The sequence below is a fragment of the Arachis hypogaea genome, chromosome 17 (genome assembly GCF_003086295.3).
Source record: "Arachis hypogaea cultivar Tifrunner chromosome 17, arahy.Tifrunner.gnm2.J5K5, whole genome shotgun sequence".
Taxonomy (NCBI): domain Eukaryota; kingdom Viridiplantae; phylum Streptophyta; class Magnoliopsida; order Fabales; family Fabaceae; genus Arachis; species Arachis hypogaea.
In genome coordinates this window covers 98,945,579-99,017,667 of record NC_092052.1, presented here as the reverse complement: position 1 = coordinate 99,017,667, position 72,089 = coordinate 98,945,579, and the positions used below count along the sequence as shown (strand labels likewise).

The 72,089-nt window shown below is 35.3% G+C and overlaps 1 protein-coding gene across 2 annotated transcripts; it reads right to left on the bottom strand.

Annotated features, from left to right (window-relative positions):
* Nucleotides 1-30,573: 30,573 nt before the first annotated feature.
* Nucleotides 30,574-57,059, bottom strand: LOC112766597 (agamous-like MADS-box protein MADS9). Of its 2 annotated transcripts, XM_072223019.1 has the most exons (8): nucleotides 56,766-57,059; nucleotides 56,554-56,620; nucleotides 55,951-56,012; nucleotides 55,760-55,859; nucleotides 54,472-54,501; nucleotides 54,323-54,367; nucleotides 31,183-31,275; nucleotides 30,574-30,916 (listed from the first exon to the last, which is right to left on the bottom strand). In XM_072223019.1, exons 1-8 carry the CDS (start codon nucleotides 56,951-56,953, stop codon nucleotides 30,779-30,781), a joined length of 723 nt encoding a protein of 240 aa, XP_072079120.1. In that variant the 5' UTR covers nucleotides 56,954-57,059; the 3' UTR covers nucleotides 30,574-30,778. The 2 variants fall into 2 exon arrangements, with proteins under 2 accessions (XP_072079120.1, XP_025668281.1); XM_025812496.3 differs by lacking the exon at nucleotides 31,183-31,275 and having other exon boundaries at nucleotides 56,766-57,052.
* Between the last annotated feature and the right edge of the window lie 15,030 nt (nucleotides 57,060-72,089).

The window sequence follows — 72,089 nt, the reverse complement described above, 5'->3', positions numbered from 1 at the left end:
ACAGTTGAGTTTAAAATGTCCAGCCTCCTTGCAATGATGACAAGTCACCTTGCTCAAGTCCAACTTGTGTTCTTTTGAGCTTGAACCCTTGTACTTGCCTTTATTCTTCATCATCCTTCTATGTCTCCTAACAAAAAACATAAGTTCATCATCTGAAATACCATCACTAGACTCGCTTTCTTTTTATTCTATTTTTTACTTAAGGGCTATTCCCTTTTTTTTTTTAGTCTGAGTTTGTGTGTGTGGCTTCATAGGCAAGGAGTTTTCCTCTCAGCTCATCATATGTTATAGGGCTTAGGTTATTGCTCTCAGCTAGGACAGTGGCAGTAGTTTCCCATTCCTTTATGAGGCTTCTAAGGAGTTTTCTCACTAGAGTTTGTTCTGAGTAGGTTGTACCCATAGCATCAAAGTTGTTGATTATGATTGAGAATCTCTCAAACACTTCATCAATGCTTTCTCCATCCTTCATATTAAACATCTCGTACTCTTTTCGCAGCATATCAATCCTCATTTCTTTGACTTGTTTAGTGCCTTTGTGTGTAACCTAGAGTTTCTCCTAGATTTCTTTGGCTGTCTTGCATCTAGACACCTTTTGGTACTCTTCAAAGCTGATAGCACAGTGAAGAAGGTTAATGGCTTTAGCATTCAGCTCCAATTTCTTTTTGTCGTTATCATTCCATTCAACTTCTTCTTTTGGAGTCACCACTCCATCAGCACTTGTTTTTATTGAAATTTTGGGACCGCTTACAATCTTCCATATGTTGTAGTCAATGGTTTAGATGAAGATCCTCATCATCTCTTTTAAGTAGGCATAGTTCTTCCCATTGAAGAAGGGAGGCCTATTGTTTGACTGGCCTTCAGTTAGAGTGTATGCAACTGTGGTTGTGCCCAAGTTGTTCACCATTGGACCTTTGCTCTAAGCGGTGAAGCTTGATTATTGAGACCAAGACTCTGATACCAATTGAAGGTTGTAAAAGGCTTAGAGAAGGGGGGTTGAATCTATGACCTTCTTTTACTTTAATAAAATAACTCTTTAAAATAAACTTTCAATCTGAATCTGTTTGAACTCAGTAGTGGAAAATTTATGAGACAATTTCATTTTGTCTCATAAATATCAGAAAACAGAACAGAGTAGGGAAAAGAGAAGTTGACACCATCATGTATCCTAGTTCGGTTGCCTTGTGCAATGCAACCTACATCCAGTCTCCCCCACAACAGTGGTGGAATTTCCACTATAGTTAAAGTATTACATACACCAATTCCATAGGATTGACACAATCCTTTCACTCTCAAGTTCTAACTTAACTTGACTTGGTTATGCTAATACCTAACTCTTCACTCTTAGTGCTCACCCAACTAAGAAAGGGGTACCTCATAGGTACAAGATACAAGATACAGAATCAACCTAAAGAAATCTGAAATCACTCTAGGCTTTTCACTCAAGTGTATCACTCTGCCTCTTTTCACTCTTAGGCTTTTACTTGAGCTCTCTCATTCTGCCTTTTACCTCAAAAAATTACAGAAAGATAAACATTAAAAAGAAAATTACAATCTATAAAACATGAAGGAGATTAATACTTTAACAACCTCTTTGCTATGTGATGAAACAAATTTGCATGTCTCTGATTTAGTTCCTCATTCTGGCAGAATGCTCCTTTGACTAGGAAGCACTGTCCAAGTTGGTGAACTTCTTCAGAGAACTCTTCTCATAACATAAACCTCAAAAATTGGTTATCTCTCCTTGGCTTCTGAAGGATGAAAAATCTTCTTTTGTATCTCCTTGCATGTTGCTGAGTTGCTCTCTCCTATGTCAACTGCTTGAGCTGTGTGCTACAAACTTACCATATCACTTTTTCCAGTTAATCCCCCAAATTGGAAGTTTGAGTCTGACTCTTTCTTGCTTTACCAAAAGCCTCAGGGAAGCATAGACAAACAGTCTTTCAATGGTAAACCAGATCTGAGTCATTGAAACACTACTTGGTCCCCAAGACACACATTTGACGATAGATTGACAGCAGTGTTGATTAGAGGTCCTCTTTTCCATGTATCCCAATTTGGACTGACAGAGAGTTAGGGAAGAGCAGAAGAAAGCACGATGCATGCAAGAGGAAATAAGTTACCTTTAACTTCTGCCTTAGCTTGATTTGGTTTGATTTGGGTGATTAGACATCTACCTCTCTTGCTTAATCCTTTTCTTTCTTTGAGTTCTGACCAAAGAGGAAAAAGTGAACGTTGCTTTATGGTGCATGGAAATCGTGATTCACACTTTTCACATCTCAGAACAACTAACCAGCAAGTGCACTGGGTCATCCAAGTAATAAACCTTACGTGAGTAAGGGTTGATCCCACGGAGATTGTCGGCTTGAAGCAAGCTATGGTCATCTTGTAAATCTCAGTCAGACGGTTTCAAATGGTTATGAGGTTTTGATACTTAAAATATAAATAAAACATAAAATAAAATAAAGTTACTTATGTAATTCATTGGTTGGAATTTCAGATAAGCGTCTGGAGATGCTTTGTTGCTTCTGAATCTCTGCTTTTCTACTGCCTTCTTCCAACCATGCGTGCTCCCTTCCATGGTAAGCTGTAAGATCCTCTCAGTGAAAATGGTCCTCTACGGTTTCTGCACGGCTAATCAACTGTCGAATTTCTCGTCTCGGATGAAACATACCAGGTACAGCTACCGCATGGCTAATCATCTGTCAGTTCCCGCTAGCGACAGAATAGAATCCATTGATCCTTTTGCACACTGTCACTGCGCCCAACATTCGCAAGTTTGAAGCTCTTCACAGTCATCCCTTCCCAGATCCTACTCGGAATACCACAGACAAGGTTTAGACTTTTCGGATCCCAGGAATGCTGCCAATGATTCTAGCCTATACCACGAAGATACTAATCTCACGGACTCGGTCCATGTATTAGATATCCAAGAGAATATATTCCAGCTGTCGTCCAATGACTACGTTGAACATCATGCAGACCGCTTTGTGGTTGTCAGGCACGCGGATCTTGGCTAAGCGAGTAACGAATATTTGGGTGATTGTCACGGGTCACCCCTTCATTCTGACTTAACTAAATTAAGAACAAGAGTATATCTTGGAGAAGAAGTAGGCGTGAATTGAGAGAAAAATAATAGTACTTGTATTAATTCATGAAGAACAGTAGAGCTACAACCTTGATCTATGGGGTGTAGAAACTCCACCGTAGAAAATACATAAGTGAAAAAAGGTCTAGGCATGGCCATGAGGCCAGCCTCCAAATGTGAGCAACAGATGATAAAAGTCTGATCAAAGATCAAAAGTGATCAAAGATATAAAATAAATCTCTAAAAGTAGTTTTTATACTAAACTAGTGACTTAGGTTTATAGAAAATGAGTAACTAAGTGTAGATAGTACAGAAATCCACTTCCGGGGCCTACTTGGTGTGTGCTTGGGCTGAGCATTGAAGCTTTCACGTGCATAAGCTGTTCCTGGAGTTAAACGCCAGGTTTGGTGCCAGTTTGGGCGTTTAACTCCAATTCTGGTGCCAGTTTGGGCGTTTTACGCCAAGATGTTTTAGGCTGGCTTTGGACGCCAGTTTCGGCCATCAAATCTCAGACAAAGTATGAACTATTATATATTTCTGGAAAGCCCAATATGTCTATTTTTTAACGCAATTAAGAGCGTGCCAATTGGGCTTCTGTAGCTCAAGAAAATCCACTTCGAGTGTAGGAGGGTCAGAATCTAACAGTATCTGCAGTCCTTTTTCAGCCTTTGAATCAGATTTTTGCTCAGGTCCCTCAATTTCAGCCAAAAAATACCTGAAATCACAGAAAAATACACAAACTCATATTAAAATCCAGAAATATGATTTTTGAATAAAAACTAATAAAAATATAATAAAAAGTAACTAAAACATACTAAAAACTATGTAAAAATAATGCCAAAAAGGGTATAAATTATCCGCTCATCACTTTACTGAAAGCAAATTGGAGGGATTGCCAATTTGATTTCTTTGCTTTGTTTCCTTTTGGGCTTCCTTTGGATTGGCAGCCCACCAGTAGGTTCAATTTGTTCCATAATGGGCTGCAACTATATATATTGATTTTTGGCCTCATCACTCAACCAAAATAATAAAAGCTAATTTGGTAATTAGTCCAATAATCTAATGTTTGTCATCATCAATTATGTTCGTTAATTTCTTAACTCAACAAACTTATTTCAATGTATCTAAATAAAAATTGAGTTCAAACATATTAATCATGAATGCAGTAGAAAAAGTTAAAATGGGATTATTGACAAAGAAGAGTAAGTAATAAATTTTTAATATGTTTCAACAAGAAGTTGTGACAAATATTTTCTCATCTTTTTTCTTTCATAGGGAATTATATGCCCTTGCCTATGGATTAATAACATGGTGCAACAAGATTTTGGGGGCCAATTATGATTGCCCTATTTAGCTCCCTTCAACCTGCATGTTATACCTTTCTATCCCTAATTTTTCTTAGTAGTCCTCTTTACTTGGGAAGGTATGTGTTACTGCTATCACTTCAAGTTATTGTTTCATTTTTGTTTTTTGGCATCAGAAAGTGGCATTTTGGAATTATATTTTATTTCTTATTATTTTTTTGAATGACAACAGTATATTGGGAGGAACTATCATCATTTGTGGCCCCTTATATATTGTTACTTGGGGATCTTACAAAGAAAGATAAACAAGTGTCGGAGTTATTGATTATGAATGTAGCATTTCTGATCCACTAACTCAAGAAAAGACAAAAGCTCACATTGGATTAAGGAACTGAATTGATTTGTGTAATAATGTCTATAATATATTAGTGTGCATCAAAATTATTCTCTTCCTATTTTACTGCAATTTCTTTCTTTTTTAGTGTCTCAAAATAATGGACAAACAAATATAAAGGCACATGAATATATAGTTTATTTGAATGTTTAGATGCTAATAAGGAGACATAAACCAACCTTAATATTTTAACTTATATCAATGCTTAAAAAATGTGGCCATATTTGTACAGTAGTGCACGATAGCCATACTCAATAAATGTGGCCATAATCGAACAATTAGCACACTTCAAAAGCTAGCCACATCTTTAACTATTGGCACAGTTTTGAAGCATGGTTGTATGTCCACCAAAGGACACGCTTTAAAAGTGTGTCTATAGGGTTATATATATGGCCACGTTTTTAAGCATGGCAATAGATAAAAGCGTAGAAAAAGATAAGGTGTGCCAATAGATCACCAAAAGGATGGCGATAGAGCCTGGCATCCTCATAGATGTGACCCTTTCAAAAGCGTGCTAATAGTTCAAAAAGTGTGGTGAGCTGTCACTACTCTTTTTTTGACTTTTTGGCACGCTTTATAAGCGAGGCAAGAGGTTGTTTTTCTTGTAGTGTAAACCCAGTCTTAATTGGTTTGGGTATTAGTTCTGGGGTTGCAAAACCCGAACAAATCCGATTCATTTAATTTTAATTAAAAAAGTAAAATTTAATAATATATATACAATTTTATTTCTCAACACAAATATATTGTAAATTATGATAATTATTTAAGTTTGAATTGATAATGTATTATTATTATTATTATTATTATTATTATTATTATTATTATTATTATTATTATTATTATTATTATTTAGAAGATTTTTTAGCTTTTTCTATTTTATTTCAATCTTTCATAAATTTTATTTTTAAATGGGTATTCAATTATCCAAACAACCCAAATTTAATTAGTTTGGATTGGTTCGGATCTATTCACAAAATACCAAGGTTGCGAGAATCAAACTGGCCAGTGGTTTAATGGTTCAATCGAGGTTAACTCGAAGTTAAACTGGTTTAATTAAATATACAATAAAATCATTAAAAATTCAATATACAATTTCAAATATTTATATTCAATTATTTCTAAACTAATAAAATTCAAAATAAAAAAGAAAATCAACAACAATTTTCAGAACAAATACTCAGAATCTAAACCCTGCAAACCAATTCTGCAGAAACAAATTTCTAAGGTTTTAGGAAACGAAGAGGAAAAATAGTACTTGAGAAAAATTGATTAGAAATGAATTAATTGTGACTACTTGAAACATTACAAACATAAAAAACCAGCAACTCAGAATCTGGTTTTAGTAACTCAGAATTAGTAAAATTAACAAAATAACCAAACATAAATTGACGCAAAATACTCAAAATCATAAATATTATTGGGTTATTCCAGGTTCCATAATCATATAAAACTACTCCTCCAGAATGGCTGGTGGTATACAGGTATAGCTTCAAGTGTAAGTGGATTGAACGTGGTACGACTTGCCACCAAAGATCTCATCAAGATAGTTTTTTCCATCCAAATCCAATGATTCTGGAATTCTTTCGATCGAGAAAAGCGTGGTCGTTAGTGTTACTGGCCTGTTGACGAAATCGTTTTGACAAAATCCTTGAAACAGAAACGTCGATGCTATAGTTACAGTGGCGAGGGAGGGAACAAAGCAAAGAGAAGGGGAAATTAAGGGAGGATTTTGTTGGTGGATTCTGAGTATAGGAAATTTTGTTGAGGAGGTTCAGAGGAAGGAGCTGACAGTAAAGAATTAGAATGAGAGGAAGAAGAGTGTAACACCCTCACTACCAAAATGTCATGCTTCCGGCTGCGCCACTCTGATAGCAAGAAGTATTACGACTACTTTATATATTTAATATTAAAATAGGAGCCTATGACTCGACACCGTATCACTGATTTTTTTTAAAACCGGAAATAAATACTTTACCTTAAAAAAAATAAACAAGCATAGATTCATATACAAGACTTCTTACACAATAGCTTATAATGTAATACACATATAAACATAAAATTCCTATCCCTCTTATAAAAATTGTAATAACAAAGACGAGGGAAGAATAATTATCTAATTAATACAATATCATATAAACCAAAACGCAGTATAACTCTTCATAATGCTCCTTCATCAGATTCCTGAAAAGATAAAGCTGTACGGGGTGAGAACCTAACCACACGATATCACCACGAAGTTTCAGAGTTGTCATGAGAAGATACTTAATGAGGAAACTGTTTTCAAGCTCAGTGATTATCATTGCCTTATGAATCTTTTTAAACCAGTAGCTAATCATTTAGAACCTTTTCAAAGAAACAATATTTATTCTTTCAAAAATCCAAAACCCTTTTTTTTCTTATAAGAAAATATTAATCATAGACCAACCACGCAATCAATCAACACAATCATCAATTTAGCACCAAAACTCATTCTCATAAGTAGCACACCAGGACAAACACAAGCAAAACAGACAAGGAAATTAACAGGTTTAGGTAGAGTTACAACAAATAGTTCAGGTAGCAGTTAAGAACAGTTTAAAAATTAGGCACACTAAAACACATTAAAACCCAAGCAAAACATACAAATGCATATGATGCATGCCTGTCCTATGGCTAATGAGCTCATCTTCCGGTTATCCAGCCAACCTGACAAGTCCGAAAACCTTAGACTATCCCCCGACGTGCATCCCCAAGAGTCTATGCATAGCTTTTTCTCATATATATATATATATATATATATATATATATATATATATATATATATATATATATATATATATATATATATATATATATATATCAAATTGCTCAATTGGGGTACTATTCCCGAGAATTTATAAGTGCCCGGTCACCCTTACGTCGTAGGGTCAACAGAGTATCGAGTTTCAACCTGGAGCAAGTGGTGGCAAGCCACTGCGTCTACCCAAGGAAACTCGTGTCTCAGATAATTCAAATTCATAAGCCATATGAATAATTCATTCATCATTCATCAATATCTAAGCCATTCTCAATTTCATCATCATTCGTCAATCCATATTTCATTTCCAAATTCATTCAATCACATTTCAAAGTCAATCTTCATCATCCTTCTTTCCATTCCATTAATAAACGATCCCAATCCAAAACATAAGTCTTTCTTTTTAAATAAATCAATCTTAAAACATATAATGTTTAAAACCTAATCTTTTTAAGTAATTACTTCAAATGAAACTTCCAATTTTATAAAATTGGCAGCATCTCCTCTAAAACTCAGACTCTGCCATCCTTTTCGGGTCACATCGAAAACATTTTTCAAACCTTTCTCAACCATTTTCAAGTCTCAATCATTTTCCAAAATTCATCCAGTTCCAATATCAAATTATTTTCAAATTGAATCACTTCCAATAATAAATCTTTTCTTCAAAATCAAACCAGCTCCAATATTAAGTAATTTATAAAATCAAACTAATTTAAAACCAAACCGCTTCCAAAAATCCATTCATTTTCATATCTCAAGTCATTTCAAAAATTGACTCAGTTACATTAGCAAACTAACTCCAAGACTAGAAAAAAGGACCCACATTTAATAACATCAAATTAAATAACATTATAAACTACTCTTTTATCAATAACCCCACATCACTGAAGCAATTAATAATTCAATACAGCAACAGGCACATCCATAGGACAAACGTAATCACAGAAATATATTTTTTTCCATCGATATCTATTTATAACAACCCTGTAGGATAAAATTAAGTTTTAGGAAAAACTCCTACCTCGATAAATCGAAACACATAGCCCAAATGCCTCACAGAGTTCCTTTCGCCTCAACCCAAATTGACGGCAACCAAAATCTCGGCTCTGCTTGCTCTCTCAAAAGCAGAAATAGCTTTAAACACCACAAACAAACTCGGATTCTAACTCCTAAAACCATTAACATCGCAAATACTTTATTACACGGAACAAAACACTAACGCAGGGACTTTTGACACAGAAATACTTATTAAACTAGTGAAACAAAGCAGCCACGAACTCTGAGCACGACATGCAAGCATCGATATACAACCCTATGACAGACAATGCCACAACACCTCAGCGTAAAATAATAGAATACTGACTGAAAGGCTTTTCGAAACAAAAACGCTTACTGCAACAAAGGAAAAGCAACTAAATCGAGTAGCGATAGCTCTGATGGTGGTCCCGGCAACACCCACGCCACGCCCGATGACCAGAACGGCGGCAACGACGATGCAGCAGTTCAGAACAACAAGCAGTGACGGCGGATGACTGAAATAAACATGCAGTGACGATAAAGGTTCCCGGAATTCAAAAGAACAGAAACCAAACTTTAAAACCCTTACCGACAGTGCGTTCTCCGGCGGCGGCAGCAGGGTTTCGAACGGCAAAAGTGGCGGTGGCTAGCGCAGGTCTCTCCTTTCTCTTCTCTGCTCCTGTGCTTTCTCTCTTTCTCACTCTGTGCGACCCAACGGCTTCCCTCTCGACGACACGGCGGTGGTAGACACGGCTAGTAGATGCGACGATCGCGGCTGGCTTCACGTTGGACGGCGGTGATGGGAATGGCGAGTAGCAACGGCGAAGATGCGGCGGCACCAAGCCCGCGACCTCCCCTCACTCACGAGCCATCTCTTTTCGCGATGTTAACGGCGACGATGACGTGGTGAGGATGAACGGCGACGGGGAACAGAAGTGGTAGCTTCCTGGACGGCTGTGGCGGCGCAAGCAGCAGGACGCAACAGCGGCGTCGGTCCGCGATGATGGCATGACCTCCTCCACCGGTTCTCCCATCTCTCGGATCACCCTTCCCTGTTTCTCTCTTTCGTTCTTTTTCTTTCTTTTCTAAAGTTGTTGCTCTGTGTGTGAAGAAGAGTGTGGTGCGTTGTGTGTGTGTTGTGCTGAGTGTGGAAAGTGGCGGCAGGTGTGGGTGAGGTGAGTGTGTGGTTAGAAATTAGGGTTAGGGATAGTTTAGTAATTTTGAATAAAATTAGGGGTAATAGAGTAATTAAAAATCTATTTTAATCCAATAATAATATTTATAAAAATACTATCTAATTATCAAATTACAATTTATTTTCGAATAAATACTCAAATACAAGAATTAGAGATAATATAATTAATTTTTTATTAATAAAAATTAAAGTATCAAATTATAAAAATATCAATTATTTAGATTAAATCATATAAAATTCTTATTATTTTATATCTACCAACTTTATAATTTAAATATAGAATATTATTCAATAATTGTAAAATGGGATAAGAATCTTAATTTATTTTAAATTCAATTGATCAAGATTTGCTTTAATTATCTTTAATAAAGTAATTTCTGAAATTAAAGCTACAAATAGATAATTAAATTTAAAATTAGTATATAATAAACCTTTTCAAAAGTTCTGGGTCTTACATTCTACCTACCTTATAAAAATTTTTGTTCTCGAAAATTGATACAAAATTAAAGAGATTTCATATCACCTTACTTTTGAACACATTTAAGGAAATAGCAAACAGATCTCAGTATATATGTATAAAATTTTCAAATACCAAGAATTTCATATGTCATAAAGATATAAGGGTATAAGTGTGGCTGCAAGTAGAAGATACAAAGCAGGCTAGGGTGTAACGTTCGCACCCATATAACATACCCACTTCAGAACTTCAAATTCCACTCCATCCAGATGCATTTCCGTCATTACTAGCCATACTATATGAAACAACTCGTCCAAGTCACCAAAAAAAAAAAACAACTCATCCGAGAGTTCTCGACATCTCCACTCCCTTCGTACGCTCACTACCGGTCTCGAATCCAACACACGCAAAACTCTTTCGCGTGAAAACTAAAACTCCACAGCTTTCTGTGATACTGTGCATTTAAAAACTTCACCTTTCCACCTTCAAGAACAGTATTCTAAAGAAACTAACATTTCGTTTGCTACGCTTAAGGGTCATACGTGATTCTAAAGCAACCCTCGAGTTTATTCAGGAAGATACAAGACTTTGAAAAGAAGGACAAGCAACAAAATAGCCTCCACAAGAGTTTTAAAAGAACTGATGAAACTACAAGTAAACAAAGATATACAAGCAATGAGGAGTGTTAAGAAAGAAATCAGTTTGGTAACCTTAAGAATAACACCCAAATAAAAGAAGTCCAATAGGAATGATAAAAGAAAAGGTAGTGTGGTAGCTTAAACAAAATTAAGTTGAGTCAAAGAAGTATAAGGTTTACAAAAGGAGAATGCCTAAAACCAAAAACCAAGCTTACAAGACTCAAGAGTATGATTAAAATACTTTCGAATGCATTGCTCATGAAGAGTGTAAAACTTTTCAAAAACTATTTCATGTTCTTAAAGAAAAGGTGCGCAACAAACACCTTGTAAAAGAATAACAAGAGTATAAATATGGCATTACTTTAATACAATTTCATGTTGAAACAGATTATGTAGAATTTTTTTAAAACAAAGTAAACACCGATTGGACTAAGAGCGAAAATATTTTCTCAAATATTTTAGAAAGATAGTTAGGTACACAACTTAACCAAAGGTAACCATAAAACTTGGGAGAAAGTCAAATGCTTGTTCAAATATTCTCGAAGTTCATATTCAAACAAACGTGTATAAAAGCTATACCAAAGATAGAAGTCAAACTCTATTTAGAAAAGAGAAATTCGAGGTAAAAATTTTCGTAAACACACTTTATCTTATATGAAAAACTTCTCAACTTCCATTCCTTTTGAATTCTCATCTTTATCTACGTTCAACTATTATCTTTGACTTCCAACAAACTTAATCAAGGTTTTAAACTCATTCATTGTTAAGCGACAATCTAAACAATCGATCTTAGTTCGAAAACCTAGCAACCTAACACATGCTCAAACACATCAGTGCAAAATCAAACGCCATAACCTGCGACATTTTCAAACCCACCAAATTCACCTCCTGCATCAACAAGCTGTGTACTAGCAAACTAACATATTGTTACCCATGTCTAGGAGTCGCACATGACACCAAAAAATTCGAGTTTACTTAGAGGGATACAACACCTAGGAAGAGCAAATCAAATGACAAGGACAATGTTCGCATGAAGTCAAAAGGATGAATAGAGTCGCAATTTAACAGGAATGTGCATTAACAATGAAATGTTCCAGAAGGAGAGTCAATTTACATCTTTCCTAGGAGATCTGAATCAAAGAACTTCAATAGGAATCATAAGAAAAGTTAACATATCTAGCCGAAACAAATTTAGGCCGAATAAAGGACATACAAAGTTTGCAAAAGAAAAGATAACATGATTCAAAATAATGTTTACAAGTTGTTAAGAGGATGACATGGAGCACACTTAATTAGGACATCCATTAACAATGGACAGAACTAAGAAAATCATTCCATCTTCTTAAAGGAAGATACGAGACAAACGTTTTTCAAAGGAAATTTTAGAAACATAAGTGTTGCATTATGCCAAGATAAGTTTAAGTCAAAATAAGGTATAAAAAGCTTGTTAATTTTAACTAGGGAAAATGCAAAATCTTGGAAGATACTCAAGTATATAATCAAGTAAGAATTTGCATAGAAGACTGTAGTATGGTTGGAAGAATTTAAGTTGTATTCAAACTACATAAAGGCTTTCAAAATCCACATAAGAAAGTGCGTGCAAAAGTAAGGGCAATCTTGTTGAGACTTTTAAAGAATAGTTGTGGGCATAATCAGATAGAGAAGAATAAAAGTGAAATTCCTTTAAAAGATCCTAAGTAAGAATTCAAAAAGAATGCTATGAGACACAACGTATCACAACAGAGCAAGATACAAATAAAATACAAAATATAGAGTAGAAGGATCAAACCGCGTAATTAGTTCACTACAACAATAACTCTCAGAGTTCAAAACCACTTAAAATTAAAGGGTTGTGCATGTACTTCTTAAGAGAGATATTTCAAAAGATTCAAGCAAACTTACAGAAATATATTAAAATAGAAAACAAATCAAATCAAACTTCTTTAGAAAAGTCTGAAACAAAATTTCTGCGAGGATTAAATAAATTATTGTACATCGCAACTGTGGAGGTTTGAGTCACTTCAAGGGTTTTCCTAGCTCATGTAAAGGAATTCAAAATCAATGACCACATTGTAAGAATCAAAAGAGAAAACTAAGAACCGATCAACTAGATTATGCGTAAGAAAATTCAAATTACTTTTCAAGATGTAGTTAAGCAAGCGATTCCAAAATGAAGAAAAGCGAAATAAATGATACGTCAGATAACATGGCACGATTCACAGCACATCTGTTGACACCATCTAGTTAGAAAGAAGTACAAAGCTCACAAGTGAGGATAGCTAAAATCAATCATTAATATTTCCAGAGATCTGTGAATCATTTGTGGCACCAGAACAAATCCAAGATCAAGTCAAGGAGTATAGAATTTATAAAGATAGCTATTAACAGTTATAAGGGTAAATATTTCAAAAGTTTCAAGCAAAAACCGAATACAGAACCGAGTGAAGGCAATGTATGAACGGTGAGATAAGGATGACAATTAAATCAATCACATTTCATAAATAAAATAATGAATAAGAATTTCCAAGGCAATTGATAGAAAAAGACATCATACTAAGCATGAATAAGAATCATACGTCGGAATGGAACTAACTTCAAAGATTAGTTTCTAATGCTTCTCCAAACCATGTAATATGTGTTACCTATTACTTCTACTTTATCTATGTTAACCCATTAACTTTCCCGTACACATAACCATCAACATTAAGTTTGCCAGACTTAACATCAGCAGATATGCAACAGTAAGCTAACATCGTTAATCAATAGACAGTCATGTGCATAAAGTTCTATTTCTTGTCATCTAGACAAGACCTATAACATGACAAAACACTCAAAGCATGCAATGAAACATAGTCAGTCCATTCCCAATGCTCTAATCAGGATAAACTACTCTGATACCATAATGTAACACACTCACTACCAGAATGTCACGCTTCCGGCTGCGCCACTCTGATAGCAAGAAGTATTACGACTACTTTATATACTTAATATTAAAATAGGAGCCTATGACTAGACACCGTATCGCTGATTTATTTTGAAAACCGGAAATAAATACTTTGCCTTAAAAAAAATAAACAAGCATAGATTCATATACAAGACTTCTTACACAATAGCTTGTAATGTAATACACATATAAACATACAATTTCTATCCCTCTTATAAAAATTGTAATAACAAAGACAAGGGAAGAATAATTATCTAGTTAATACAATATCATATAAACCAAAATGCAGTATAACTCTTCATAATGCTCATTCATCCAATTCCTGGAAAGATAAAGCTATAGGGGGGTGAGAACCTAACCACACGGTCTCACCACAGAGTTTCAGAGTTGTCATAAGAAGATACTTAATGAGGAAACTGTTTTCAAGCTCAGTGATTATCATTGCCTTATGAATCTTTTTAAACCAATAGCTAATCATTTAAAACTTTTTCAAAGAAACAATATTTATTCTTTCATAAATCAAAAACCTTTTTTTTCTTATAAGAAAATATTAATCATTGACCAACCACGCAATCAATCAACACAATCATCAATTCAGCACCAAATCCCATTCTTATAAGTAGCACACCAGGACAAACACAGGCAAAACAGACAAGGAAAACACAGGTTTAGGTAGCAGTTACAGCAAATAGTTCAGGTAGGAGTTAAGAAAAGTTTAACAATTAGGCACACTAAAACACGTCAAACCCAAGCAAAGCATACAAATGCATTTGATGCATTCTTATCCTATGGCTAATGAGCTCATCTGTCGGTTATCCAGCCAACCCGACAAGTCTGAAAACCTTAGACTGTCCCCTGACGCGCATCGTCATGAATTTATGCATTGCTTTTTCTCATATATATATATATATATATATATATATATATATATATATATATATATATATCAAATCACTCAATGGGGGTACCATTCTGGGAATTTATAAGTGTCGGCTCACCCTTACGTCGTAGGGTCAACAGAATATCGAGTTTCAACCTGGAGCAAGTGGTGGCAAGCCACTGCGTCTACCCAGGAAAACTCATATCTCAGATAATTCAAATTCATAAGCCATATGAATAATTCATTCATCATTCATCAATATCTAAGCCATTCTCAATTTCATCATCATTCGTCAATCTATATCTCATTTCCAAATTCATTCAAAAATCACATTTCAAAGTCAATCTTCATCATCCTTCTTTCCATTCGATTAATCAACGATCCCAATCCAAAACATAAGTCTTTCTTTTTAAATAAATCAATCTAAAAACATATAATGTTTAAAACCTAATCTTTTTAAATAATTACTTCAAATGAAACTTCCAATTTTATAAAATTTTGGCAGCATCTCCTCTAAAACTCGGACTCTACCACCCATTTCGGGTCCTATCAAAAACATGTTTCAAACCTTTCTCAACCATTTCCAAGTCTCAATCATTTTCCAAAATTCATCCAGTTCCAATATCAAATTATTTTCAAATTGAATCACTTCCAATAATAAATCTTTTCTTCAAAATCAAACCAGGTCCAATATTAAGTAATTTATAAAATCAAACTAATTTAAAACTAAACCGCTTCCAAAAATCCATTCATTTTCATATCTCAAGTGATTTCAAAAACCGACTCAGTTACATTAGCAAACTAACTCCAAGACCAGAAAAAAGGACCCACATTTAATAACATTAAATCAAATAACTTTATAAACCACTCTTTTATCAATAACCACACATCACTGAAGCAATTAATAATTCAATACAGCAACAGCCACATCCATAGGACAAACGTAATTGATGAGCGGATAATTTATACCCTTTTTGGCATTGTTTTTACATAGTTTTTAGCATGATTTAGTTACTTTGTATTACATTTTTATTAGTTTTTATGCAAAAATCATATTTCTGGACTTTACTATGAGTTTTGTGTGTTTTTTTTGGATTTCAGGTATTTTCTGGTTAAAATTGAGGGACCTGAGCAAAAATCTGATTCAGAGGCTGAAAAAGGACTACAGATGCAGTTGGATTCTGATCCTCCTGCACTCGAAGTGGATTTTCTGGAGTTACAGAAGTCCAATTGGTGCGCTCTTAATTGCGTTGGAAAGTAGACATCCTGGGCTTTCCATCAATATATAAAAGTCCACACTTTGTCCGAGATTTGTTAGCCCAAACTGGCATTCAAAGCCAGCCTAAAACATCTTGGCATAAAACGCCCAAACTGGCACCAGAATTGGAGTTAAACACCCATACTGGCATCAAAGCTGGTGTTTAACTCCAAGAACAGCCTATGCACGTGAAAGCTTCAATGCTCAGCCCAAGCACATACCAAATGGGCCCCAGAAGTGGATTTCTGCACTATCTGCACTTAGTTACTCATTTTCTGTAAACCTAGGTTACTAGTTTAGTATAAAAACTACTTTTAGAGATTTATTTTATATCTTTGGAACATCTTTTGACTATTGTTCACGTTTTGGGGGGCTGGCCATTCGGCCATGCCTAGATCTCCTTCTCTTATGTATTTTCAACGGTGGAGTTTCTACACCCCATAGATTAAGGTGTGGAGCTCTGCTGTTCTTCATGAATTAATGCAATTACTACTATTTTCTATTCAATTCACGCCTGCTTCTTCTCCAATATATACTCTCGTACTTAATTCAGTTAAGTCAGAATAAAGGGGTGAGCCGTGACAATCACCCAATCTTCGTTACTCACTTAGCCAATATCCGCGTGCCTGACAATCACAAAGCGGTCTACATGATGTTCAACGTAGTCATTGGATGATAGCCGGAGTATATTCTCTTGGATATCTAATACACGGACCGAGTCTGTGAGATTAGTATCTTCGTGGTATAGGCTAGAATCATTGCCAGCATTCCTGGGATCCGGAAAGTCTAAACCTTGTCTGTGATATTTTGAGTAGGATCTGGGAAGGGATGACTGTGAAGAGCTTCAAACCTGCGAATGTTGGGCGCAAGTGACAGTGTGCAAAAGGAACAATGGATTCTATTCCGACGCTAGCGAGAACCGACAGATGATTAGCCATGCGGTAGCTGTACCTGGTATTTTTCATCCGAGACAAAAAATCTGACAGTTGATTAGCCGTGTAGAAACCGTAGAGAACCATTTTCACTGAGAGAATCTTACAGCTTGCCATGTAAGGGAGTATGCATGGTTGGATGGAGGCAGTAGGAAAGCAGAGGTTCAGAAGCAACAAAGCATCTTCAAACGCTTATCTGAAATTCTCACCAATGAATTACATAAGTAACTTTATTTTATTTTATGTTTTATTTATCTTTTAATTATCAAAACCTCATAACCATTTAAATCAGCCTGACTGAGATTTACAAGATGACCATAGCTTGCTTCAAGCCGACAATCTCCGTGGGATCGACCCTTACCCACGTAAGGTTTATTACTTGGACGACCCAGTGCACTTGCTGGTTAGTTGTGCGGAGATGTGAAAAGTGTGAATCACGATTTCCGTGCACCAAGTTTTTGGTGCCGTTGCCGGGGATTGTTCGAGTTTGGACAACTGACAGTTCATCTTGTTGCTTAGATTAGGTAATTTTATTTTATGTTTAATCTTTTTATTTTTAATTTTTGAAAAATTCAAAAAAAATAAATAAATAAATATGTTCTTCAGAATTTTTAAGAATGAATTCTAGAGCTTCATGAGATATGGTGAAACCTGGCTGGCTATTAAGCCATGTCTATTCTTTTGGACCGAGGTTTCCACCTTCCATTGTAAAAAGGACATGCTTGTATGTGTTATGTTAAAGCTTGGCTGGCCACTTGGCCATGTCTAATTCTTTTAGACCAGAGCTTTAGCATCACATTGCATGAGCCTTTGGATTCTCATTCATAATTCTATGCTGAAGCTTGGCTGGCCATTGGCCATGTCTAATCTTTTGGACCGAAGCTTTAGACTAACATTAAAGGAATCCTGGAATTATTATTAAAAATTTTGTATTTCTTTATTTTCCTTTTCTAAAATAATTTTTGAAAAATAAAAAAAATTAATAAATCATAAAAACCAAAAAAAAATTTGTGTTTTTTGTTTGAGTCTTGTGTCAAATTTTAAGTTTGGTGTCAATTGCATGTTTTAATTTTTCTTTAATTTTCGAAAATATATGCATTGTGTTCTTCTTTGATCTTCAAGTTTTTCTTGATGATTCTCTTTGTTTAATCTTGTGATTTTCTTATTTTGTGTCTTTTCTTGTTTTTCTTGTGCATCTTCAAATTCATAGTGTCTAAACATTAAAAATTTCTAAGATTGGTGTCTTGCATGTGTTTCTTTTCCTAAAAATTTTCAAAAATATGTTCTTGGTGTTCATCATGATCTTCAAAGTATTCTTGGTGTTCATCTTGACATTCAAAGTGTTCTTCCATGCATTTTTTTTGTTTTGATCTTAAAATTTTATGTTTTGTGTCACTTTTGTGTTTTTCTCTCTCATCATTAAAATTCAAAAATAAAAAATATATCTTTTCCTTATTTCAATCATAAATTTCAAAATTTTGGATTGACTTATTCAAAAATTTTAAAATTTAATTGTTTCTTGTTAGTCAAGTCAAAATTTCAATTTCAAAAACTTTATCTTTTCAAATCTTTCTCATTTTTCTTCTTAATATTTTCGAACTTCTTAAACAAATTTTCAAAATCTTTTTTTATTTTTATTTCATAATTTTTGAAATTATTGCTAACATTTAATGTTTAGATTCAAAAATTTTTAAGTTGTTACTTGCCTATTAAGAAAGGTTCAATCTTTAAATTCTAAGAATCATATCTTTTAGTTTCTTGTTAGTCAAGTAATCAAATTTAATTTCAAAAATCAAATCTTTTTAATTTCCTTTTCAAGTCTTTTTCAAAATAAATTTCAATCATATCTTTTTTAAAATTTAATTTCAAAATCTTTTTCTAACTTCTTATCTTTTCAAAATTGATTTTCAAATCTTTTTCAATTAGCTACTTGACTTTTTGTTTGATTTTAAGAGTTTACTATCTTACCCTTTTCAAAACTACCTAACTACTTTTCTCTCTCTCTTATTTTCAAAATTTTTTTTAATTAACTAATTGTTTTAAATTTTAATTTTGTTTTATTTTCCTTTTAATAATTTCGAATTCTAACTAATAATTAAAATAAAAACAAAAATATTTTTCTTTTCTTTTAAATTAATTTTCGAATACTCTCTCTCTCTCTCATCTCTTTCTATTTATTTTATTTATTTACTAACACTTCTCTTCTTCTTATAATTCGAACCCTTATCCCTCCCTCTGTGTTCGAATTCTTCTTCTTCTCCCTTCTTCATTCTATTCTTCTACTCACATAAAAGAATCTCTATACTGTGACATAGAGGATTCCTCTTCTTTTCTGTTCTCTTCTTTTTCATATGAGCAGGAACAAGGATAAGAACATTCTTGTTGAAGCTGATCCTGAACCTGAAAGGACTCTGAAGAGGAAACTAAGAGAAGCTAAAGCACAAAACTCTGGAGAGGACCTAACAGAAATTTTTAAAAAAGAAGAAGACATGGCAGCCGAAAATAACAACAATGGTGGAGATGCAAGGAAGATGCTTGGTGACTTTACTGCACCCACTTCTGACTTCTATGGAAGAAGCATCTCAATTCCTGCAATTGGAGTAAACAACTTTGAGCTAAAGCCTCAATTAGTTTCTCTAATGCAGCAGAATTGCAAGTTTCATGGACTTCCATTGGAAGATCCTCATCAGTTTTTAGCTAAATTCTTGCAAATCTGTGACATTGTTAAGACCAATGGGGTTAATCCTGAGGTCTACATACTTATGATTTTCCCTTTTGCTGTAAGAGACAGAGCTAGGACATAGTTGAACTCACAACCTAAAGAAAGCCTGAACTCTTGGAAAAAGTTGGTCAATGCTTTCTTGGCCAAATTCTTTCCACCTCAAAAGTTGAGAAAGCTTAGAGTGGAAGTCCAAACCTTCAAACAGAAGGAAGGTGAATCCCTCTATGAAGCTTGGAAAAGATACAAGCAATTGATCAGAAGGCGTCCTTCTGACATGCTTTCAGAATGGAGCATCTTATGTATATTCTATGATGGTCTGTCTGAATTATCCAAGATGTCATTGGACCACTCTGCTGGTGGATCTCTTCATCTGAAGAAGACACCTGCAGAAGCCCAGGAACTCATTGAAATGGTTACAAATAACCAATTCATATATACTTCTGAAAGAAATCCTATGAATAATGGGGTGACTTAGAAGAATGGAGTTCTTGATATTGATACTCTGAATGCCATATTGGCTCAGAATAAAATATTGAGTCAGCAAGTCAATATGATTTCTCAGAATCTGACTGGAATGCAAGCTGCATCCGGCAGTATTAAAGAAGCCTCATCTAAAGGAGAAGCTTATGACCTTGAGAATCCTGCAATGGAAGAGGTGATTACGTCGGAGAATCCTATGGAAACACCTATAATCCTTCATGGAGAAATCATCCAAATTTCTCATAGAACGATCAACAGAAGCCTAATCAAGGCTTCAATAATAATATTGGTGGAAGAAATAGGTTTGGCAATAGCAAGCCTTTTCCATCATCTTCTGAGCAACAGACAGAGAATTCTAAGCAGAGCCTCTCTGACTTAGAAACCATAGTCTCTGATCTATCTAAGACCACTCTCAGTTTCATGACCGAAACAAGGTCCTCCATCAGAAACTTGGAGGCACAAGTGGGTCAACTGAGTAAAAGAGTGGCCGAACCTTCTCCTAGTACTCTCCCAAGCAATACAGAAGAGAATCCAAAGAGAGAGTGTAAGGCCATCAATATACCCAACATGGCCGAATGCACAGAGGAGGAAAAGGCAGAGAATGCCGGTGAGGAAGACCTCAATGGACGTTCACTAGCCACTAAGGAGTTCCCTATTGAGGAACCAAAGGAATCTGAGACTCATATAGAGACCATAGAGATTCAGCTGAACTTACTGTTACCATTCATGAGCTCTGATGAGTATTCTTCCTCTAAAGAGGATGAAGATATTATTGAAGAGCAAGTTGCTCAGTATCTAGGAGCAATCATGAAGCTGAATGTCAAGTTATTTAGTAATGAGACTTGGAAGGATGAACCTCCATTGCTCATCAATGAACTGAATACCTTGGTTCAACAGAAATTACCTCAGAAGAAACCAAATCCTGAAAAGTTCTTAATACCTTGCATCATAGGCACTATGACCTTTAAGAAGGCTATGTGTGACCTTGGTTCAAGTATAAACCTCATGCCACTCTTTGTAATGGACAAATTAGAGATCTTTGAGGTACAAGCTGCAAGAATCTCACTAGAGATGGCAGACAATTCAAGGAAACAGGCTTATGGACTTGTAGAGGATGTCTTAGTGAAGGTTGAAGGCTTTTACATCCCTGCTGATTTCATAGTCCTAGACACTGGGAAGGATCACTACAAGAAAAATACCCATTCAGCCACACTTTTTTTAAGCTACATTTGAAAAGGGTAGCCTATTCTAGGAATAGGCTACGCTTTTCTCCATGTTTCCTTTTTGCGGGAGAATAGGAATCACATTTGTGGCATCACTTGAAAAGCGATGCCTTAGATATTATAAAGATCACTTATAAAGCGTAGCCTTAACTTAAGAGTTATGGGTTCACTTTTTACACCAAAGAAAACACTTTTAAAATGTAGCCTATTTATCATATTTCAGGTGCATTTTAAAAGTGTTGCCTAATGTATTTCAAGTCAAATATGTCAACACTTAGTAAATTTTTCTCACAATATTTCACCAAATATATATACAAGCACGCGTACAGTAGACACTAGACACTTAGGCAAATAAAAACAAAATAACACACTTAGGCAAATAAAAACAAAAATAACATGGCCATAGACACTTAGGCAAATAAAAACAAAATAACATGGCCACTAAACTCGCGATCCCTAGCTAGCTAATCACACTTCCTTCATCACCCCCAAATCAGAGAAGACCACTGACGGCGTCAACCCTCACGGCGTCACCGCTCACGGCGTCACCGCTCACGGCGTCAGCATCTCCACCACTCACTCATCTTCATCACTCACCTCTCACCACGCCGCCACTCGTTTTCATCACCGGTTCTCGTCGCTGCGCGCTGACATCAGGAAGATCGACTGTGTGCTCGACTAAAAGCTTCTCTTTATTCGCTCACCGTCGTGAAGAAAGGTATGTATCACCTTCATTTGGTTTCTAAAATCTGAGAGGGTAGGGTTCTGATTTTTGGGTTACAATTTGGGGGTTTGGTACAAAATCCTTTGAATTCGTGAATTGATGAACATGCATGCTAATCTTGCGGCGCAGGAGAACTCAGAATTTGCTGGGTTCATTCCGTTATTGCTGCGGCACAGCAGAACTCGTGAATTTGGGATTGTTGCGGCGCAGGAGATCGAACTCGTGAATTTGGGATTGGGGTTTCATTCCGTTTACGCAGGTACTGTATAGGCTAAAGAAAAATAGCAAACATTTTTGCACCCCAATTTGATGAAGAACGAATGATTGTAGGATCAATTTGTGGTCAAATGCTATAAATTGGTAGTAATCCATGAAAGAGTTCCCAAACTGTGAAATACATTTGTGAAACTTGATTATATGTCTTAATTCTGGGTTTGATTCTCATAATTGTCTTTCGCTTGTTGCTTATCGTTCTCTACTCTTATAGAATTCTGCTCCACATTGATGAAACAAAAATGTTTTCCTAGTTCAAAAGTTTCCTGCGCAATCAGTGTTAGTGTTTCGTATTTTTAACACACGATTTCTTAGTATATTTTATGTTGATTGCTTCTTGATCGAAGTACATTTCATGACTTGGCGATTGCCATTGAGGGAAAAATTGCTTCCCTGGTTCAAATTTTTTTGTGCAATCAGTATTAGTGTGGATACCTCTCCCTAGCATGACGCGTTTTGACGAGTGAGTGTGGGGGGCTTCGGCTATCATCCCTATCGTCAAAGGCAAAATCGTGAGGCCTTGTATGCCAAAGCGGACAATATCGTGCTAGAGGGTGGTCTGGGCTGTTACAGATGGTATTAGAGCCAGAGCCCGGATCGATGTGCCAGCGAGGGTGCTGGACTCCCTTAGGGGGGTGGATTGTAAGGCCCACATCGGTTGGAGAGGGGAACGAAGCATGCCTTATAAGGGTGTGGATACCTCTCCCTAGCATGACGCGTTTGGACGAGTGAGTGTGGGGGGCTTCGGCTATCATCCCTATCGTCAAAGGCAAAACCGTGAGGCCTTGTGTGCCAAAGCGGACAATATCGTGCTAGCGGGTGGTCTGGGCTGTTACAATTAGTGTCTAGTGTCTATGTCTTAAAGCTATGAATGTCCTATGAATCCTTCACCTTTCTTAAATGAAAAATGTTTTTAATTATAAAAGAACAAGAGGTACATGAATTTTGAATTTTATCTTGAAATTAGTTTAATTATTTTGATGTGGTGGCAATACTTTTTGTTTTCTAAATGAATGCTTGAACAATGCATATTTTTTAATTTGTTGTTTATGAACGTTAAAATTGTTGGCTCTTAAAAGAATAATGAAAAAAAGAGAAATGTTATTGATAATCTGAAAAATCATAAACTTGATTCTTGAAGCAAGAAAAAGCAGTGAACACAAAAGCTTGCAGAAAAAAAAAGGGGGCGAAAAAAAGAGAAAAAGAAAGAAAAAGAAAAAGCAAGCAGAAAAAGCCAATAACCCTTTAAACCAAAAGGCAAGGGTAAAAAGGATCCAAGGCTTTGAGCATTAATGGATAGGAGGGCCCAAAGGAATAAAATCCTGGCCTAAGCGACTAAACCAAGCTGTCCCTAACCATGTGCTTGTGGCGTGAAGGTGTCAAGTGAAAAGCTTGAGACTGAGCAGTTAAAGTCGTGGTCCAAAGCAAAAAGAGTGTGCTTAAGAGCTCTGAACACCTCTAACTGGGGACTCTAGCAAAGCTAAGTCACAATCTAAAAATGTTCACCTAGTTATGTGTCTGTGGCATTTATGTATCCGGTGGTAATACTGGAAAACAAAATGCTTAGGGTCACGGCCAAGACTCATAAAGTAGTTGTGTTCAAGAATCAACATATTGAACTAGGAGAATCAATAACACTATCTGAATTCTGAGTTCCTATGGATGCCAATCATTCTGAACTTCAAAGGATAAAGTGAGATGTCAAAACTATTTAGAAGCAAAAAGGCTACAAGTCTCGCTCATCTCATTGAAGCTAATCTTCATTGATATTTTTGAGATTTATTGTATTTTCTCTTCTTTTTATCCTATTTTGTTTTTAGTTGCTTGGAGACAAGCAACAATTTAAGTTTGGTATTGTGATGAGTGGATAATTTATACCCTTTTTGGCATTGTTTTTACATAGTTTTTAGCATGATTTAGTTACTTTATATTATATTTTTATTAGTTTTTATACAAAAATCATATTTCTGGACTTTACTATGAGTTTGTGTATTTTTCTGTGATTTCGGGTATGTTCTGGCTGAAATTGAGGGACCTGAGCAAAAATCTAATTCAGAGGCTGAAAAATGACTGCAGATGCTGTTGGATTCTGACCCTCCTGCACTCGAGGAGGATTTTCTTGAGCTACAGAAACCCAATTGGCGCACTCTCAATTGCGTTGGAAATTAGACATCCTGGGCTTTCTAGCAATATATAATAGTCCATACTTTTCTTGAGATTTGATGGCCCAAACCGGCGTCCAATGCCAGCCTAAAACATCTTGGCGTAAAACGCCCAAACTGGCACTAGAATTGGAGTTAAACGCCCAAACTGGCACCAAAGCTGGCGTTTAACTCCAGAAACAGCCTATGCACGTGAAAGCTTCAATGCTCAGTCCAAGCACACACCATGTGAGCCCCAGAAGTGGATTTCTGTACTATCTGCACTTAGTTACTCATTTTCTGTAAACCTAGGTTACTAGTTTAGTATAAAAACTACTTTTAGAGATTTATTTTATATCTTTGGAACATCTTTTGACTATTGTTCGTGTTTTGGGGGTTGGTCATTCGGCCATGCCTAGACCTCCTTCTCTTATGTATTTTCAACGGTGGAGTTTCTACACCCCATAGATTAAGGTGTGGAGCTCTGCTGTTCTTCATGAATTAATGCAATTACTACTGTTTTCTATTCAATTCACACCTGCTTCTTCTCCAAGATATACTCTCGTACTTAATTTAGTTAAGTCATAATGAAGGGGTGACCCGTGACAATCACCCAATCTTCGTTACTCGTTTAGCCAAGATCTGCATGCCTGACAACCAAAAAGCGGTCTACATGATGTTCAACGTAGTCATTGGACGACAGCCGGAGTATATTCTCTTGGATATCTAATACACGGACTGAGTCTGTGAGATTAGTATCTTCGTGGTATAGGCTAGAATCATTGGCAGCATTCCTAGGATCCGAAAAGTCTAAACCTTGTCTGTGGTATTCCGAGTAGGATCCAAAAGGGATGACTGTGAAGAGCTTCAAACCTGCGAATGTTGGGCGCAAGTGACAGTGTTCAAAAGGATCAATGGATTCTATTCCGACGCTAGCGGGAACCGACAGATGATTAGCCATGCAGTAGCTGTACCTGATATTTTTCATTCGAGACGAGAAATCCGACAGTTGATTAGTCGTGCAGAAACCATAGAGGACCATCTTCACTGAGAGGATCTTACAGCTTGCCATGGAAGGGGGTACGCATGGTTGGAAGAAGGCAGTAGGAAAGCAAAGGTTCAGAAGCAACAAAGCATCTTCAGATGCTTATCTGAAATTCTCACCAATGAATTACATAAGTAACTTTATTTTATTTTATGTTTTATTTATCTTTTAATTATCAAAACCTCATAACCATTTGAATCCGCCTGACTGAGATTTACAAGATGACCATAGCTTGCTTCAAGCCGACAATCTCTGTGGGATCAACCCTTACTCACGTAAGGTTTATTACTTGGATGACCCAGTGCACTTGCTGGTTGGTTGTGCGGAGATGTAAAAAGTGCGAATCATGATTTCTGTGCACCAGTAATCACAGAAATATATTTTTTCCCATCGATATCTATTTATAACAACCCTGTAAGATAAAATTAAGTTTTAGAAAAAACCCCTACCTCGATAAGTCGAAACATATAGCCCAAACGCCTTACAGAGTTCCTTTCCCCTCAACCCGAATTGACGGCAACCAAAATCTCAGCTCTGCTTGCTCTCTCAAAAGCAGAAACAGCTTCAAACGCCACAAACAAACTCAGATTCTAACTCCTAAAACCATTAACATCGCAAATACTTTATTACACGGAACAAAACACTAACGCAAGGACATTCGACACAGAAATACTTAAAGAACTAGTGAAACAAAGCAGCCGCAAACTCCGAGCATGACATGCAAGCATCGATATACAACCCTATGACAGACAATGCCACAACACCTCAGCGTAAAATAACAGAATACTGACTGAAAGGCTTTTCGAAATGAAAACGCTTACCGTAATAAAGGAAGAGCAACTAAACCGAGTAACGATAGCTCCAATGGTGGTCCCGGCAACACCCACGCCACGCCCGATGACCAGAACGGCGGCAACGATGGTGCAGCAGTTCGGAACAACAAGCAGCGGCATGGGACGACTGAAATAAACATGCAATGATGATAAAGGTTTCCGGAATCCAAAAGAACAAAAACCAAACTTTAAAACCCTTACCGACAGTGCATTCTTCGGTGGCGGTAGCAGGGTTTTGAGCGGCAGAAGCGGCGGTAGCTGGCGCAGGTCTCTCTTTTCTCTTCTCTGCTTCCGTGTTTTCTCTCTCTCACTCACTCTATGCGACCTGACGGCTTCCCTCTCGACGACACGGCGGTGGCAGACACGGATGGAGGATGCGACCACCACGGCTGGCTTCACATTGGACTGCGGCGACAGAAATGGCGAGCAGAGGCGGCAAAGACGCGGCGGCTCCAAGCCCGCGACCTCCCCTCACTCGCGAGCCATCTCTCTTCGCGATGTCAACGGCGACGGCGACATGGTGAGGATGAACGGCGACAAGGAACAGAAGCGGTAGCTTCCTAGATGGCGGTGGCGGCGCAAGCAGCAGGACGCAGCGACAGCGGCGGTCCGCGATGATGGCATGACCTCCTCCACCGGTGCTCCCCTCTCTCGGATCTCCCTTCCCTATTTCCCTCTTTCTTTCTTTTTCTTTCTTTTCTGAAGTTGTTTCTGTGTGTGTGAAGAAGAGTGTAGTGCATTGTGTGTGTGTTGTGCTGAGTGAGGAGAGTGGCGGCAGGTGTGGGTGAGGTGAGTGTGTGGTTAGAAATTAGGGTTAGGAATAGTTTAGTAATTTTGAATAAAATTATGGGTAATAGTGTAATTGAAAATCTATTTTAATTCAATAATAATATTTATAAAAATACTATCTAATTATCAAATTATAATTTATTTTCGAATAAATACTCAAATACAAGAATTAGAGATAATATAATTAATTTTTTTTATTCATAAAAATTAAAGTATCAAATTATAAAAAATCAATTATTTAGATTAAATCATATAAAATTCTTATTATTTTATAGCTACCAACTTTATAATTTAAATATGGAATATAATTCAATAATTATAAAATGGGATACGAATCTTAATTTATTTCAAATTCAATTGATCAAGATTTGCTTTAATTATCTTTAATAAAGTAATTTCTGAAATTAAAGCTACAAATAGATAATTAAATTTAAAATTAGTTTATAATAAACCTTTTCAAAAGTTTTGGGTCTTACAAAGAGGCTCTGATAGAAGACGATGGAGGCGATGATGAGGATGATGATGATGACGGAAAAGATAGAGGCGATAGTGGTGGGGGCGTGACTTGCTTGTTTGCATTGATAGGGTTTCACAAATTAGGGTTGGATTTTGGTGAGACTGAGAAAGAAGGGAAAGGGGCCTTTTGCCCATTAGGGTGTCTTGTTTTTTTTTTTTTTTGTAGGGAATAAAAATGACGTCGTTTTGATGCGGGGAGAGTAACACGGTACTTCAAAAAATTGGACTAGTTCACCAGTTAACTACCAGTTTAGCCAATTTTTTGGAAGCCAGTTTTAGCCATCAACCGGATGGGTTAGTAGACCGATTTTTGGTTAATCTGGTCGAATCAACCGGTCTAGTCTGATTTTCAGAACCTTGCAAAATATCTCAAATTCGAATGAATCTACACTCATTAAAATTTAATCGGTTCAGTTTTTATTTTTTTTTTTTTAACTTGAACCGATCCAACCCATAAACAGTCCTATTTAAAATTATCTCTGTATATTTCTGGCCCATCCAAAAAAGAATCTGCAATCAACTTCTTCACCACTTATAAGGCCCAACTCGATACTTCCACTCCCTGTATTCCTATATGTTCGCCCTATAACATAAATTTCCAACCTCCTCCACTTGGGACGTTTAACTCACATTAGTACTAACATATATAATACTCCGCCCACAAAGCAAAAAAATACGACTACTAGTTATAGGCCCATTATATTAACATAATAATTCTAATTTAATTGTTTTTGCTTACACAACAAAATAACCCTACTAATACCACTACCCACATGCTCCACTCCTGCAATAAACATAAGGTTTGTCTCCTTCCAATGAAGTCACACATCACATTTTACAGTCTACAGCGAGACGATTGTGCCACCATAACAACCTTATCTCCTTACACGTGTCTTCTACATTTGTAAAAAGAATCTTCCGATACATCATAATATTGGCCTTAAAATAAATGAATGAAAAAATACTACAGAGGATATCTCTGAATCTTTCTTGTTGTTATGCTAGAATTAAAATAGTATTTATTAGCTAAACAACACGGATATATTTTTTGAAATTACTATTCTCGTTTCATCTTCTTCTGCTTCGAATTTTTGTTGTGGTTGTTCTTCATTGTCTTCGAGATCAGCATTGCATTAATCTGGAACAGGAAACATATTCAACGTTGCGTGTTTTCTCGAAGCATAGAGAATCTCATATCTCTTGATTCTCACTTTATTGAGTTGCAACATTCAGCTCTTTATCATCGGCACAAAAGCGAAACTCACTTGTCCCTTCTGGCTCATGGATGAAAGCGACGAAGGAAACACTGTTGCCGCCACCACTTCCTCAACAGCTCTCTTCTTTTATCATTCTTATTGTCCAACATTTAATTAACTTTGGCGGCAGAACAATGCTGATACGAACAGTAGCGTTGTACATGGCAGTGTGCAATGTTATGCTTTCACGGCCACCAATCTCATTGTAGTTGAGTCCTTTCTTAGGTTGGAGAAGGAGAAAAAATGAAATATAAATTTTTTTCCCATATGTTGTTTCAGTTGTTTTTAAAATTGTTTATAATAAATACAATAAAAGAATCTCATACTCAACTAAAAGATTGTAAATTTGAATCTCCCTATTTTTAGTAAAATAAAATAAAATAAAATAAAAGAATGTTTGCCTCTTTAAAAAATTATAAAAATATTTTAATAAAAATAATAATATACATATATTTTTATTTATATTTTTATTATATTAATAGGTATAAATTTATTATCGTATCAAAAATATCATAAATTAATTTACCATGGTGGAAGAACATATGTATATATACTTAGGCTCACCAAATCTCCGGAAATTAATTTTATTATGGAACTAATATTGGTGCTGGACGGCGTTATGGAGAGGAGGAGAGCTTTACATTCATATGGTGTCAGTTTACATGCAAATCGGACCGAGGAACTTTGCCAAAGTAAAATAGGACTGTGCGAGAACTGCAGCAAAGAACTCAGAGGGTCCGTTTTGATTTAAAAAAAAAAAATCTGAAAACGGGGGGTCCGTTTTCTTTTAAGGAAAAAATTAAAAAAAAAATCTAAAAACGGAGGGTCCGTTTTCTTTTAAGGGAAAATTTAAAAAACAAAAATCTGAAAACGGAGGGTCCGATTTGATTTTAAATATATAAAAAAATAAAAACTAATCGGATGGTCCGATTTGTGGTCAATAAATTTTTTAACAAAGAACTCGGGCGGTCCGATTTCTCCCTGTCCCACACCTGTGTCTAACACCTATATACACCATAACCAAACACAACTCACACACTCCTCCAATATCAAAAAAAATTAGCCCAAAATCTCTATGTTCACTCAGATCACTTTATTAATTACCAATACATCTCTATGTTCATTCAGATCACTTTATTAATTATCAATACATCATTCCTATATGAATACATAGAGTTAGTTATATAAGTAAAAACTCCACTCAAATAAAAATATCTAAAATATTTTTTTTAAATATTTTTTAACAATTAAAATTTAATATATATATAAATCTTAATCTTATAATAACACAAAAGAAAAGAATTTTATATATATATATATATATATATATATATATATATATTATAAAAATATTTTAATTGCTTTTTATAATAAAAATATTATAATTATTTTTTATAAAATAATATTAATTTAGATTGATTTAAAATTTGATTTATTAATTTTTTGGCTAAATTAATTTGTCTAATTTAATTTTGACATAAATAACATAATTTAATTAATTATATGTATTAAATTTTAATTACTAAATATAAAAACTATCTTTAAAAAAAGATATTTTAAACGTTTTTATCTGAATGATTCTCATAAGTAAAATATTATTAAAACACAATCCTACCTATTAAAATCCTTTCTTTTCGTTTTTTTTTTTCAATCTTTTCTTTTTTCTTTTTTTGAATTTTATAAATAAAAAGTTAAAATAAAAAATTAATTTCTATTTTTGTTTTTTATCTTTTTACTTTCTTTCTCATAAAATTTAAATACAAAACATTAAAAATAAAATACAGAGCAAACAATCTCCAACATTACAAAAACTACAACATTATGAGGACTAGACTTTTTTTTATTCAAAAGTTGTGGGCAAGACAGTTCTTTAAACGGTAGTATTGAAGCCACAATTTACATCCTCTCTTGAAGATTTGGCTGAATAGGCTGGACGCGAAAGGCAAAAGGCATCTGAGAATTGAAATCTCTTACGCCCTGATCAAATCCATCGTCCATCTCCCTTGCACCTTCCATCACTGCCACGCGTTGTTGCTGATGAAAGCAATGTAGCAAAGGTACCAGAAAAAAATATATTAATGTGTATACTGATAACAAATATAAAAAATACTAAGTTTAATTTCTTTACTCTTCTAATAAGAATGATATATAAGAAGTCTTAAAATAAAAATCAAGATAATCTTCAAGATTTTTTTCCCAAAATCGTCCTAGCATTTACAATAGCTTCAAAACCATCCTTCAATTAAATCATTAACAAAAATTTTTAAATGAAACATTTTTCAATAATATTATTCCACCACCTCTTCCAATCCCAGCACTACCATCATCATTATTGCTGCCACATCATCTCCAATACCATTTTTGCCACCACCACTCCGCTTAAGCAACAACCACTGTTACCAATACCAGCAAGCATACACAACCTACCTTGAAACAACCAAATAATAATATAAAAGAAAAAAAAATCTGAGAGGGAATAATGAGGGAATCAGTGACTTGGACACCACCTCCTTTCTCTTTCAAAAAACAATATAACCACCACCTACAAAACTAAATACTATGCTTTTCTACACCAAAAGTGGATAGATGGACCATGCATGCACATCCTACGGAGTCTAGCCAGGCTAAAAAAATTTGAAACCAAAGGAAGGTGAAAATAAAATATGGTATCCATAGTAATTTGGTTATTTGAACACCGAATTTTTTAAGGAAATTTACTGTGCATATTTGACAATGCATAGTAACTCTTTTGAATTAGGATATTGCGCGCGAGATTTTATCTTTTTCACTGTACGAGAGGTAAATGAGCCAAATTCATTGACAGAAATGTAATAGTTGAATTACATAGTAAAAGAGATTTACAGAAAGGTAATGCCTGTCCAAAATTTATTAGCTACCCAAAGTTTGAGTTTACACTGCAAATATATTTGGAGTAGTATCTCTATTACTGCATGGTATAGGGATGGGTTTTACTCGAAACCACTCTTAATATTTATATCAACTTTGTTAAGCAGACAATGGCTTTTATGAATAATGTGAACAATAGACTTTAAAATTAACTCAATAAAGTAAAAACACACTACATTTTCAAATTATTCATCTAAATCTTAATATTAGAATAACTCTCCGCATACATAGTATATTAAACATCTTATATATTGATTGTTCACATTATTTAATATTTTTATTATCTGCTTATATTTTTCGATTTTATATATATACATGTGTCAGTGTGAAAATGATATTATGTAATTATTTTTAATATGAAGAATTTTGTTCAGTGTTTAGACAGGTGATTTGTACTCAATTATAATGTTTTTAAAAGTTGGATACTGCTATAATACTAATCACCTAATAGTTCTCTAATATTATTATTTGTAAATACATATAGAAAAAATTTGAGATGTGCCATTTACTTTTTTCAAAACTTCAATGTTTCATGTGCTATTAAGTTATACGTGAATTTTTGTTTTGTGCTATATAAAAGAGGACAATTATAGCGCTTCAATTACGAAGAAAAAGACAAAAATGAGTAAAGCTTAAAAGAGGCTATGCATTTTTTAGGCAGCTTGAAGAGAAGCTGCAGCTTGCAAGTGTGTTAGCGGAGCTGATTAATAGTTTTTATTTATTTTTAATAGTCCTGTGGGTGGTGATGGTGAGCAAATGTGTAGAGATTTGTTATATTGTTTGAATGTTCGTAAAGTCTCATAAACAAAGATTATTTTTTATTCAGATTTTTTTGAGTATATGCTAAAAAATAAAAACACATACAGTAATTTAAAATAAATGATAAAAAATAATAAATTTATATTACTGTAAATTATATCTTTATTTTTTGAGTAAAGTATCGTTTTTGTCCCCAACGTTTGGAGTAAGTCCTAAAGTGGTTCCTAACGTTTCAATCGTCCTATTTAAGTCCCTAACGGTTCAAAATTGACTCAATGTTGTCCTGCCATTAGGGATCCGTTAACAGAATTGACGGCGGGACAAAATTGAGATGATTTTAAAACGTTAGGGACTTAAATAGGACGAAAACGTTAGGGACAAAAATGATACATAAAAATAAATTTTAATTTAATTTTATCTTTCAATAATATTAATTTTTCACTTAACATAGTATTCAATTATTTTTTAATTACATCTAAATAAATTACACTTAATCACATTACTTTCATTTTAAATAAATTTATTTTTTTATAATTTTAAAAAATTTTGATACATTAGAGACAAAAGGTATAATTTATATTTTATTGTATATATATTATTTTTTTCTTTTCTACAAGTTTATATACTAGTCATTCTACAAATATTTTTTGATAACTACAAATCTTTAAGAGTAAAATTATAAAAAAAATAATTTATTTAAAATGAAAGTAATATGATTAAGTGTAATTTACTTAGATGCGATTAAAAAATAATTGAATACTATGTATAGTAAAAAAATGATTTTATTGAAGGATAAAATTAGAATTTATTTCTATGTATCATTTTTATCCCCAACGTTTTCGTCCTATTTAAGTCCCTAACGTTTCAAAATCGTCTCAATTTTGTCCCGCCGTCAATTCTATTACCGGATCCCTAACGGCAGGACAACATTGAGTCAGTTTTGAAACGTTAGGGACTTAAATAGGACGATTGAAATGTTAGGGACAACTTTGGGACTTACTCCAAACGTTGGGGACAAAAACGATACTTTACTCTTATTTTTTTTAATCTAATAAGAAAGATAAAAATTAAATAAAAATCAAGTAAATTCCTTTAACATATAAAAGTTTGAGTCAAATAAAAAAATTCTTAATAATAGTTTTTAAATTTAATTAAAAATCATTGTAAACATAATTTTTCTTTTTCTTAAAAATAGTTTTATTTTATTTAAGTGCTAGAATAAAATTATTTCCTAAAAAAGTATATACTTATTAAGTAAAATAACAGAATTTGCATAAAGTTTATGAAATCGACATAAAACTTTTTGCTACTAGTTAAATTGTGTACGAAACTTCGCTGGTACGGGTTGAGGAAAGAATCAAGAATTTGCCCGTCTTGGTCATGACGTGATCGAATTTTTGGAGTGGCGGGGTGAAACCTGCAAAGACACTTCGACGCTCAAGTCAGAATGAATCTAAGAGGTATAAATGAGGGTTATGAGTATGTAACTTACCTGTTGAAGCCTCTTACTCCCTTTATATAGTTTGTGTTGTTATTTTATGTGTTGTCATCTTATCTTGTTGTCTAAGATAAGGGAGATATTCGAATTTGAATGTTATTAGTTAGAGATTTGCGATCTCTTGGCCAGTTTGGGCCGCAGAGAGAGCCTCGACCTGAGAAACCGGGTCGTTACTCTGCCATTTTGGGGGACACGATGACCGGGTCAGGAACAGTTGCCCCGAGACTGGGAGAGTACGCATGCTTAATCTCATTGCTGACTGAGTTAATTTTTTCATGGTTTCGGAGGTCATGGACCTCGTGTGGAAAGGTGGAATGCTACCCCGTGCTTTTGGCCAAGGTCGAAAATTCGTGGGTGTTCAGAACGTTTAGACGTCCCATCACTTGTTTGTTGCATTTCTCGATGGTAGGGTCTGTCGGTTGTGATTTCCAATGTGTCGTAATGACACTTAATGGGAGGAGAGAGGTTTTGATTGTTTCCTTTTTGCCCTTCGTCCCTCCGTGTTTCCATTTGACGTTGTCAGAGGGTTTCTATTTTTTTTTTTGCTTGTAACTGCTTCTCACTATTTTCTTCAATCTATATTTCCTTTCACTTATAACTGCTCCCCTCTATCTCCTTCATTTTCTCTATCGTCTCTCACTTTCTTTTGTTCAAAAAGTGCTCTCTGTTGCGCTTTAGGGTGGCTACTAGGGTTGAATTTCTCCTGCGCTTGTGCTTCTTTGTCATTTCCCTTCGTTTTCTAAACAAGTTGGTGCTTGTATTTATCTTGGTATTTCGTACATTGTATAACTTTTGCTATCTTCATGTGTTGGGTGATTTATGTGTAGTAGTGGTAGGAACAATAGGGGGTACCACTATTTTTTGGGTTGTTTTTAGGTGCTTGGTAGATTTTAGTATAGAATTTTGTGTTCTTCCTTTTTTAGGGAGCAGGAAGATGGTAGTGCCCCCTTTGGTTATAGTATGGTTCGGCGGAGAGCGGAGGGTGCTAGGGTTTCCGTTTACCCGGCCAGAGGCGTTCCCAATGATTTCTATTGGGTGACCTTCGATGTGTTGGGTACGCCTTCCCGGCTCATAGAGGAGGACCTTCAAAAGCTTCGGGATGAGGGTGCGGTGTGTGGGGGCGGTGATGCAGAGGGGCAGTATGAGTTGGCGCTCGCCTGGGAGGATGAAAGGGTTTGCTACATCAACCCTGACTCTACTGGTTGCTGACTGGATGTGGGTTTATGAGCCCATGTTCCCGAAGTTGGGGTGTGGCTCCCTTTCTCCATCTTTGTCCAGGTCCTTTTGAACCGATGTTCGGTGGAGTCGTCACAGCTGCACCCAAATAGTTGGACAGCAGTTTGGACTTTTGAGTTTATTTATGAATATTTGGAGCTTCCTGTTCGGGTGGAAGTTTTCTTGTGCAATATCCCGATTAAAGAGGGAAAGCATAAAAAGGGTGATGTGTCCTTCTGAACTCAACCAAATCGCCGGGTGTTTGGTTTGTTTAAAGATTCCTTCCACGAGTTTAAGGAGGAGTATTTTAAGGTCCGTCCTACTCGAGGACACCACCCTTTCTAGTTGAGTTTGGAGGTTGAGCACTGATTTGCTACTTACTGAAAATTCCGCGCAGGTTCATCTTATTTGATGAAGATTACCTATGAAGGGCTGTCTCCTGAAAATAAAGATATTGACGATGTTCTGCTGGCGATTTGGGGATAGGCCGTTAAACCTCCGGGACATTATTGTACTTATGTCGGTGGTTTTTTTACTGTGTTTTGCTTTTACTTCCAGTCTTTACAAGCTTATAACTTATCAAATTTTCATTTTGGTTGTGTTTTTTAGTTGAGATGACTGGTGGGCAGATGACTCTTGCCATGTTGAAGGTTGCTTTCCTCTATGACTTTGGAAGTGGGGGTGATGGGACTTCGTCATTGACTCCTTGATCTGTGACTCAGCCGGACTCGTAGACAGTCTCTCATGAGATAGCTGCGGTGGAGGTGGCCGGTGCTGATATTGAGGTCGTGGAAATTACTATTTCGAACGCTGATAGGAAGCAGAAAAAGCCGGTTGAGGGGAGTAGCGGGGAGAATTTAGAGGAGGAGTGGTCGTTGCTTCCGTGATATACCTGGGTTTTAATGCCCCAACCTTTATTGATCAACACCTGCTGTTGGGCACTGAGGATTCATTCACGATTGCAATGTCACCGCTTAGGCAACGTCTCTATATCGTGCCCTTCTTCGCTCGGTGGCCATTGTTCAGAAGGTGGAGCCGATGTTGTCCCAGGTCCTCTTTCTTGACAGCAAGCTCCGACAGTCTCAGGCAGAGGTCGGTAAGTTGAAGGAGCAGCTGGAGGTTGCTGAGAACGCTCAGGTGAAGGCTGTGAAAAGTGCTGAGGATGCCAGTTCTGAGATTCTCCGTCTCTCCTAGTGGGAGACCTCGCTCCTTTCTTAGCTGGCACAGGAGCGGAAGCGGGCTGCTAAGGTTTAGTCAGAGGATACTTCTACACTTGCTAAAGTGGAGTCTTTCAAGACCGAGGTCACTCAGCTAAAGAAGGATATGGAGAGCTTTCTCTGTGATGCTAAGAATGCCACTTCGGCTACCGAGGATGCTACTAAGGCCTAGGTCTGGGTGTTGGCTCCCGATGTTGATGTGTCAGTCATGGGGGCCTTTCGGACAGTGAAGGATTGGGAGAAATTCTGTGTTTATTTTTTGTCATGCTAAAATTTTTGAAGTTTGTAAGCCATTTATTTGGCATATATAATTGGTTGATTTTTGGTGAAACAATTTTCTTTTATGTTTGTAAGCCGTCTAGTCGGTGACTTGAAACTGCTTTGGTGCCCTTTCTTGGCCGTTTTGTAATGAACTATTTTGTAGACTCTTGGTAGGCTGGATTGTATGCTTTATTTTATTTCTTTGGATATCAATTTTATTGGCCTCTGGGTTGATTAGACTCTGGTGGTAGCTGTCTTGTTCGTACCATCTGTTATGGTAAAAACGTTAAAATTCAAAAGGGAGATTTTATTTTAAATGCGCTTTGTATTAAAGAATTGGGCCTCGTTAAAATCTCCCGTTGTGTCTGGGTAGGAAAGAGTGCCAAGAAAAGCAAATAAATGTGAACTTGATAATCAATACAAAAATACAAAATGAAAAATTGAAACTGAAAGAAAAACCTAAGTTGTCGACTCAAAAGAACTTGTTTATGGGTAATAACACTGAATGTTCGTAGTGTTCCATGACCTTGGTATCTCGGTGCTGTTGACCTGCTCCAATATGTAGGCTCCCTTTCCGATTACAGATTTAACTTGGTAGAGTCCTTCCCGGTTGAGAGTTAGTTTCCCTTCTCTTAGTGTGGGAGGGCCGATGTTATTTCGTCGTAAAACTAGGTCCCCTTGCTTGAATTCTCGGTTCAAGACATCTCAGTTGTACCTCAAGCTTAGTCTTTATTTCAGGACAAGTTCTCGCAGGCGGGCTATGCTCCTAACCTCATCTACGAGGTCTCGTTCTGCCATTTCATCATGCCCTCTGACAGTCTTCCGAGGGATGGCTTCCATGATCTCCACAGAAAGAACGGCTTCTAGCTTGTATGTTATCCTAAAGGGGGTTCCCGGTCAAGCTTTGGGATGGTGTTCGGTATGACCAGAGCACTGAACTGAGCTCGTCAGCCAGTAATCCTTTGGCTTTGTCTAGTCTTTTCTTTAGCTCTTTTAGGATGATCTTGTTGGCCGCTTCTACTTAGCCGTTGGTCTGTGGGTATTCTACCGAGCTGAACTTCTGTGAGATGCCGAGTTCCTCTAGGAATTTCCTGAAATGCTTGTCAGGGAATTGGGTCCTGTTATCTGAGATCACGATATTTAGAATTCCGAATTGGGTTATGACTTGTCTCCAAAAAACCTTTTGGCATTGAATGGTTATGATTGTGGGTATGTCGATATCGTACTAAGTTGATGAGGAGCTACTTGGTGGAGGTCGACATGCACTTGACACTGCCTGCAGCTTTTGACTAGCTGGAGGGCATCCCTGATGATCGTAAGGCAGAAGTATCTAGCTCGGATGACCTTCTGAGCTAGGGTTTTGCCTCTGACATGATGGCTGCAACATCTTTCATGAATTTCACGAAGTATATAGTCTGTTTCGTTGGGTTCTATGCACTTGAGGAGCGGTTGGGACATTTCTCATTTATACAACTGTTCTGCTACCATGGTCTATTTCGTGGCTTCCCGCTTCACACGTTTCGCTTCCTTTGGGTCCTCGAGCAGGTCCTTGTTGGTAAGGTACTTGAGGATCGGGAAGGTCCATGACTGTTGACTAGACAAGGTCAGGTTTGTCAAGGATGTGGCCACAACGGATGGTGCTTTAATGACTTTTTAGATTAGTGAGCAGTTCCCTGAGACCGACTTGGTGCTCTCTAGCTTTGAGAATAGGTCGGCTCTTGTGTTCCTCTCTCTAGGGATGTCCTAGATGGATACTTTATCGAATTTGGTGACCAGCTCCTTAAACTTGGATAGGTATTGTTGCAACAGAGGGTCCCGTATTTGGTAATCCCTGTTTATTTGAGAATTAACTATCTGGAATCATTGTAGAACTCCAGTGTTCTTGCGCTGACTTCATTAGCTAACACATTAGTCTGGCAAAAAAGGTTTCATATTATGCTTGATTGTTGGAAATCGAGAAGTCGTATCGAATTGATTGCTCGATGGTGATCCCGTTCTCGTTCTCTAATATTATCCCCGCTCTGCCAAAGCTATTATATGACGAGCCATCAACATGGATTTTCCATAGTTCGGGAGCTTCGCTTCAAAGGTTCATCTCCGCAGTGAAATCTACCATGGCCTGAGCTTGGATCGCGTTTCTGGGCTCGAACCAGATTTCATACTAGGAGGGTTCCACGGACCAGGAAAGCATTCACCCCACCAAGTCTGGTTTTTAGAGGACTTGCTTGACAGCCTAATCAATTCGGATCGTGATGGGGTGGCTCTAAAAGTATTGTCACAGCTGTCGGGATGCCGTGAGTAATGCGTAGGCGAGTTTCTAGAGCCTGGAATAACACGTCTCGGCATTCTTGAGCACTTTACTTATGAAGTATATTGACCCTTGTGTTTTCTATTCGTCTTCCTGGATTAACGTCACTGCTAGTGCTTCCTCCATTGTGGATAGGTAAAGGTACAACGTTTCTCATGCTTTGGGCTTTGAAAGCACAGGGGGTTCTGCTAGCACCTTTTTGAAGTGTTGGAAGACCTCTTTGTAGTATTGTTCTCACTTAAAAATTATATCCTTTTTCATTAGTTTGAAGAAGGGGATAGCCTTCTGAGCTGAGGCTCTGAGGAAGCATGAGAGGGCGACAAGTCGTCTGGTCAATCTTTGGACGTCCTTGATATTTGTGAGACCATTTATCTCGGGGATGGCCCAACATTTTTTTCGGGTTTTCTTCCACTCTTCGTTGAGTGATCATGAAACCCAAGAATTTTTCGGCCTCTATTCCGAATGCACATTTGGCCGGGTTGAGGCGCATCTGGTATTTCCTTAAGGTGCCCAATATAGTTTTGATCAGCGATGAGCTCTTTGCCCGTTTCTATTTTGGCCAGCATATCGTCAATGTTAACCTCTAGTTTGGTTCCTGAGAAGCCTTTGAAGATTTTTGTGACAAGCCTTTGGTAGGTGGCCCCAGTGTTCTTCAATCTGAAGGGCAAGACTGTCTAGTAGCAAGTGCCTTCGGGGGGTTACGAATGCTGTTTTCTCCTTATCTGGCCTGTGCATGAGTATTTGGTTGTACCCCGAGTATGCATTCATAAAGTTGAAGTATTGGTGTCCCGAGCGGCATCTGCCAGTCCGTCGATGTTTGGCAGGGGAAAGGCGTCCTTTAGGCAAGCTTTATTCAAGTTCATGTAGTTCGACGCACATTCGCCATTCGCCGTTTGCCTTTTTTAGCAACAGCGCAGCCAAGTCGCGTAAGGGAGTTCCCAAATGAAGCTAGCCTCGAGTAAGCTCTTGACTTGCTTTTTTACTTTTGTTGCTCGGTCAGCAGACATCTTCCTTCTTTTTTGAGCTATCGGCTTAGCCTTTGGGTCTACAGCTAGCCAATGAGATATCAGGTTTGGGTCTATCCCTGGCATGTTGGCGGGAGTGATGGCGAAGAGGTCCTGTTTCCTTAAGGAGCTCCGCGAGTTTGCCTTTTAGGTTAAAGGGTAGGTTCTTGTTGATGAAGGTGCACTCATCCTTGGTTCGCCCTATATGTAGCTTTTCCATGTCTCCCTCTAGTTTTGGCCTGGGTTGGTCATCTTGTCATGCATCCATGGTCATTTCTAAAGAGCTAGGCTGGTGTTGTCACATTCCATTGCAACTTCCCTATCACCAAGTATGGTTCCTATGGTTCTGTCATCCAATTGGAACTTCATGATTAGAAACTTAGTGAATATGGCGGCGGATAGGTCATTGATTGTCTTTCTTCCCAGGATGATGTTGTAAGCCATGGAGTCCTTAAGAAACGCGAACTTAGAGAGTATGATCTTCTTTTGGCTTCCAGTTTTGATGGTGGATGGTAGTACTATAAAATCATCCGGCTTGAGAAAGATGTCTTTGAGTCCAATTATTCTGTTATAATGACTTTGTAGGTTTTTGTTTCGGAGTCCTAGTTTGTCAAAGGCTCCTCTAAAGAGGATATTGGAATCGGCTCCAGTGTTTACCAGTATGCGTTTTACTAACCTGGTTCCAACTATGGCCGAGATGACGAAGAGGGCATCTTCGGCCGAAGTGCCATTTTGGCAATCGTCGGGGAGAACGCTATCGTTGTTGGAAGGAAGGGAGTTCATCTTTGTTCTTTACGGATAGCACCCGGATATCCTTTTTCAATGCGGATTTGGATTTTTCAGATGCATCTTTCTCTTTGACAACATTTACTATTATTTGGGTCAATTTCTGGGCTTTCGCGGTGCGCCAGTCTCACCATTCTGGGATTTCATCCTTCCCACTCTGGTGACCTCTCTCTTTCAACCTTCTTGGGGTCTCAAATAATTATGGCAAACTCGGAGAGTTTGCTGTGTTGGATGACTTGTTCTAGGGCGTCTTTGAGGTTGAAAAAGTCTTGAGTCTTGTGTCCGTATCCTCTATGGTAGTCGCAATACAGGCTTTTGTTGCTGCCTATTTTTTCTTTTAATTGTCTGGCATTTGGGAGGATGCCCCTCTCTACTATCTGATGGTAGCTCTCTGTGATCGGGGCCAGTAGGGGGTGTAGTTCGTGAATTTTCCCACTTTGGAAGGCTAGTTGGGCACGGCGGTTTTGAAATTCTCCTTTGGGGTTTCTTTGGGTGGTGGGTTATATCGAGGTGCCGGGTTACCGTGGTGCAGCTTATTGCCTGCCATGACATGACTTGCCTCTTCGTCGTTTATGTACTCCCTCGTGATATTCTGGATTTCATCCATAGTCCAGACCGGTTTGGTCGTGAGGTATTTCCAGAAATCTTCATTCATGAGCCCATTGGTCAGGCATACTCTGGCCATGGAGTCTGTTAGCCTATCGACTGTCAGGCACACGTCATTAAACTTGTCAAAGTACTTCCTTGTGGGTTCGTCTAATCGTTGTGTGACTCTAAGTAGGCTGATTGGGTGCTTTGCTTTTGCGATCTTGGTGGTAAATTGTGCCATGAATTTATTGGAGATGTTGTCGAAACAGGACACGGAGCCATTTGGGATGGCATTGAACCACTTAATTGCTGGACCAGTTAGGGTTACCGAGAAAGTCCTGCACCGAACTTTGTCGGCCGTCCCTTCTAGGTTCATCCTGATCTCGAAGGCTGTTAGGTGTTCCTATGGATCCTTGGTACCATCATACTTCATGTTAGTCGGTTTGTCAAAGCCTTTCAGCAGCTTGGCCTTTAGGATTCTCTTAGTGAATGGGGTAGCTCCCATGATCACGTGTTCGCTCTTTCTTCGCTTGGATCTCTCCGATATCTCCTTTCGTCATTGTCATGATGACGTTTGGCTTCTTAGGACCTGCTGTATTTTCGGTGGCTACCATGTTATTGATTTGGCGATCTCTCATGCCTTGTGTCTCTCCGCAAAATGGTCTGGGAGATTGCTTCGCTGGTACGTTCCGGTTGGTACCGTGCTTTAGAGGTGACCTAGCCTTCCAAACTCTATACTCGCTAGTGTAGCTCTTGGATAATCTGGTACGCTTGCTCTCCCAAGCCGTCGATTGTCCTGGGTTTGCCAGATCGGCGTTCATCCACTCGTGGTTACTGATTATTGGTTGGCTGCGTGTGAACGATGCTGGTTATCCCCCCTTGGGGAGGGGGGAGGGGTAACCATGGTTCTGCGGTTCGTGAGTGGTTGGGGAATTCAGCAGGTTTGGTTCGTGGTGGTGGTTTGAGAACTGGTCATCGAGTTTGTCCGTCATTCTCCCAAGGCTTGGCCAGTCCCCACAAATGGTGTCAATGTACGAGACTTCATTGGTACGGGTTGAGGGAAGGATCAGGGACTCGCCGGTCTTAATGATGACGTGATCGGACTTTTAGAACGATGGTGAGTGGTACCTGTAAAGACACTCTGACGCTCAAATCAGAATGGATCTAAGAAGTATAAATGAGGGTTATTAGTGTGTAACGTACCTGAGGGAGCTTCTTGCTCCCTTTATATGATTTCATAATTGCATGAACACAATTATAAAATTTGTTAGATGAGCTTCTTTGACATTTCTTCTTTTATTGTTGAACATATGTCTCATTTTCTGTTTTGGGACTCTTTATTTTTAGTATATATACGTGTGTGTATGTGTGGTACATTATAATTCATTTGTTAATTGTTCTTTTTAGGGTTAACTACTTTTTTCGTCCCCAAGGTCTTGGGTCAAAATCAAAATCGTCCCCGACCTTTTTTTCTTATTAAAATCATCCTCAACGTTACAAAACGTTATAAAATCGTCCTTTTCTACCTCAATTTTAATTTTTTGACTAAATTACCTTTAATAATTAATAAAAATAATAAACAAAAACAAAAACGCCCCTCCCTCCACCCCACCCCCGATGTCTCTTCCTTACCCATTCCCTTCCTCCTATTCTCTTCGAATTCCCCCCTTCCTCTCCCTCCCCCACCCAAAAATCACAATTCTTCTTCTCTCCTTCAACAACAGCAACAACGAACTTCAGCAAACAACAAATTTAGCAAATTCACAATAGCAAATTCAGCAGCAACAACAACCACAAAAATAAACAGCAACATCCACAAAATAAATCATCAGAAATTTTAGATTTAAAAAAATTCAACAATCATCAATCGCAACTTTAGATCTAAAATCAGCAACCACATAAATTAAAAAAATGATGTTTATGTTCTTCGAAAAAAAGGAAGAGAAGAGGGAACAGAGGTTTGGCTGAAATTCAAAAAATAACAAACTAGTTATTTGACCAAGTTAACCGCAGGTACACAGTTTGGCTGTTTGTGGCGAGGACATCTCTCATGGCAGACCATCTCCCTGTTGATCCCTCCTTTCTTTTCTCCTTCCAATTTTGCTTTCCTTTCTTCCCATCTCTATTGGCATCGCAGGCTAATTCCATTAGTGGCGACGAAAAGCATTGGATGCGAACGGAGGAGAAAGAAGCGGAATGGTGGATGGTAAAGGAGATCCATGTGAGGATGAGGAGGAAGCAAAGGAGAAGGGACCCACCGCCACCTATTGCCTCAGCATTCTTCTTAATTGTAGTGACTCGATAATTGAGGCAAACAATAATGGCAGCAGAGAAAGCGGAGGTACCCCTAACTTCTGGCCACATGCCCGAGGAGGAGTGCTGCACCTCCCAGAGCTTCCTCCCATATGACCCATGGATACGGCTTCGACACCGGTTGGCTCTTTCAGAAGATCTGCATCAACTTTGCCACCTGGGGCTACGCCATCTTCGCCGCCGATCTCCTAGGCCATGGCGGCTCCGATAGTGGATGGACTTGATCTTCTCTGCACCGCATGGAAGTGAAGGAGTGTGGCGTGAAAAGGGAGACGAATATGGAGGAACCAGATCTGGTGTATATTAAGGGTATGGTTTTTTTAATTTTTGTTTAAGAGTAAAATTGTCTGAACAATGTTATTAATGGACAAAAGGATGATTTTATAATATTTTATAACGTTGAGGATGATCTTAATAAAAAAAAAAGGTCGGGAATGATTTTAATTTTGAGCCAAGACCTTAGGGACGAAAAAAGTACTTAACCCTTCTTTTTATTATCATGTATCATATACTTAGCTCCCTGTTATGTATTACCAATGATTACTATTAATATTCAAACATCAAACCTAAACGACTTTTTAGTTTTTAGAAACAAAAGTAATTTCTTTTTGGACTACAAATAAAATAATTAGGTTTCTCAAAATTATTTTCCATAAGCATTACATTAAGTAAATTTTTTATTGATTTAAATGTTTGAAAACAAGTATTTTATATATGTAATTAATTCAAACCATATATATATACTATTTAGACACTAAAATTAATCATTATATATTTATGTATAAATACATGTATAATTTAATTTATTTTTATTGTATATTTTATGTTTTAATGTGTATTCTATATTGATAACTAAATTTAATAGCTGATTTAGTGTAAATCTAATATAATCAATTTTTTTATATATTTTTAAAAAAAAGATGCAAACATAATGTGTAGAGAAAAGAGACAAATTCAAATACCTCAAACATCTTTATCTACATACATACATATATAATTTTTTAATTTGAAAATAAAATGTTTGAATATAATATTCAATATATTATATATTTTTATTCTATTTTTTCTTCTAATTTTTCATTAAATGTGTATGTTAGATAATTAATATTTTTTTTATTTTTATCCTTTATTTAAATTAATGTTAGTCAACTTTTTTTTAAATTTATTTTAAATATAAGTAATTTTAATTTTTATACACTAATGGCATAAAATTATATAGCAGAAATAAAAAAATTGAAATCATAGATTCGCAATCATCTCAAAACAAAACTCGTCTTCTATTTTTTTGAGAAAATTTTCATTGTGTATGAGAAACCAATAATGTTAAATAGGATATGTCATCATTCAAATTTTGTTTTGCACTTGATATTTTGGATCCGAATAAGTAGGATAGTCAGTGATAATTTTTATTCTTTAATAACTATTATTATTTTTATTATTATTATTATTATGATAGTGTTACATTTCTAATAGCATATAATAAACAATACTTGTTAATAAACAATATATATAATTGATAGTTATTTAAATTTAGGGGAAATTATTAGAAAAAATAATTATATATATATATGAGATTTATAGTATATTTTTTAATATAACTAAAAATCAGTATGGAAATGACAGTTACTAAAATTGAATATTCATTAAAAGAAATATTAAAAAATTAATATTTTTTATTAATATTAATTAATATTTTATTTTTATATTATTAAAGTTTATAATTAATATTTATAATTTAAAATTAATAAATTATGATATAAAATATCGACTAAATATTAATAAAAAATAATAAATTTTATTTGAGAAAGTATTGGGAATTAATATTAATTGTGTACAATAAATTAAAAAAAGGTAAAATTAAAATTAAAAATTATATCATTAATTAATTATTTAATTTTAAATTTCAAAATTTGAAAATTAAGATTAGTATTTAAATCCATTACACTATGTACGGTTATTTCTAATGTTACCGTAATCTCCAATATACGTCCAAAACTCACCGTTATCTTCTCCGGTTCTCACCTCGCGTTATTGAATTTCTTGCCGGCTATACTGAAGCCGCCGCATCCTCCCACCGACACCGTCCTCGCCTCCGCTGGTCAACCCGATGCGCCTCGCCCTCCGACACTTAACCTAACGTTGCTGCCGCTGTTTTCGTGCCTCTCTTCCGAAACGGCTTCGCTTTCTCCTATTCCTTCAAGCCTCTTCTCACCGATGATACCACCATGCACTTCTTCTTCTTCGGATCCAAGCATGGTTAGCTTCTTTCATGATTTGAGCCCTATACTTCACAACAGTGCCGCTTGTGTCATGACTAGTCCTTTAAAATTATGTTTCACCACAATAATAGTTTCTTCTGTTTATTCATCTTCTTCTTCTATTTTAATGGTCAATTTAGGATGGTCATTTTAGTAGGTATGCGGATGGTTATTTTATTTTTATGTAGATGATTATTTTGATTGGATTGAGTTTAGTTATATCTAATTAAAATATGTTAGATGTTCAATTCATTAGGTATGCAGATGATTATTTTTATCCTTAAGTGGATGGTTATTTTTGTTAAGGGCGAGTGGCGTGTGACAAGCCAAGTAGCGTCGGTGAAATGAGATGATTATTGATGAAGGTGGGGTGGCCGCCAGTTGAAAAAGAAGAGAGTATTGGAAGATTTATTTTTTGAAATAACTAACTGAATTTTTTAAAAATTTAAAATTTGAAATTGGAGAATTTGAAATTTAAAATTTGATGCTGAATAAGAGTTTTTAAATTTATTATTTTGTCGGTAATTTTCATTTTTAATTTATATTGGGCTAAATAAACAGTCCATTATACATATTGTATAAATACTCCATTAACTCTTTAGCGGGACTATTTTATTTATCATATACTAGTTGCATATTTGCTTGTTTCGTTTGTTTCAAACATTGTGACATAGCACGGCTCAGTTTACTCTATAATATATGGCTTGACAAATAAAAAGGCTGAAATCTTTGCAATGCAAAAATACTAACTGCACAAATACGAGATTTTGAACCATTTCAAACCGGAGAAAGAAAAGACCAGATGTAAAATTTTGTGGACTTTCCAAAATATATACCAATGCAATGTTTGCCAACTCAATCTAAATCATATGAATTTTTTAATATAAATATCAATGATTATGAGAATTGGAATACTACTATTTATCTTTATGAAGGGTATTTACAAATTTGATTAATTAATATTATTAATATTATTAATATTATTATTAAAATTAATAAACGGTTATTAACCGTTTAGTACCATTTGGTTGAAGGAACACAATCTTTTAAGGATTGCGTATGTTCAAAACATTGTGTCTATTAGCTAAAGGGACACAACTCTTTAAGAGTTGTGCATATTTAAAACATTGTTTCTATTGGCAATAGAAAAGACACAACTATTTGTATACGTAACCAATCATAATTGCTATGTGCAATATGTATAAATAAGTCCTTGTTCACTATTTCAGAAATGATGTACTAAGTGTACAAATTACTCAACCATTAAGAGATTTTCTTTGTTCAAGAGAGTTGAGAATTTCTTACTATTGCTAATTAAGAAATTCTTAGGTTTCATTGTATCCTGGGAGAGTATTGTCATCAACCATATAGCAACTAAGTGTGGGGACAAATATCTCTCTAAAGAAAGCGATCTAATCGTGCCTTGAAACCACTACATAAATATAAAATTTTGTCATCTTCTCATACTCATATACCCAACAATTTTAGAGAGATATTTCTTGAAGATGGCACAAGATCAAAACACTACGTTCAAGGTCATGAATCAAGAGTTTGTCAAATTAGATCGCTCTGATGGAACGAACTTCAACCGTTGAAAAGACAAGATGATGTTTCTTCTTTCGGTTCTCAATCTTACATATGTGATTGACCCAAAGACTACACCAATTGCCGATGCCGCTGAAAACATCACACCGGAAGAGAAAGAAAAGATCATTCAATTGAAGAAGAAACGTGATGAAAATACTTTCGCATGTCGAGGTCATATCCTCAACACTTTATCCGACCGACTCTATGATCTCTACATGTCAATTCAATCACCATTAGAGATTTGGAAGTCTTTGGAAGAAAAGTACAATACCGAACGACAAGGAACAGATAAGTTTATCATGATGAAATATTTTGAATTTATTATGAATGATACTATGCCTATCATGGATCAAATTCATGAATTACAAATCCTTGTAAGTAGACTTCGTGATCTACAAGTGGTGATCCCTGAATCATTACAAGTTGGAGCAATTATTTCAAAATTTCCTTCATCTTGGAATGGTTATAGGAAGAAACTTTTACATCTTGGTGAGGACTTCACAATTGAGAAATTACTAAGGCATATACGTATAGAGGAGGAAACTCGAAAACGTGATGCTGTGTATCTTTCTCAAAGTTCTAAAGTGAATCATATTGATGAAAATAACATCAATAAGAAGAAAAGAAAGTTCTCTAAAGATTCAAAGCAAGATAAGAAGAGACAAAGAGAGTGTTATCATTGTCACAAGAAAGGACATTATATCAAAGAATGTAGACTTCTGAAAAAGGAAGCATCAAAGACCAACTTAGTGGAAGAGAAGGATCTAATTACTATGGTTGTAGAAAAAGTACAAAACATGCATATTAGCATGGTTACAGAAGTCAACATAGCAACACAAGGAAAATCACTTGAGTGGTGGTTAGATTCTGGGGCTACTGTTCACGTTTGCAATGATCGCAACCAATTCAAAACATATGAAGAAGTGAACAATAGAGAAGTCTTGATGGGCAATGATAACTCAGCCAAAGTTTATGGTCAAGGAAGTGTGGAATTAAATTTTACATCTGGAAAGAAATTAAGTTTAATAAATGTACTTCATGTTCCAGATTTGAGAAAAAATTTAGTTTCTGTTAGTCTCTTGTGTAAGAAAGGATTCAAAGTTGTAATGGAATCCGATAAAGTGATCTTGCTTAAGAATGATGTATTCATAGGAAAAGGATATTGTACTGAAGGCATGTTTAAACTTAGTATTAATAAAGTGAATGTTTCCTTGTATGTTGTTGATTCTTGTAATTTATGGCATAGTAGATTAGCACACTTAAATTACAAATCAATTGAATATATGCAAAAGAATAACTATATTGATCTTAGTAACAAGGATTTTAATAAGAAATGTGATATTTGCATACAATCCAAAATTACTAAGAAACCTTTTCCTAAGGTTGAAAGAAATACACATTTATTAGAATTGATTCATAGTGATATTTGTGAACTAAATGGCAATATTACTAGAGGAGGAAAAAGATACTTTATAACCTTCATTGATGATTGTTCTAGATTTACTTATGTGTATTTGCTTAGAAATAAAGATGAAGCTTTTGAAATGTTTAAGAAATATAAAATGGAAGTAGAAAATATGCATAATAAGAAAATAAAAGTTTTTCGTAGTGATCGAGGTGGAGAATATTTTTCTAATGAATTTGATCACTTTTGTGAATTACATGGTATTGTGCATGAATCTTCCGCTCCATATACTCCACAACAAAATGGTTTGGCGGAAAGGAAAAACCGTACCTTAGTGGATATGGTTAATTCAATGTTACTAAATGCAAAATTGCCTTACAATTTGTGGGGTGAAACATTATTGACATCATGTCATATCCATAATAGGATACCATCAAGACATAGAAAGGTTTCTCCTTATGAAATTTGGAAAGGAAGGAAACCTAATTTAAATTATCTTAAAGTGTGGGGGTGTTTAGCCTTTTATCGAGTTCCTGATCAAAAGAGAACCAAATTGGGGCCAAGAGCCATAAAAGGCGCTTTTATAGGATATGCTCAAAATTCTAAAGCATATAGAATATTAGACTTAGTGTCTAATGTAGTTGTTGAATCAAGAGAAGTAGAATTTATTGAAAATAAATTTATCAATAATTCAACTTCTAATTCAGAGTATCTCCAAAATGATACTAATATTTCACAAGAAATAAATAATCAAAATAATAAACGTCTAAACGACAAAGAGTTGATTGAACCAAGGAAGAGCTTGAGAGTAAGAAAAGAAAAGGACTTGGGTCCAGATTTTATTTCTTCTCAGGCTATCAACTTTTTGGTAGAAGGAACTAGGAATTCTGTAACAAACAAGATTCCTATTGTGATGAACATAGAGGGTGATCCTCAAACGTTCAAAGAGGCTATGGCTTCAAGGGATTCTGCTTTTTGGAAAGAAGCAATAAACGATGAAATGGACTCAATATTATCTAACAATACTTGGGTCTTGGTTGATTTGCCTCCAGGATCAAAGCCTATAGGATGTAAGTGGGTATTTAGAAGAAAGTATAACACTGATGGTTCATTACAAACCTTTAAAGCAAGGTTAGTGGCCAAGGGGTTTAGACAACAAGAAGGTCTAGACTATTTTGATACCTACGCACCTGTGGCAAGAATGACTTCTATTAGGGCTCTTATAGCATTAGCATCTATACATAAGCTTCATATACATCAAATGGATGTTAAAACGGCTTTTTTAAATGGAGATCTTAATGAAGAAATTTATATGGAGCAACCGGAAGGCTATGTGCTACCCGGAAATGAAAAGAAAGTTTGCAAATTAATTAAGTCTTTGTATGGACTAAAACAAGCGCCTAAACAATGGCATGAGAAGTTTGATTCAGTGGTGTTATCAAATGGCTTCTCACATAATAGTGCGGATAAATGTATTTACTCAAAATTTACTAAAGATTATGGAGTAATTATTTGTTTATATGTTGATGATATGTTGATCATCGGAACAAATTTAGAAGGAATTCGTATAACGAAGGAGTATCTAACTTCTAAATTCAAGATGAAGAATTTGAATGAAGTTGATACAATATTAGGCATAAAAGTGCATAAGAATGAAGTTGGCTTTATTTTAAGTCAATCTCATTATATTAAAAAGGTATTGGAAAAGTTTGATCATCTCACAATTAAAGAATCCAATACGCCGTATGATCCTAATCTTAAATTAGAAGGAAACATGGGAAGACCTATAGCACAATTAGAATATGCTAGTGCTATAGGAAGTTTAATGTATACAATGCATTGTACTAGACCTGATATAGCATTTGCTGTGTGCAAATTATCAAGGTTTACAGGAAAGCCTAGCAATCAACATTGGAAAGCTATAACAAGAGTTCTTGGTTATCTTAAGAAAATCATAAACTTGGGATTACATTATAGTGATTATCCCGCAGTTTTAGAAGGTTATTCCGACGCAAGTTGGATTACAAATCTTAGTGATAACAAATCCACTTCAGGATGGATTTTCACCATAGGTGGTGGAGCAATAAGTTGGGCCTCAAAGAAACAAACATGTATTACACATTCTACTATGGAGGCTGAGTTTGTAGCTTTATCAGCCGCAGGTAAAGAAGCGGAATGGTTAAGAAATTTGTTATATGATATAAAGCTGTGGCCACAGCAAACGACAGCCATTTCAATCTTCTGTGATAGTGAATCAACCATGTCTCGAGCATATAACAAGGTTTATAATGGAAAGTCTAGACATATAAGTTTGAGACATGAGTTTGTGAGGCAACTAATAGATGATGGTGTAATTACCATTACTTATATAAGATCTCAAGGAAATTTAGCAGACCCTTTGACTAAAGGTTTGTCAAGGGATAAAATCAAAGAAACTACTGCTAAAATGGGATTAAAACCTATTATTGCTAAATGATGGGAACCCAACCTTATTCTAGTAGACCACTAGTTTCAAGGTTTAATGGGTAATAACAAGTTATTTAGCAATTGGAGCACTAAGGTATAGGATTTAGTGCTATTTATAATAAATTAGGAGGGTGAGTTTAAACTCTTAATGGAATGATAATATTATCTATCAAAAGATTCCACCTATATGAATATAAGAGTGGTGCCGCTCTAATCGAGAATTTTAGAGGTTTTATTCTCGTAAATATTCATGAAACCAGGATGAGCACAAGGCTATATAAGTGCTTAAAATTGTAAACTCTTGAACTTGGAGGGTATAAGTAATGTGTGTGATTTTGGTACTAGCATATGGAGTATAGGTTTAATCGATTAGACACCTATTATTTCGTTAGAACTTTAAAATTTACACTAAAAGAATGTTTAATCTTAGTGACACATTCTTTATGCATATACTTGTATGATATTTAAATTTTGTAAATAGTGGGGGATTGAAGGGTATTTACAAATTTGATTAATTAATATTATTAATATTATTGATATTATTATTAATATTATTAATATTAATAAATGGTTACTAACCGTTTAGTACCATTTGGTTGAAGGGACACAACCTTTTAAAGATTGTGTATGTTCAAAATATTGTGTCTATTGGCTAAAGGGACACAACTCTTTAAGAGTTGTGTATATTCAAAACATTGTATCTATTGGCAATAGAAAAGACACAACCATTTGTATACGTAACCAATCATAATTACTATGTGCAATATGTATAAATAAGTCCTTGTTCACTATTTCAGAAATGATGTATTAAGTGTACAAATTACTCAATCATTAAGAGATTTTCTTTATTCAAGAGAGTTGAGAATTTCTTACTATTGCTAATTAAGAAATTCTTAGGTTTCATTGTATCCTGGGAGAGTATTGTCATCAACCCTACAGCAACTAAGTGTGGAAACAAATATCTTTCTAAAGAAAGCGATCTAATCGTGCCTTAAATATAAATATAAATCAAAAGTTACTATAAAAAAAATATTGATACACTATAATAAATATAGAACATATTAGACATCACTAATACATAAATAAATAAATATCTTTTAATATATAATGTTTTAAATAAAAAACATAATTTTTTTATTTTCAAATAATAAATATAAATACAAAAAATATAAATCTTTTTTATTTATTAAGATCAACCATTATCATGCAATAAAATTTTCATAATATTAAAAAATTATATTAAAATAATATTTTTAACTACAACATAAAAATATAAAATAATTAAAATTTATTTTATACTATTTTATAAATTATTTAGATTGTTATATTAAAATTTTATTAAATAATTACTTTATTATATATCATATACTGTATTGCCAAAACATTTATTTCAAGTGATATTATTGTAATAGGAATTAAGCAAATTAAAAGATAACAAATATATTTTATAGAAATGTTAGGAGCTAATTTTTTTTATTAATTTTAGTCAATATTTTAGTTTTATACTATTAAAATTTAAAATTTAGTATTTAGGGTTAAAAATTTAGTTTTGTTAATAAAAAATAATAAATTTTATTGATTACGTAGTATTTTCTTATTTTATACTTGTATCAGGTATTTATCAACATGTGTTGCATTCATAATTTTATAATTAGAATTTAGGATTTATGATTTTTGAAATTTTTTAAAAAATTTTCAATGACAAAAAAATACTTTAACATATTATAAAATAGGATAAATAATTAAAATAGTATTCGAAAAGTTTATATCGCTGAGAAAAATAACCTTTAAAAATATGAACGTTAAATAAACTCTTGAATGATTTAAAAATGTGATAAAAATAATCAATAAATATTATATTTTTTATAAGTGACAAAAGAGCTTTTGTATTTAGCAAGAACTTATCAATTTTAGATTTGAATTTTTGTAACAACATTTGAATAAATATTTAAAAGGTGCATAAAAAATTTTGGAGTAAAATTTAATTTCTAGACCTTTTTTTATTCCTCAAAAAATTTTAGTAATTCACAATAGAAATTTTTCTAAAAAAAATCACTTAAAGATAAAATTTTCAAATTTTAGGAATGAAAATAATTTATTTTTTTAAGAGTAAACTATTAAAATAATTTCTAAAAGTTTACATTGCTGACAAAAATAACCCTAAAAGATGTTAACAACAAATAAATTTTTGAAAAATTTAAAAATGTGACAAAAATAACTAAATATTAAATATATATTCTAAAAAAGCTTTAAAATTTATATTTTGATTCAATTTCTGTATAACTTATTAAAAAAACAAGTTCTTTTTATTCTTAGAAGTTGGTAATTTTATGTCAAGTGAATTTTTTAAAATATTTTTTATTGTGAATTACTAATTTTTTTCAAAAAAAAAAAAATTAGAGATCAAATTTTGCTCCGAATTTTTTGTGTGCATATCTTTTAAATATTTATTCAAATATTACCACAAAAATTCGGATCAAATGGATAAGTCGTTTGTTAAAAACGAACATTTTTTTTGTCACTTGTAAAAAATATAATATTTATTAGTTATTTTATCGCATTTTCAAATCATTAAAAGTTGTTTTATCGATATCATCTTTTAGCTACCTTATTGTATCAAAATATAATCTCTAAAATTTATATTTAGAATATATATTTAATATGTAATTTTTTTGTTACATTTTTAAATCTTTTAAAAACTTATTTATTGTTTGTATTTTTTAAAATTATTTTTGTCAGTAATATAAAATTTTAACTATTATTTTGATAGTTTATTCTTAAAAAATGTGAGATTGGAATCCTTTGATATGGGGCAGAATATTGAATATGTTAATTAATCAGTGAGTACGTAAAGTATCAAGGTGGTACCAGGATAAAATTAAGTTCCCTGTTTTCCTCCTCCAAGATCTTGTCCTGATGATGGTCAGCAATATGTGCAGAAAAATTGAAGTTAATAGTTCCTTTTGCAACTTGTAAACAAATAAAACAAATAAAAGAGAGTTCGTTGATGCACATACATTTCTCCTGAACATCCTGTACACTTCCATCTGCAAAGAAATAAGAAATACAAAAGTTTTTTTATCAACGATATTGCTTGTTGGTTTTGGGCCTTTATTTTGCCATGCACACTAGACACTATATATATAGATGTGAAAGAGACTACAAATTATAAATTTATTGAAAGCATAAATATATTTTGTTAATTAAAAGTCATATACTATATTTTTGTATTTAACATTTTATACTCTTATTTAACTCTAGTTTAATTAAAATATTTTACAAATCCAATTTTATATTTTTATATGATTTTACAAAAATTTATCTTTTGTATTTACGAAATTAAAGTTACATCGTTATTATTAATAATAAAGGAAATTAAAATATTTTGGTGTCTAGATTTCCTTTCGAATCCTGTTCCAAAATAACCATGCATCATGCTACAACATAATAACTTAGGATCATGTATATAATTTTAATTATATATAGTGGCTATTATAGATAAATTATCCAATTTAATTATAGAAGTAATACTTAGTTTTGTAACTAAAATTTTTAGTGATTGTCAAAATAGTCATTAACTTTCAAAAACAACCAAATTGATCCTTAAATTTATAAATAGTGAATTTTTATTTTTTTAATTCAACTATCATTCACATAATACTAATATAAAGTGTTATATTATAGCATCTCAAATCGTATAGCATCTCCATCAGTATGGCATGTCTAAGACTTTATTACAATTAAATAGGTATTTTAAATTAGTTAAAAGTAATATTACAGAAATAAAAAAAAGTCAAATTTTATCTTATTTAATATTTATTATTTTAGTCTCTATATTAACAAAAAAATAATTAAACAAAATAAATATAATTAATTAATTTAAGACACTAATTTAATTATATTAAAATATTAACCATACCATTTTTTATTTGCCAATATCATGATTCATGTTGACATTTTAATATTTTATTTAAGCATTTTAAATTAGAGATAGATTGATATTCACAATTTATGAATTTAGAAATCAATTTAGTCATTTTTAAAAGTTAACAAATTTTTATGAGCACTCAAAATTTTAGAAACTAAACTTTGTATTATTTATTTAATTATATATATTATATAACTTTTTTTTTTATGTTATAATCTCACTATCTTTTTTGAGAAAAAATGAATAAAAACAGTTAAATTTGTTCAAAAAATAATTGTTAAAAAAACTCAAATTATTATAGTTATTGTTATAAGATGCCTCAACTAAAAATAAACAAAAAAAAAAATCTTAAAAATTTGGAATATGAAGATTTATGCCTGTTTCTCTCGGATACTTTGGAGACCATTTTCTAAGGCCTCCTCTAAGCCCATCAGCTCCTTGTAGTTAAGTGAGTTGATATCCTCCCCTTTCAAGTGCCTGAAATGCATTCATTAGTGAGGTAAAGAGATCAAATGAGAGACGAAAGTGTAAAAATTCTTGAATATTAAGCTCTATTAGAGTTGTATACCTGAGTTCAATTTGCATGCCGTCATTCTCTTTCTTAATTCTTTCTATTTCACTGTTTAGGTTCTGTGAGTTCAACAAAAAACATTAATTTTAGAAATTCAACAATAATTTTTTTACTATCAAAATAAGGAAAAAATAATAGAGTTCAACTGCTATAGAAAATAATTAGAAATCCTCAAAAAAGAAAGCTATTAGCCTATTACTATTTAGTATTTATTAGTGGATTTGACTATGCTGATTTTAGAGTTAAAATCTTAAATTTCTATATATTCAACTCTTTCATTCTTTTGTAAGGAAAAGAAAGCATGTGAAACAATATTTTATTATCAGATCTATTCATAGAAGTTACATTTCTTGTTGTTCCTATTTATCTTTTATAATAAAAAAAAAACTATTATAATTAGACAAATATAGATCTTAAATATAGATCTACACACAAAATTCGTAGTTCATGCTTTCTAGCACATTTTTAGCAAAATATCATATCATTTTCTTTTGGACAAAGCAACATCAAAACAGATATGTCTTCAAAAGTAAAAAAAAAAAGCGAGAGATAACAACACATTAAATCAACAAAGAAAGGAAACAACGGATGAGAACCAACCTCATGCTTGGCATCCCAGAGTCTCTTACCAGAGGTCTTGTGGTATCTCTCCAGGATGTCAATTAACCTTAACCGAAAAAAAGAGATGCGAAACCATAAACGGGGAGAGAAAGAGGTGAGTTTCAAGATCAAAATAAAAGATGTTATTTTGTTGCAGTTTTGATCCCTTTGCCAAAGAGTGATACAAAGAAGAAGAAAATAGAAACCCTTACGTGGTGGAAGGGCTGATATAGTCATGCATCTTCCCAGAAGCAGCAAAGATGATTAGGGAAACCTGAGCATCACATAGAACAGTGATTTCCTTTGCCTTCTTCAGGATCCCATTCTTTCTCTTTGAGTAGGTGACTTGCCTGTTGCTTGAGTTCTCGATCCTCTTGATCTCTATCTTACCCCTTCCCATCTCAATCTTCTTTTCTAGCTTCTTTCTCCTTTGTTTTTCGTGTCTCCAAATTAATGAGGTTGTTGCTTGTAAACGGAGAAGTGGTGGGGATGGTATATACTCACATCAGGGATATATAAGAGCAATAACATAGGTATAGCTAACTTGCCATATCGGGTATGCGGATAAAGAACTTTCTTCGTAGCACAGTGGACGATGACAAAGACAAGCAAAGTAGATTGATTATATTCTAATTGATATTTGATTTGGCTTTCTTAGTTAGTTGCCGCACCAAAGTAACCATCGGTCTCCTGTCACAGTCTCGTGGTCACTTCAACGCAAAGTAGTGATATATATTTGTAAGCAAAGGAATTGACTAGTTAAGTGGGTTTCTAAAAGAAAAACAATTCTCATATTAATTTGTGTTGTTGAACAATATGAACAACCATCAATTAAATAAAAATACACTACATTTTTAAATTAATCATCTAAATTTTAATATTAAAATAATCATCGTACGCTAATAAAATGAACATCTGATATATCTATTATTTACATTGTTTAATATTTTCATTATTTATCTATATTTTTCCTAAATTTATTTATTCAAATAAGTTTAATCGTGAATTATTGCAATAGAAGAGGTTTAATCTTAACAGTGACGACATTATTTATTTCATTAATGTTATACGTATAAATCTTCTTGACAGTGAAATTCAATCAAATTAGCCTAACTACAACAAGTCAACAACTAAAAACACTCTCGGAAAAAAACTGATGCACACGCACTCCACTAACCCACAATTCAATTAGCATGCGTTATAGTTTTTGTTTTCCCCAAACCAAAATATTTTCTTTTACCATCATTCTAAACTGCAAAACCGTTCCATCTTCCGATTTAAATATTTTTTAAAAATCCAAAACCATTTACAATCGAAACCTTCTCAAATCAGAGCGTAAAAACTTCAATGTTGACCTAACAAATAAAGAAGTTGATGATTATTGAAGATAATGAACTCGATTCTACCTCATTTTATTATTGTCAAATATTTAAACCCTAATGAGCACATAAAAACTACGATTAACAAGTATATATATAACCATGCAATCACTTCGCATATGCAGACATTGTCACTCCTTGAAGTTTCTATTACTATTTTTTCTCTCATTCTTTTGTGTAACAACATGCTCATCACTCATTCAAATTGTTTGATTTTTGTTTATTTTATTATGCTTCATGTTTTTTTCACGAAAAATTACTTATAAAGAATATAAATAAAATAACAATGAAGTAGAATAATTTCACTATAAGAAATTCACTGAAAATAGTCGGAATTATCATTTATTTTGTGTAGGCCATTACCGTTGAAGTTTCCATCAGTTTTTACGACGGTAAGTGTGGTAGTTTCGTCGAGTTATAAGTTTTATTGTCGAAAAAACTACTAGAAAAAAGGCCTGTCACCACGCTTTTTTCTTCTTACGCTTCAAAAGCATGGCTAGAAGGATCAACGGCAACGCTTTTATGAGGATGACGATTGATTAAAGATTTGGCCACGCTTTTTCTTGCCACGTTTCAAAAACGTGCTGAAAAGGTTCATTGGCCACACTTTTATGAGAGTGGTGATTGATTAGAGATTTAGCCACGCTTCAAAAACATGGCCATAGAGAGCAACAGGCGTGCCAATAGTTATGTAATGGTGACGTTTTTAAAATTCTATCACCACGCTTTATATTGCCACACTTCAAAAGCGTAGCCTAAAGGTATAAATCGGCACGCTTTTGAAGCATGACTATTTTTTTTGTGTTAGTCACTTTTTAAAAGCGTACCCATTTCCTATCCTTTATGTATATATTAAGGTTCAGAAACCTTAATTCCCAGTTGCAGCACCTCCCTCTCCTCTCACTCTTCTCATTTCTTCACCCAATTCATTCATCCCTAACACAACCCTAACAACGCCGTTGTTTCCCTCTCTCAACCCGTTACATCCCCTCCCTCTAATCTCCCATAGCACCTCCGTCTAATCCTCACTTATCACTCATCCCTCGCGCTGCCATCTCCCCCTCCATCCAATTCTTCCTCGTCGCTCATCCCTCACGCCGTTGGCTTCGGTGGTGCCATTTTGCTATGCGTAGCTTTTGCCTACTTCATCTCCGGCCGCTGTTGGAAGAAGAAGAAACCGATTATGAAGAAAAGCAGAGGAGTGGTTGATGCAGTTAGCAACACTCCTTTGATTCGAATCAACAGCCTCTCCAATTCTCCTAACTGCCAAGTAATCACAATCATAATCAAATTCATTCTTTCTTGTTTCTCTGCTTTCAATTTAGCTCACATACTTGCTTTTCTCTCTTCAAATTCTTGCCAAGTGCGAGTTCCTTAACCCTAGTGTCAGCGTCAAAGATCGTGTTTCTCTTTAAATTATTCAAGAGGTACAAATTTTACTATTTTTAGGGTTTTAATTTGTCATATTCATATTTGAAGTTTGAATGAATAAAATTTTTAGATGAATTATAGTTTGTGACACATTAGGTGTGAAATCAAAGTCTTCCACTACATATTAAACTCTCTATGATTGATCATGTAAGCCTTGGAACATTCTTTTCACAAGTTTTGATCTACCATTTTATAGCATGTCTAGTAGGACTAGTGTCCTATGATAGCCTGAGACATTTTTTGTTTTCTTTTTGTAATTATGAACATCTAAAGTGAAATAAAGTTTAGATAATAACATGTTGAAATTTATTTATTTATTTTCTTTTTTATCCCCTCCAATGGTGATTATCAGAAAGATCAACCTCTAGTTCTTGAAATTGTGTTGAGAATAATTATTCATAGAACAAAAATAGTAAGTACTTGAGCTTTCAATCTTCATGGGTAACAACTGGTTTGTGAATTGTGCAACATATTTGAGTTTAGTATACTTTGACCTCTTAATTATTATATTCTGAATTTAAAAATGAAACTCTCTTACTATGTGTATATGAGGATTAACATTTTCAAGATTTGTTCTGTTTATAATTTTACTTTTTTCAATGTACACTTAATAGGTTTGTGAGGCCCACAGAAATGAGTGAATAAAGAATAAATGAATACATTGTAGGGAAGTATGGAAAATTTGGGGTTGCCAGGTATGCAATTTGTTTTTCTCCCTGCCATCTCTTTTGTTGTTCAATTGTTCATGCTTGTCATCTGTGTAAAAGTCTTCTCAGTTTTTCTCATTTCCATTTCTCCTATAAAAAGAAGTTTAAGAGGTAGAACAACTCTTCATGCTGTGCTGTTGCTTTCATACTATCATCTGTACATTATAGTTTATTGTAAACATTTTAGGAGAGTAGTTTTGACTATGATTTGATATTTGATTAACAGCAAATTTGATTTGTGAAATATGATTGACTGATTGTAATTTCAGGATGACTGAATGCAAAAAGTTATATTCATATTTGAAGTCTAAATGAATAAAATTTTTCGGTAAATTCATAGTTTGTGACAAATTAGGTGTGAAATCAAAGTCTTTCACTACATATTAAACTCTTTATGATTGATTATGCAGGCCTTTGAATCTGGCCAGCTAGGTCCAAGTGAAAACATCAAGGAAGGGAGTGCTGGTAGCACTGCCATTAGCATTGCCATGGTTGCTCCTGCATTCGAATGCAAATGCCACGTTATACCCGATGATGCTGCCATTGAGAAGGTAGGTACTTTTCCCTTTCTTTGTGTTTTTTCTTTTGTTTATTTTTTTAAAATCATTATGTAGTATTCTAATTGATGCTCATACAAAGTAATAGCAATTATTCTGTATGCGGCATTAACCTGTTTGTTTATTCGCGTATCCATTCATGTAGTTTTCAAGTATCAATTATTCTTGTTTATTCTTGTTTACAAATTTCAATGCTTTGCTATGTATTCTGATTGCTTATGGCTCACAACAGGCTCTGAACCAGTGTAACAGCCCAGACCACCCGCTAGCACGATATTGTCCGCTTTGGCACACAAGGCCTCACAGTTTTGCCTTTGACGATAGGGATGCTAGCCGAAACCCCCCACACTCACTCGTCAAAACGCGTCATGCTAGGGAGAGGTATCCACACCCTTATAAGGCATGCTTCGTTCCCCTCTCCAACCGATGTGGGCCTTACAATCCACCCCCCTAAGGGAGTCCAGTGCCCTCGCTGGCACATCGATCCGGGTTCTGGCTCTGATACCATCTGTAACAGCCCAGACCACCCGCTAGCACGATATTGTCCGCTTTGGCACACAAGGCCTCACGGTTTTGCCTTTGACGATAGGGATGCTAGCCGAAACCCCCCACACTCACTCGTCAAAACGCGTCATGCTAGGGAGAGGTATCCACACCCTTATAAGGCATGCTTCGTTCCCCTCTCCAACCGATGTGGGCCTTACAACCAGAATCTGACGAGAAGACGACGTATTCCATTGGTACCAGGATGAAAGCATTCTTTGATTGGTTGCTGAAAACTATGGTATTGGGCAAAACTTGATGCCATATTTCCAGTTGCTACACGCCAATATGCGCCATTGATTGAGGAGTTGTGGAATGATGCAGCCATTAAGGCCATATACACAAGAAGTGAATTAGAAATGTTGCCTAGTGTTGCCAATTATTTCTTAGAGTGGGTAAGATAAGTTTTATTTTTCCTCAGTATTTTATGTGTGCTCTTAAAATTTAATTGTATATTACTGTTTTACGAATTTAGTTCTTATTTTGCATATGTCTATAACATGGCAATTCTATGCCTAGGCTGTTAAGATATTGAGGACTAATTATGAACCCTCAGATTTGGATATCTTCTATGCTGAATGGTCCTAGATCACATAGCTCTCTTAGCTGAGTTCCGCTGCTGGAAAAATAGATCATGGAAAAAGGAAGCAAAGACTATTTCTTTACAACAAAGGTTGCAAGGCTACTACTTTTTGCTGAAAAGTTCGGATGTTGTTTAGGAATTAGATTAGATTTTTTCTAATATAGAATTGTAATTTTTTTAAATATTTATTTTGGAAGTTGAATTTGTTTTTTTTAAATGTTTTCATTCATATTTTATTATGTACATAATTCAGATAAATCAATGGAAGATGAATTTTTCAGTATTTTATTTTATTTTAGAGATTAACTTTTAATATTTCTATTTTAATTTCTATTTTTTCTTTTTTTATTTGAAAAGGATTAGGCCACGCTTTGAAAGTATAATGACAAGTTTTCACTTTTTGTCACACTTTAAAAGTGTGGCTGTGTATCCATCTTTTGGCACGCTTTAAAAGCGTGGCTACAGGGTTATACATATAGCCACACTTTTAAGCGTGCCAATAGATAAAAGCATGGCAAAAAATAAAGCGTTCTAATAGATAAAAAAAGAGTGGAGATAAAGCAACCAGCACGCTTGCAGATGAGACCCTTTAAAAAGCGTGCCGGTAGTTCAAATAGCGTGGCGACAAGCTATCGACACGCTTTTTTGCACTTTTTGGCACGCTTTAAAAGCGTGGCAAAAAGCTTATTTTCATGTAGTGAAAATCTGATGATAACTATTGACGTGAATTCATATTAAAGTGGTGCCACTATTACAGTCAGAATTTGCGTCAGATAATTTCGACGGTAATGAAATTTTCAAAATGCCCGTTTTGCTTAACGAAACCAATGTTACCGTTAGATTTTTTCAATGGAAAATCCGATAGTAGAGCCTAACTAAATTCAAATTGGTGCCCCTCCCTCATTTTTACATCTTCCCCCTCTCTCTCCTCTTTTCTCTTTTCTCTCTCTTCTCTCAACGCGGCTGCCACCAATGCCATTGTCACCGCCAGTGACCTCTGCCATGGTCACCATCGTTGCCACCGTCATTGCACTTTTCTATGTGTGAGTTCTCTCTTTTGTCTGTCTTCTCTTACCACTATGAGCCTCCATTGTTTCCACCACTGAGGTCTGTATCACCACCATCTCTGCCAATGCCAGTGTCCCATCTTCTATCGTTGTAGATGGGTACTGCTACTGCCATCCTCTTCAACCACCCAACTTCAAGCACATCATGATCGCACTAAAGGTAAGACATTACTAATATGTTTTCTTATAAGCCTTAACTTAATATTATTTAGCGTATGAGCCTGCCTCGTTGTTAAAAAGCATGATCGCGATTAGGGGTAATTTTTTTAAAACGTATAGCATTGAGAGTTAATCACACACAACAACATATACGATAATAAAACATAAAATACATAAACCACAGGATATACACATATCACATATATATACACATGTCACACGTCGCCGTTTCCTTGGTGCTCCGTCCTCCACATGATCATCATCCACCTCCTAATGTGGCTCCTCCTTTGTAGCGTGGTCTACCTCCCAGTTCGGATCCTCCTCTTCTGACGAACTACTAAGATGACCATTCTCGAGAATTAGGTCATTAGCATATACTGGGGCAAGTACTTCGCCTAGTGGTCCATACTAAGCAATCAGCTGATTCATAGGATGAAGTGGAAGTTCCGAATCTAGTGGGACATCTGCTACTGGTGGGGGCTCAGGAACATATACATCGTTTAAATTAGGTTCAAGGTCCACCTAATGAAGAGGTGCTAGAGGAAAAGGGTGCAAAGGTCCTCCAGTGTGTAACCATGACAGGGAAAAGTCATATAGCATATCCGGATCAAAGTTTGACTTGAGCAGAGGGTGCAGAAAAGGTCTGTCATGTAATATGTACAATCTCATGAAGTTCAACCTAGATTAATATACTGCCAAGATCCGGCTCTTCGTAAGAAAACATCTTGAGCGTCTCATAGAAGATAACCCTCCGTCTCCATCTGCGAGTGAAAAAGGAGGTGGTGAGAACTTAAGGTTTCCAGCAGGATGTTACGCAAGCACAGCCTTAACCAATCATTTAGAGCGTTATACAGTTAGATCTCTTAATCTTTTATGTTTCCTTTTAGTTTTCTTTTCGAATCAACTCTCAGTCACATCATTTCTCATTCTTAATAAATACACAACACAAGCACATGCACATAATATACAAAACAGGAAGAATATGCTGCAAACAAGTATGATGCATGTCTAGTTCTATGCAAGCCATGAATTCATGTGTTGGTTGACTACCCACAACCTGATATTACCTGGCACAAGTCCCAAGACATGGCTTCCTAGATGCATCATTTGCATAAGTCGTATGGCTGAAGCCACATTTGTTGAATTTCAGTTTGCACGAGTCATATGGAATAACCACATCAGTTGACTTCAATTTTTGCTATAAATATGCTTGCATTTGGAAAATAGTTATCATTCTATGGGCGTTCCCACATACATTTGGCACCAGACAAGCAAAGTAAGTGTGTTTAACTTGCCAGGCCTAGTCAAATATTCAGTTCTCATTTACAGTCCTCCTTATCATTTTTCCAATTTCCAGTCTTCATTTCTCAGTTCTTAGTTCTCTCTTTTCTATTCTCATTTGTCAGTTATCAGTCTTTCAGTTCTCATTTCTCTATTTTCAGTTTTCAATATTTTCTTTTCTCCTTTACTTTTCTCTTTTCAGTCCTCAATTAATCTTTTCAGATTCTCTCACCTTACCCTAGATCTCTTTGTGAAGAGGACCGACCTTTAGGTCCTAGGCTCGAAATTATCTTTCTATTCTTCATTATTAACATTTACCGTTATGCCGTTAGCTTTTCTTCAATTTTATCATTATGCCCCAGTCCTTTATGAAAATTATCATTATGCCCTACATGTTTTGTAAAATGGCTTTTATGTCCTCAATATTTTACATAATTACTATTTTATCCCTATAATTTTCTTTAATTACCTTTTACCCTTGAACTTTTACAAAATTATATTTTTATCCCTAATAGCCGAAAGACCATTTTACCCTCATATATTTTATTAAAAGACCATTTTGCCCTTAATTTTATTTTAAGGAACACTTGTCCCCAAACTTTTTAGAAAATTACTTTGTTACCCTTATTAACTCTTTAATTCATATCCTTACCCTTTAGTTTCCTTAGGCCGAAGTGCGTATTTCTTTTCTCCATTCATTTTTCATTTCCTTTTCTCTTGAATTCTCAATATTTTCTTAAACTTTTTTCTCATATCACTTAAGGATTTCTCCTTTCTCATATTGATTTTTCATCTTTATTACCTTTACAAAATTATTAGAACAAGCTTTCTTGAAGTAACCTGGTACTTGCAAGAAACATTAAATTTCTAAGCTTGTAAAACATTACCAAACATACATTTAGATACCCAATTTTATCCATCAATCAACAACTTCATTAATCACATATCAAACACACACATTACATGGTTTAATTCAAATTAAACCCTTGCCTCTCTTCAAGCTTGTTAGCAACTTTTCTTTTAGAGCTTAGGACACCTTTCTTGCCTAGGTTTAAATCAAAATAACTTTTAGCTCAACAAAGCTGTTAAGGCCGAAACATTCATAAGGGAAAAAGTAAAAGTTTTACTCACCCTTTGAACTTGGAATTTTATGGTTCACATGCTATATGAACCATCAAAATCGAACATAATAAGGAAAGAGGATTTTCTTCACCTTTCAAGATGGAAATCAAGGGTTCCTTGCTCCATAAAGCTCCTAGATAGGATTTTCTGAGCAAGAACATAAAGAACATACAATCTTCTTCATGAATATAACATGGCTAAAACTTCAAGAGGCCAAAAAGAGAATCATACTTCAATTTACCTTAAAGATATTGATATGAGGATGTATACGAGATCAAGGGGAACACTTTAATCAGTTTAATTTTTAGAGAAGAGTTCTTATTCATGTGTTGCCCGAACTTGAAGAAACTTCAATGGAGGTGTGTGCATAATGAGTTTCTCTCTTTTCTCTCTTGAAATATTATGGAAGATGAGGGAAAAAGTGAAGTAGGAGGTGGAGGGAGGGAGGGAGGCCATGGCTTAAAGAAAGTGAAACAAAAAGGTGGTAAATGTTAAAATATCACTTGGGAGATAATTACCAAAGCTAGATGTTTTAGATCACATATATTTTTACTTTACTAGAGCAAAATTATAAGCTACTAGTATATGTGACACTAGTAATACGATTATCTCAGCCATAAAAGATATGCTAGAATATCTTAGCAAAGCTAAGTTCATCAGAGAATGTCGGCATTAATCCTTGCTAGTTGATTTTAAGCCCGATTATTATATTATTAAAGTTATCTCCAGTTTGACTTAATCTAGTAAAATAATAATATAATATTACTATTATATTATTATTTTTTTCTCTTGATATTTAGATCCGACTCACCGAGCGGAGTCTAACCGTATCACCCAGATTTTCAAAAATCTTGGCGCACACGACCCAAAAAGTCGTTAGGCACAAGTAGCCCACTGAGTTGCATGCTTGATGAATGCATATTTGATGGTAAATTCTGGTGTGAATTGAACGAATTTCATCACATAAACCCACACTTATTCACTAAAATAGCATACTTTTGTGTTTTCTCTCTAAATTACACCTAAATATGAAAATATGCGTTTTTGTGCTTAAATTGATCAATTTAATTCCACTTTATTCCATTCGATGCCGTGATATATTTTGTTAAGTGATTTCAGATCAATTAAGCAAGAATAATTTGGTAGAAGTGGAAGAAACCACGCAAAAAAGGAGAACATATGAAGAAAACAAAGGAGAAGCACACATTGCAGTGTACGCACGCACAAGTCCTGACACGTGACTTTGTTAAAAAGTCACGTGGCTCGCGATTTTGGGGGCCTCTTGGCCCAATTTTGGATTTTCTGAAGCTGAATTGGAAGGCAATATCAAAAGGGGAACATTCCATATGAAGGATGACACTAGACACCATATTAGTTTAGTTTTAGTTAGTTTAGGTTAGTTTTAGAAATTCTTTCTTAGGGTTTATTTAGATTTCATAGTAGAACTTTATCATTTCAGTTTTGATCTTGGATTTAGCTTGTTCTCATTGTAAGTACTCTTTAATTCTTCCTTTAATTACACTACATTTGCTCTTGCTTTCTTATAATATAAATTATTTTGTTAGTTTATCTAATTTTGATTACTTGAATCTTTTGTTGATGACTTTGATGTTTTATGATTTATATATACTTGATTGAGCTTTTATTATTGGTTTTGTCCATAGTTTGGTTATAGTTTTTATTTATCTCTTGCAATTTGGTATGTTTTGCTTTATTGCCCACCAAGTGTTTGTGAAAATGGCAATTACGAATATTGAGTAGGTTTTCACCCCTTGGCTTGGGAAATAAATCCCTAGGATACTAGAGTCATAATGTCCGGCATTTAATAATAATTTTTAGGTTGTTAATTGCTCTTATTTCCACTAATGCTAGCTTTTTTTTAAGTTAAAAGTTAGCTAGGACTTGTGGATTAAGGTCAATTATGCTTACTTGACTTACTCTTCAATGTTATGGGTTGACGAAATGAGATAACTCATCATAATTGCCATAGTTGTGGTTATAACAAGGATAGTGTTCCGAGGGTTACCTGAAACTGAAGGTCGATTTCGGATGAAATCTGCTGTGGTGGCCGGAGCTGTCGTGTCCGACTTGTTGGACTTGGTGGTGCTGTTGATCCTTCGTCACCGGAGGGTAGTGGTACCTGCAAGAGACTCCGATGCTTAAGTTAGCATGGGCTTTAAGCAGGTTTTTTGTAGAATCAGAGTATGAGTTATACCTGGGTGCTCCAGTGTATTTATAGTAGTGTGGGCTGACCTTTCTAGATAAGATAAGTTAGTTATCTTATCTTATCTTTAAGTGAAGTCATCTTATCTCTAAGGGGAACCGCCTTTATCTTTCTAGGCTTTAGATGCCTTTAGATTGGGCTATGTTCCTTTGTTTGGGCCTGCTTGGGCTTCTTATGGCGATTTGGCCAAACTCTTTAAAGAAGAGGTCGGGGAACCTGACATGAAGAGATCGGTCGCTTTGTCTTCAATCAGCCCGGGTCGGATAGCTCGACCCAGGGTATGAACAGTGCCCATGCTTGAGCTCGATTTTTTCCTTTAAGGTCATGTTCTTTAGACTTCGATCCTTATGAGGAAATCGAGCTCGAGCATTTTGCCTTGGATCGATCTCCAGTATGACTCCTGCTGGGACTTGAATGTAGAGCGTTTTCTTTCTTTTTTCTCTTTAATTGTAGCGCACGTTGCGCTTTCTTGGGAACGTGCAAAGGTTAAATTCTCATTAATGCCTCTTTTGCCGTTCCCTTTTTTCCCCTCTTTTTCATTTTGAATTTTTAAGCCTCATCTTTCAGTTTCTCTTCTCCTTTCTCTTCGCTTTTGCTGCTGCGGTGCTTCGTTCCTCTACCCCCTTTGTTTTCGCTTCTTCGTGCTTCCCCCTTTGCTTCGAAAGCAATTGTTGGTGTGGATTCATTGTTGTTTCTCCCTGATCCTTCCCTCGCGCTTATTTCTTCTTCCTCTACAGGTTGGTATTTTATTTCCCTTTTATGTTTTCGTTAGTCACCTTCTTGTATGTCTCCACTGTTGCATGTGATTTTTACAGATTTTGTCTCTGAGAATCTTGACCCCTTCGAAAAAAGATTGTGTCTTTCTTTTCGACATTTTGTTTTTTCGATTTTCTGAAAAAGCTTGCATCTTTGTGGTGATCCCTGCATTCTTTTGCTGTGACGTGCGCCTGATTATTTTTGCTTCCTTAGGGTTTTATTGTTTGTTATAATTTATGTCTCTTTTCATGGTTGTATCCCCCTGATCAAAGTCTTGGCTTTTGCGGATTTGGTAGATTGAGGTTATAGCTTTGAAAGCTTTTTGTAGCTTTGATGATAAACTATCAGTAGGAAAGGTTGTAACTTTGATGTTTTTTGTTGGTGATGATCACTTTCTTGCTGTTTGTGTGGAGTGTCGTTGCCAGAGAAGGATTGTGTTTTCTTTGTTGAGAGATGTTAGGTGATAGACTGTTGATTTCTTTCTTTCTGGGTTCTTGCCTTGTTATTGCCTCCAAAGGGTGCCCCTGGACTTTAGTGTGAGTCCTGGGGTTTCCCTTTTACTGCCGTATCTGACTCTTGATGTTCATATGTTATTGTCCAAGTTGTTTCCTTATTTGCCCGAGTTGTTTGGTAGTAACCCCATTTTTCTTTTTCTTATTGTAAGAATAGTTGACCCATGTCTTCTCGCAAAAATATTATTGAGATGTCTACTAAGATCCCGGATGGCATGTCCGACTGGCTGGACTCCATTATGTTGATGTGTGTTACTGTGGCTGACCCTGAGTACTGTGTGCGACTTACGAGGCATCATAGGATTTGTAGTAATCAGGACCAGGAGAAAAATTATGAGTTGGTGTCACCTGACCCTGAGGAGAGGGTTTGTTTTCCTCCATTGACTCAAGGAGAACGTCCTTTTTTCTATGCTTATGACTACTTCTTCAGTCAATTGAATATTACCATTCCTTTTACCCCTTTTGAGACCGAACTATTGTGGTCCTGCAATGTAGCTCCTTCTCAGCTCCATCCGAACTCATGGGGTTTCATAAAAATCTTCCAATTGCTGTGTCAGGAACTGGATATCCAACCTACCCAAACTCTCTTTCTTTATCTTTTTGTGTTGACGAAGCCTAGGGTAGCTAAGAAGAAATCTTCCTAGATTTCTTTCCGAGCTACCCAGGGAAAGAAAGTGTTCTCCATGTATGACGAGTGTTTTAGGGATTTTAAGAATTACTATTTCAAGGTCCGAGCTGTTGAGGGAGCTTGGCCCTTCTTTTGGATGAAAATAATGAACCTGCCTTCCCTTTGTGCTGGCAAAAGAATATGGTAGTGGCTAGGTATTCTTGGGAAAGTCTGGATGAGGTCGAGCAGGCCTTTGTGCATGTGTTAGAGGAAAATTGGGGAGAGCCTCCCCATCTCAATAGGAAGAAGTTTCTAGGAGATCCTTACCTTCTTCGGGCTGAATTGGGTAGTTGCCGACTTCTTTTTTTTAGCTTTTCTTTATTTGTTTGTTTGTTTGCCAATCTATCCCTTTCTTACTTGCGACTTGATTTTTTTTCCTTTTTCAGAAATGGTGAAGTCTACAGATTCCATGAAGGCCTACCGTCAAGCTAAGAAGGCGACTGCTGCTCAAAACATCTTGGTGAAGGCTTTTGGAGAAGGATCTACTCAAGTTCCTCCGAGGAAGCCGACCTTGGACACTTCCGAACCGAGGAAAATCATCCCAACTCCTCAGGTTTGTGTGGTTCCTTCTGCTCCTCTCCAGTCAACCTCTGGTGCTGCCTCTTGTCCTTCTCCTAAAAAACAGAAGACTCTGGATCCTTATAACTTGGATGCCCCTGATTTTGATGCTGTGGGGTTTGTTGATAATCAAATTGCTCCTTATGGTCAACTTCCAATGGATGATGTGTCCATCCTTCATCACTTGAATTTCATCACAAGTAACAGTATTTGGATGGCCCATATGGGTGCAGCCCTATTCCGTACTGTTCAGGGTTCCCCAGTCAACGCGACTAAGGCTTTTCTGGAGGATGCTCAATTGGATTTCGATAGAATAAAGGGGGTGAAGGATGAGCATGATGCCAGGGTAATTAAGATGGAGTTAGATTTGGAGAAGGAAAAGTCCCGGGCTACCAGGGCTGAGGCGGCTGCGAACTTGGCAGAGTAGATGGAAAAGAAACACAAGGAAAGTTATACCCGTACTTATGCCGAGCTGTTGGAGTTAAAGGAGAGACTTGCTTCTGCCCATGCGGATTACATCCATCTCCAGGGTCATCTGGTAGATGCTGTGATGGGTGCTTATGACAATTTAAAGGCACAGGTCCAAGTTCTAGCTCCTGAACTCGACCTGATTCTCTTCATCTTGGACAATGTGGTAGAGGATGGCTGATAAACCCCGATTTCGTGATTTATCTTGTGCTTATTTTGGGGGATTTTGTCACTTTTTCTCGCATTTATTCAATGAAATAGCATGGTTTTGTAATTCTCCCTTAAATTTTGCTTAAGTGTAAAAACATGATTTTTAGGCCCTAAATTGGTGATTTTAATTCACTTTAATTCCATTCGATTCTTTGATGTATTTGATGAGTGATTTCAGGTCCATAAGACAAGTATTGGATGGAAGAAATGAGGAGAAAAGCATACAAAAAGGGAGAATTCATGGAGAAACAAAGATTGGAAATGCACCAAAGGACGCGCACGCGCACCAGGCGCGCACGCGCAAAAGTGATTTCGCCAATGGACGCGCACGCGTACATGCCGTGTCTGCGCGGGTTGAGAATTTGCCAGCGACACGCACGTGCACATGGCGCGCACGCACCGATACTCTCACGTGGCCCACTTGAAGGCAAAATGCTGGGGGCGATTTCTGAGCTGTCCAGGCCCAAATCCAACTTGTTTCTGAGTGTATTTCATGCAGAATTGAAGTCCAAGCAAGGGGGGAGCAATTAGTTTAGCCAACATGAGCCTTTAGTTAGTTTTCTAGAGAGAGAAGCTCCCTCTTCTCTCTAGAATTAGGTTAGGATTAGATTAGATTATTTTAATTTCATGTTTAATTACTTGATCTCATCTTGTTTCTTCGATAATTTCTTCTTTCTACATCTTGATTCTCTTAGTTTTTATGTTAATTTCCCATTTTGCTCTCTTTTGTGATGATGACTCATGTTGGATTTGTTTACATTTAATGCAATTTTGATGTTGATGTTTCTTTAATTGATGAATTGAGTTGTGATCTCACTTTTCTTGCAATTGATAGTGGTAGATTTTATCATCTTGCAATTTATGATGTTGATTTTCATTGCATTATAAGTGTTTGATGAAATGCTCTCTTTAGTTCTTGAGTAGTTTTATCAACTCTTGGCCTATGCCAAGGGACTTGAGTGGTCTTGACTTTTTGGATATAATGGGTTTGGTAATTTGAGAACCCTGTGTGATCAATTTGAAGCCCATTGACGCTAACCCACTACTAAGCCAATTGGTAGGTAGGTTAGGACTTATGGGTGGATGTGATCAAGCCTGTTTGACATACTTCAAGTCTAGGAGTAAATGTTACGTACTTAAGGCTTCGAGAAGTAAACTTAATGGGTTGGCCTCTCATAATTGTCAATAATTAGTTTGTTAACTAGGATGGTGATCTCAAGTACCCAAGTCTTAGCCAAGAGTTCTTTATTTTGCTTTCTTTACTTACTCACTCAGTCTACTTCCTTGCCATCTTATAAACAAAACCCCCTTT

What these genes read in the sequence shown, in the direction of transcription:
- LOC112766597 (XM_072223019.1), bottom strand. Translation starts at nt 56,953, where the DNA reads ATGGGAAGGGGTAAGATAGAGATCAAGAGGATCGAGAACTCAAGCAAC. An exon ending in TATATCAGCCCTTCCACCAC is followed by an intron (nt 56,621 to 56,765) that starts GTAAGGGTTTCT and finishes TTTTCGGTTAAG; the next exon opens with GTTAATTGACATCCTGGAGA. An exon ending in TAGTGCTGGGATTGGAAGAG is followed by an intron (nt 30,917 to 31,182) that starts GTGGTGGAATAA and finishes TGCTTTCATCAG; the next exon opens with CAACAACGCGTGGCAGTGAT.